This window comes from Lolium perenne, chromosome 6, assembly GCF_019359855.2.
Source record: "Lolium perenne isolate Kyuss_39 chromosome 6, Kyuss_2.0, whole genome shotgun sequence".
NCBI lineage: Eukaryota > Viridiplantae > Streptophyta > Magnoliopsida > Poales > Poaceae > Lolium > Lolium perenne.
In genome coordinates, this window is record NC_067249.2 from 212,255,253 (window position 1) to 212,327,341 (window position 72,089).

A 72,089-nucleotide genomic window follows, 5' to 3' on the forward strand; every position below is an offset into this window, starting at 1 on the left:
GTCAATTCAGCTGCACCTGGAAAAGCACTAATAACAGGGGTGATGTGAAAGCAGCAGTAGTATTAGAGCAATGGTAACAGTAACACAGCAGCAGTAGCAATAACACATGAGCAATGGCACCGGAAAATAGTTGATACTACTTCCAATGACATGTAGAACGAGTATATAATGATGAGAGATGGACCGGGGTTCCCAGCGATCTACACTAGTGATAACTCTCCAATAACAAGTGACAAGTGTTGGGTGAACAAATTACAGTTGGGCAATTGATAGGAATCAAAGCATTAAGTTAGAACATCCAGCTTATTAATCATGTAGGCATGTTTTCCATATATAGTCGTACGTGCTCGCAATGAGAAACTTGCACAACATCTTTTGTCCTACCAGCCGGTGGCAGCCGGGCCTCAAGGGAATCTACTGGATATTAAGGTACTCCTTTTAATAGAGCACCGGAGCAAAGCATTAACACTCCGTGAAAACATGTGATCCTCATATCTAAGCCTTCCCCGCCAGTTGTCCCAATTTCTGTCACTTTGGGGCCTTTGGTTCCGGACATAGACATGTGCATACAACTTGTAGATACAATCTAAGCAATAAGTATAGAGCTTAAATCTAAGATCATGCCACTCGGGCCCTAGTGACAAGCATTAAGCATAACAATGATTGCAGCAACAATAACTTCAAAAACTTTATAGATAGACTAATCATAATGTATCATCCATCGGATCCCAACAAACACAACACCAATTACATCAGATGGATCTCAATCATGTAAGGCAGCTCATGAGATCATTGTATTGAAGTACATGGGATAGAGAGTACCAACTAGCTACTGCTAGAACCCGTAGTCCATGAGGGAACTACTCACGGAGCATGATGGAGGCGATGGCGTCGATGGAGATGGCTTCCGGGGGCACTTCCCCGTCCCGGCAGGGTGCCGGAACAGAGACTTCTATCCCCCAAATTGGAGTTTCGCGATGGCGGCGGCGCCCCTGGAGTCTTTCTGGAGTTTCGTCAATTGGTCTCGCGTTTTTAGGTCGGGACGGCTTAAATAGGCAAAGAGGCGGAGTCGGAGGGGCCACGGGGCCTCCTCCCCATAGGCCAGCGCGGCCAGGGTGGAGCCCGCGCGGCCCTTTCGTGTGGGGCCCCCCTGGCTCGCCTCCGACTCTCCTTCGGTGTTCTGGGGCCTTCCGGGAAAAATAAGATGTTTGGCGTTGATTTCGTCCAATTCCGAGAATATTGCCCGAACAGCCTTTCTGGAACCAAAAACAGCAGAAAACAGGAACTGGCACTGTGGCATCTTGTTAATAGGTTAGTTCCGGAAAACGCATGAAATCATCATAAAGTGCAAGCAAAACATGTAAGTATTGTCATAAAACAAGCATGGAACGTCAGAAATTATGGATACGTTGGAGACGTATCAGGCGGCGGCGGCGTCTCAGTAAGGTTTTCCGTATCGTGGCTCTCGGTACTGGGGGTTTCGCGACGAAGGCTTTAAGTAGGCGGAGGAGATAGGTCAGGGGGCCACACGAGGGCCCCACACGACAGGCCGGCGCGGCCAAGGCCCAGGCCGCGCTGCCCTGGTGTCTGGGCACCTCGTGGCCCCACTTCGTCTATCCCTCGGTCTTCTGGAAGCTTCGTGCAAAAATAGGACCCTGGGCGTTGATTTCGTCCAATTCCGAGAATATTTCCTTACTAGGATTTCTGAAACCAAAAACAGCAGAAAACAAAGAATCGGCTCTTCGGCATCTCGTTAATAGGTTAGTGCCGGAAAATGCATAAATACGACATATAATGTGTATAAAACATGTAGATATCATCAATAATATGGCATGGAACATAAGAAATTATCGATACGTCGGAGACGTATCATGCAACATCTTCACCCAGTGGGACTACATCTTCCCGACCGCCAGGCACATGCACAGCCTCCCCTACATCCATCCCGACGAGGAGTGAAGGGCCCGGAGTGAAGGGCAGCGCGACGACGAGGAGCGAGGGCGATGAGGAGTCCACGAGGAAGATTCGTACAAGTTGTTTCATGGAGTCAGATCGAGTCTGTCGTTTTACTGTTTTACTACCTATATTATTTTCAGTAGTGTCATCGTGTCAGTAGTGTCATCGTGTCATCGAGTCAGTAGTGTCATCGTGTCGTCGATCGAGTCAGTCGTGTCATCATCGAGTCATGTATCCTATTATGAAATATTTGCTATATTTTCCTATATTTTATTTTCTATATGGTCTACTCTTCCATACACAAACTTGTCTTATTTTGTGTGCACCAAACTTGAATGATCTCCCAAATACCAACAAGAAATATTTTCCATACACAAACTTGAAAGAAATGTGCTAAAATATATAAGAAATGTGCTAATGTGAAACTTCAATAAAATTTGTTCATTTTTAGAAGAAAATTATTCAAAATGTGCTAATATATTTAAGAAATGCCCCCATTCACACCATTTGCCCCCTCTCAAAATTTTGTCTGGCTCCGCCATTGTTGAAAGATGCCTTTTGTTTAACTTGACACGTACACACATATGTCTACATGATCCATCACAACACCACAATAATATTACAGCCAAAACGGACGCAATATGATTGAAACGAAAACAAAAAGAAAACAATTATTCACTAAGCCAAAATGACAAACAAAAAATATATCGGGTAGTACTCACGGCTTGGCCCAATAACGGGCCCAACATAGAGCCCATGAACTACTCATGAAATTGTCACTTTTTCTATTTCGGAATGTGCTAACTGAATTTGGATTGGGCAGACTTGAAACATTCATAGCTAATTTTATTCGAATTCATTTTACAAACAACATCCTACAAACAGCAGCAACGCAATCCACAACTCCTAAATTCAAATTGCTAATCCGAACAGAATAGAAACAACAAATAAATGGCAATGATACACATATAGAATGCTCCTGCCATCATGTTTGACTGCTTCTTCAAGTGCACAATTTCGCTCAATTATTTGTTCAATTTCTGCAACTCTCCGTTCAGCGCTCCATTCACCGCAAAATCCTCCCGAACCGCTCTGTTTGAGATCACCTCCTCCACACCAGATGCGGGAGCCTGGATTGGGGGGGGGGGGGGGGGGGCAGCACTTCAACTTTAAGTCCTCGAGTTCGAATGTACTTATCCATCCACTCGAAATGGCCGCATTCATCCAATTCCTGAAAAGAAGATCGGAAACCCTAATTCCCAAATTCCCAAATCTAAATTCCCAAATCGAGTCAAATCAGGACGAAACCCTACCTTTCCATCCTGGCCCAGGTATGGCTTGCTTTCGCATTTGACGAACTCGCGACCGACGTTGCCCCTCTCCGAGCGCACACAGGTCAACCGCTTCAGTAGGTCGACACGAGGGCAGTCGGGGCATCTACTCATCGCGATTTCTCCGTAACGGGGCCATGACCTCTGTGAGCCAGATGCGGAGCTCGACATCCCTCGCCGCCGCAACGGACCGTTGCTGGGAGGAGCGGGAGGAAGAACAGGGGAACGGAGGAGCTGGGAGCTGGAGGAAGAACGGCGAAGAAACAGGGGAACGGAGGAACAGGGGATATGTGCTGGGTCCTTGTCTGAGCTGGCGAGCTATGGGCCCTGCATAGCAACGGTCAACTGGTGGGTCCCGCGTGGATATGTGCTGGGTCCTTGTCTGAGCTGGCGAGCTATGGGCCCTGCATAGCAACGGTCGACTGGTGGGTCCCGCGTTCAAACAGATCAGCACAAGTAATCCAGATTCGTTTATTCCTTCGCTGTTAATGGGCGTGTCGGGCCGTGGCTATTTGGGCCGTTGCGTCTGTCGTGCGCTAGCTATTTCGTCGAACGACGTCGTTTTCCAGCGAATACCGGGGAGAAACGTCGTGTGTGAGCTATTGGCCCTAAATCTTACTGTTGTTGCTTTTTTTTTGCGGGAAAAAAAATGTATTAATCAAGTAATAGGAGTGTCATCCTGATTACAAACTAAACGAATCTCATCTGGTCCAGAGCCGATCCAGACATTGGTGCAAGTTTGGACACGCCCAAACTGAGCTAGACTATGGCTTACACCATTTAGTTCTCTACTGATGTGCACAACATTGCACTCTCTCGCACTACCGCAAAGGTATTTCACCTCATTGATCAACCCAGCATACGGAGATCTATTCACTGTGTCCTCATTGATCATTTGGACCGCTTCAAGACAGTCGCTTTCCACAACAATAGGACAGTCTGACAACCGCATGGCCAAGAATAAACCCTCGGCACATGCCCTCAGCTCAGCTTCGAGCGGACTGTCACAAGAAACCAGGTGCCGGCAAGCAGTGAAAATGACAGCACCCTGGTCATCTCGGAGGATCATGCCAGCTCCTCCCGTGGCGCCATTAGGCACCCAAGAGCCATCAACATTCAGTTTGGACCAACCTGGGGATGGCTTGGACCATTTAATTTGGATAGCTTGCTTTGGATCCGTAGCTTTTTTCTTCTCTGGCTTTACTCCATTGAACTCGTACGCAACCACACTCTTCCCTTTTGCTAGGTCCGCAGTTGGATTTTGATTTATGCATAGCAGAGAGTTGACATAGCTGCATAAGAAGCGGCGTGATGCTTCTATCGGCGGGGCCGGTTTGTGGTGGACAATCTCGTTGCGGACATGCCAGATCCACCACCACACCATCATCATCATCACACGCACATGCTTAGATGCCATAGATAGGGCTTGCAGTATCCATTCCGAACCGGTGTTCTTGATCTCATCGCATGCCGGTATAGGCCAGACCTCATTAATTCATTGCGTCCCAAAGATCCCTCGCCATAGGACATCTGCAAAAGACGTGGAAGGTATCCTCCCGTTCCATGCCACAAAGAACACAATTGTCAGAGGTGACAATTTTACGTTTCAGTTTGTTCTCCCACGTAGCAAGACCATTAGTGGCAACCCTCCAAGCGAAGACACGTACCTTAGGGGGAGCAGGGCACCCCCATACCATGTCCCAGACGGTACTGTTGTTGCTTTGTTTCAGATAGTGGAGCAAACTTGGCGCCTGCCCATCTTTGGTGCCTGATTGCATCTGAAGGACCTAAGCGTGCGCAAGAAAAGCATACGGGCTAGGAGTGAGTTCACATGGGATTCAGCAGAGGTCTTCATCACGAAATCACGATTGGATTCATCAAATCGCCTGCACTACTACCTCCTAGTCCCCTCTGTTGGTCCCCGTAGCACAAGAGGGACCAGATCTCAGGGAAGACACGTGGGTTTACTGCGTCCGGCGGCGGAGAGCTCTGAACGTGCGGACGCTAGGTGGATGCAGCCGGCGGCCGAGAGCTCCGGGCACGCGGGTGACCGTCGGTGGCGGCCCTCTTTCGGAAGAGATGATGGGAGGATGTGTCCACGCAGCAGACGGCTGCGACCTCGACGCATCGGACATCCACGACTTAGACGCAACCAGCATTAATGGCCATGTCGGGGCGGGGTTCCTTTTCCTCCTGCTGGCGGCGGAGAACGGATGCAGGGAGGGAGGATCTAGGGCTCTAGGTTACGTCCTCGCTTCGGGACGAAGCGGTATTTCACTTCGGCGGTGGCATTTCCTGTAATTGTGATCGAATTAAAAACGGACGAAAAATAGGGGAGAAACCTTACTTCCTTTATTAGTAGGTATAGAAAAAAGAAATACTCCCGAGAGAATTTAGATCCGGTCGGGGATTTGCTGAGTAATGCTACACCTACGAACAGTTTTATTTACAAAACAGTTTACGGACTGATGTGGCAAGCCATGGATCAACAATGCTACACGTACGGAAGAATTTTACGGAATAGCTTACGGACACCGTCGTTGCATCCATCGGTTGGCCCAAATAGAAGCAGTTGGTTCCCAAGTTCAGCCCACGACGAAGCAAAACCAGCCACGTATGTCCGTAAGAAAATTTCCGTAGATACTTGCCCGTAGACATAGCATTATTGGCCATGGATCCATACGCGTGAGTATTTTTCGGAGCAACCACCGGATCTCACCAACTGTATAAGGCCACGTTCATCCGTAAGTTTAGTCCGTAAGTAGTTTTCCGTAGGTGTAGGATTCGTACCTCGATGGCCTAGACCCAGCGGCAAGCCGATCGAGCTCGCAGCCCACGGCACAGGGCACCCAGCGCTGACCGATGGGCCGGGTCGATCGATTTGTGACTACGAAGACACGAGTTATTTCTTGGTGTACTCGTTGGAGCTTCGAGAGCTATACCTATATCGCGTACGCGCGTACGTACGTGTATGTATCGGCGGCTAGTCTTGTCAGTTCAGTGCCGCGCGTTGTCAAGTCACGCATGCATGGAATGAGCACGGAATTTTCGCAAATCCTCGATCATATATATACTCATGGAGATCAAGCTGAGCTAGCATCAGGTTGAAGAAGCTAGCTAGCTAAATAGAAGTCCATACACCAAGGCGGAAGAAACACGAAAACTAGCTAGTTCGTTGTTTCCGGGCCGGGGAGATCGCTGTTAGTGCATATGGCCGGTAGATGGAAGCTTGCCTTGCCACTGATGGTGGCGGTGCTCATGCTGTTGGCTGCGTCGGGTTCCGCGAGGCGGCTGGGAGCAGGCGGTAGCGGCTGCGCCGGCGAGGCCACCTCCGGCACCGCCGAGCATCCCATCATACAGTTTCTCCAGCGCATTTACCTGCAGCAGTTGGCAGGACAGCCGGGGTCCTCGTGTAAGACGTATGACCCAAACAACCCGGCGTGCCATCGGTAGCATGGTAGACCTGCACACCAAACTATATAGGTGCTGGTTGATTCGCTAGATCAATACATGTTCAATAAGTTGATACGTACCCTGTGAGTATCTAGATTTTCTTTCATGCATGTACGTAATACTTTCCTGAATAAAGCAGTCGTTTCACTAGTTCTCCTTATTTTGGTAGTCAGTGTGTCTTGGGTGTGCGGTGTACTTGTATTCATGTGATGATTTGATTCAGTGCCAACTCAGTAACACGTAAAAAAAACTTGTTTTAAAGAGTCATATATGGGCTGCCTGGCGATAGATGTAAAACCTAAAATGGTTAAACATGTTGTGGACGAAGACATAGTCCTTTTTTTTAGAAATGAGAGCATCACCCCAGCCTCTGCATCAATTGATGCACACAGCTGTTTTATTGCATAGTTTAAAATTCAGAAGTTATACAACTCATGAGTCACATAAGGTGTACATAAAACTTAACAACCGGAAAATAAAAACAAAAGACAATTATGCAAGTTGCAATCTCTTAATAGGCTGCCAGCCACCCTGGTTGTAGATATCCCGAGCAACCGTCTCCAGACGGCTGCATCCAGAATCCATATGTGCACGCTGGGCCTTCGGTAGTAGGTATGATCATTCGTGGATCCAGTGTGTAACCATACTGATAAACTGTAAAAATTTAGCATTTGAGCTTCTGTTGAAGACAATATCATTGCGACAATTCCATATAGCCCACATCAAAGCATAAATACCCGTTCGAATTTGTCCTTTAGATATTGTATCAACACCATTTAGCCAATTTCCAAACATATTTGTAACATTGGCCGGTGGAGGGATATTAAAAGTATACTTGATGGTTCTCCTGATTAGCTTTGCGAAGGGACAATCGAAAAATAAGTGGTTTATGGTTTCATTAGAGTCACAGAAAACACAATTCTTACACCATTTCAATTTCTTTTTGCGAGATTATATTTTGTGAGAATTACTTTTTTATAAAGGAACCACATGAAAATCTTAATCTTCAGCGGTACCTTTATTTTCCAAAGATATTTGCGCAAGAAAACCGTATGACCATTCATCACGTCTGTGTACATGGATTTGACTGAAAAAAACACCATTGGTAGTTAATTTCCAGACAAAAACATCCGGGTCTTCCATCAAGTTAACCCTGATTAGGCGTTGAAGTCATAGTAGCCAAACCTCCCATTTATCAGTAGATAAAGTTCTCCTAAATTCGATATTCAGAGGATTACTCGTTAGAACATCTGAAACCAGAACGTTTCTCCGGCTGACAATGTTATACAACGAAGGGTATTGCTTAGCTAGCGGTTGGTCACCTAAACATATGTCCTCCCAAAAGCGCGTATTTTGACCATTGCCAACTTTGAAAGAGCCGCGAGAGAAAAAAATATCCTTAACTCCCATGAGCCCCTTCCAAAAAGGAGAATCGGTGGGTTTTGTTGTCACTTGTGACAACGTTTTAGTCCGGAGATATTTATTATGCAGCAACTCCTGCCATACTCCATCCTCATTTAAGAGTTTAAACAACCACTTACTGAGTAAGCATTTGTTTTTTAGATCTAACACCTCCACCCCGAGACCCCCTTGATCTTTAGGTCGGCAAATAATGTTCCACCTAGTCAGCCGATATTTACGCCTATGCTCATCATTTTGCCAAAAAAAACCTTGACCTGTAGAAGTCTAATCTTTTCTTTACCCCTTTAGGTATTTCAAGAAAAGATAACATAAACATCGGTACGCTAGTTAGGACGGAATTAATAAGCACAAGTCTATCTCCGTATGAGAGTAGCTTGCCTTGCCAGCAACCCAACTTTCGTTCAAAGTGGTTCTCTACTGGATTCCATTCCCTATTGAGAAGTTTTCTATAATGGACCGGGATCCCCAGGTAACGAAAGGGGAGAGAACCAGCTTCACAACCAAGGATTTTCTTATATTGGTTCTCTAGATCCTTCGCCTTTCCAAAACAGAAAATCTCACTCTTATGAAAATTGATCTTAAGTCCAGACAGTTGCTCAAAGATGCAAAGGATTAACTTCATGTTAACAGCCTTCTGAAGGTCATGTTCCATGAAGAGAATAATATCGTCTGCATATTGTAGAATGGATACTCCCCCCTCAACTAAGTGTGGGATAAGACCACCTACCCGACCATCCTCTTTTGCTCTTGCAATTAGGATTGCCAGCATATCATCAACTATATTGAACATGATAGGTGATAGAGGATCTCCTTGCCTCAATCCCTTCCTAGTTTGGGAGTAATGGCCAATGTCGTCATTGACCTTTACCCCCACTGACCCTCCCTAAACAAAACTAGCCACTCACTTACACCAAATAGACGAAAATCCTTTCATACGCATAGTTTGTTGAAGGAAAGACCAATTAACTTTATCATAGGCCTTTTCAAAATTAATTTTGAAAAGAACCCCACCAATTTTCTTCCTATGAAGCTCATGAATGGTCTCGTGAAGGAAAACTACTCCTTCAAGTATATGTCGTCCTGGCATAAAAGCAGATTGTGTAAGCTTAATAACCTTATGGGCTATCCCGGTTATTCTATTTGTACCTACCTTGGTGAAAATCTTGAAACTCACATTTAGTAAGCATATAGGCTTGTACTGCTGGATCTGGACAATGTCTTCTTTCTTAGGTATTAAAGTAATAACCCCAAAGTTAAGCTTATATAACTCGAGATCACGGTCCTAGCTAGACATGTTATCTAACTGCTACTTCATCGATAAATTGTTGACAACAGATCTAGGAGAACCTCAAACGATATCACACCCTAAGCGCCAAATGCAAACATAGACCTAAAAGCATCTCCCACATGTTTCCATCAAACCTTCCAAATGGACTCGAGCATTCATGAATAATAACATGGTCACATGAATACGCATCGGTCGACCAAAATCGACACTATTGTTGATCCACGGTTTCTGCTTGTCGGAAGGATGAACACCTCATGGGTCGGTTCAATTTGAGGTCTCAATCTGTCCATGGATGTCCTACTCGGGATGATAGGCTTCAAACTGAATAGAATGTTCTATGAGTAACAAGATTTGGTGACCAAATAAAACTGTCCAGAAGGAAAAATTATTTGTAAGTCCACAACTGATGACCAATGCATCGGTTAAGGTCGTCAAAGTCAGCAGTTGTTGAACAAAAATTGTACTACTATGCAACATAATATTTTTATGAGTGGCCATTGAGGTTTCTAACACACACAAGAGCTAACAGAGCTATGGATTCCAAGATCGACTATGTGAAGCAAAATAAATTAAAAGAGTATATAGTTGTTGGCTTATGACTTGCATTTTATTTTGCCCTTTTACTTGGGAACATTAATTGTTTGCTCTTCCTGTTTGGTTGTGGCTATGGAAACCTGCTCAGAAGTATGTGGAGGATGCCTAGTCAGGCTAAGGGCATGTACAATGGTAGAGAGGGCACGCCTTCTCTTAGCACTCCATTTTATCTAGAGAAGATAAAAAAAATAAGTGATAGAATGCATTATCTTTTATAGTCATTTCTAGTAATAAATTATTGTTGATTTAATTTTAGTAAAAAAATGTTTTACTAATGGAAGGCATATGGTAAATAGAGAAAATAGTCTTCTCTTATTTCGTAAGAGATCCTCCTTAGCTAAGAGAAGGAAAAATTCTCATACTTTGTTCTCCCTCCTCCAACTAAGTAAAATATCCGATGTGGCATCCGTAAAAGAAGGCTGAGTTCGCCCATTTGTGCATGCCCTAACTACCCTCCTCTAATACTTATTGCATCTTAAGTTGTTGATCTCCAATTTTAATCAGAAAACATGCTTTTCTTTGTTTCTAGATGACACGCTTTAATATATTATTGCCATATGCTTACTTTTTAGTGAAACAAAGTTTCTATACGTTCATGTTGGAGTTATGTGCATTGCAAAAACGAATAATTAATGATTCATACATAGATGTACACCTTTCTTGCTCTTGTGACTCCATAATTTTTTTATGCTTTCACAGTATTCATTGTAAGATGTGTACAAATGTGTGTAAATGTCAAATGAAAAAAAATATTTCTTAAATAATGCTACTGGAACGTTCTGAGCACATGCAGTTAAAGTAAGAAACGTACTTAACTTACGTGCATGTACCTTCAGTCGAGCTACCTTCCTCTTCAGTTTACTGCATATTGCAATGCTGGTTCGAGCTTCTCACTGAATTTTCGTGGACATCTTGCCTGGCACAGCATCTTCTTCTTTTCAAAAATAATTGCTCCTTTATCATGAACGGATCCTGCGCATATAATCATATGAAACTACATTATTAATGCGTGATGTTTCTCAGAATTTTCTTCTTCTGAACGTAGGAAAACTGTTAAAAACGAAGCTACCGTATATGTACACCGGCCGACCGTGTGTTCCCGGGGCAATCAGCCATGAGCATATATCGGTAGATATGATTCTACCACTGGTAGAAAAAAGGCCATCGGTCGCGGTGCGCAACTGCCATTGGTCGCGATTGAGCAATCGCGACCAATTAAGCGCGACTAAAGGCCCCCCCCCCCCCCTTTAGTCGCGGTTCCTTACGAACCGCGACTAAAGGCACGTCCACATGGCCGCCAGCAGTCCGTCGGGGCGGAGGACCTTTAGTCGCGGTTCTCCTGGCCAACCGCGACTAAAGGCCGCCGCAGGTTTAGGGTTTTAGCCCCTCCCCCCCCCCCCCCCTAACCTGGTTTCTTTTTAATTTGTATTGTTTTATTTCTTTTGTGTTTTCTTTTAATTTTGAAGGAGTTTCACATATTCTACGGTACTACATACATGCATATGAATGTACAATTTCAAACAAATTTGAAATTAGAACCAAAAAGATACAATATATATTCAATATCGGATGACCATATACAATTTTGAACAAGTTTCCATACATATTTTAGTGCATATAAAGTTCTACGTCCTCTACATAGTGTTCTCCTCTAGGATCGATGACTTCCCTCGCGAACCATCCGGCTAGTTTCTCTTGAAGTGGTCGGAAGCGAGCTTCTGGACTAAGCGTCGTCCGGAGGTTAATCCTCTTGATGTTGTTCTCAGACGGCTGCCGCTCAGTGGTGTATCTCCGGATCCTCTCACAAACATAGTATCCACATAGATTGGTCCCCGGTGGCTGAATATCCCCAGTCGCAGTCTTTGCCCTTTTAAATTGTAGCTCTTTTTTGAATTCACCGACCTTTTGATCTACGAACCGTCTCCAAACCCTACGAGGCAAAGAAAATTAAATGAACAAGAGAGTTATTAATTAGTTACTTGATATTAGGAAATGATGAACGAAATAGGCCGATCGATATAGAGCGCAAACGAATGAAAATAATTACTTTTGCATCATTTTTCTCATGTCGGCCCAAAGCGCCTGATCCATATTCAGAGAGTCGTGGATGAGAACTTTGGAGTTCTGAATTTGAATTACTAGCAGAATCCAGTGGAACCTGCGGACACGATACATGCACAGTCATGCATAACTCATCGATTAGCCACACATCATGCATGGAGTAAACAAAAGAGAATGTGCTCAAGACAGAAACACTCACCCAAAATGGAAAGGAAATAGAATATCACTTTTGAGTTCCTGTTTTATAAGAAACCGCCACAGGTCTTCCTCCACGTCGGCGGGGTGGAGTTCTAACACATGTGAATTAACGATGTTTGGGTCAATGAACCCAACATCATGGATGCGCCTTATTCGCATTTCCCGCTTCTTCAATCTGCATAATAGCGTACACAACAAGATAGTTAGGACAATATATATATATAGATATTGATATGTATATCAATACTTCGGGCATGGAGGACTTGACCCCCCAAATAATATAAGGTATATTGATAACGTGTTATCAATAAATTGGGCGGGGAAGACCCCCATTTTTAAATAAAAATAAAAAAATAAAAATAAAATGATAAATGCTACTGTAGCAACAGTAAAAATTCCACTGTAGCAACAAAAAAAAAATTTGCCACGAATGCGTGCTCTCCTGTAGCACCAATAATATGGTCGGTACTGTACCGCACAGTATCACCAATTATATGGTCGGTACTGTATCACACAGTATCACCAATTATATGGTCGGTACTGTATCACACAGTATCACCAATTATATGGCCAATACTGTATCACACAGTATGATATCAACGCGGATTTGCTACCCGCATGGCTAGCTATGCACCCCTTCATGGCCATCCGATATAGTGAGCACAAAAATGAAGGGATCAAGATTCCCATGGCTGGCAAAGAAATGAACTTAACGGCTGCTACTTCCCTGTTTGGAGACGTTGGGCTGCTCAATTGCTGCTAGCTGTAATTGCAATATAGACGGTAATACATACGCGACTGTTCGTTCAAAAGCAAAAACAATATGCTACACTTTTTAGTACACATGTAATTGCGACATAAATGATAATACAGTCTGAACTGCGTTTGTTTTGGCATTTCTTACTGGCATTCATTTTGGCATTTCACACTGGCATTCGTGTTGGTATTTCTGGCTGGCGCTCGTTTTGACATTTCTGCATGTCATTCGTTTTTTTGCATTTCTAGCTGGCATTCGCTGAAACTGCTTCCTCCATTTCCTTGTACAGAGCATGTTTCCGAGGAACAGACATGCAAAGTGCATGGGTAAAGCTAGCTGTGGCCGTTTCCATTATCCACAGAAACTGCAAGTTCAATTGTTAGGCGTGCATGCACCGTGCGCCAGAACTGCATGTGATATGGACATGTTTTGTGTTGGTTCGATTGCTAGGTTGTTGTGTGCTGATCTTTCACTTGGACCATCGCAATTGCACTTTGGTTGACAGTCTGGAGGGAGCTGTCGTCAGGGAGGAAGTTGCAGCCGCGGCCGTTCGTTTTGGCATGTGTTTGAAACTGGTTGCTCTCTTTCGTTGTACTGACCAGATGTCCGTGGCTACCCTGTTCCGAAACAGTCTAGTAAATTAAAACATAAAATCACATAATATTTCTAACGGACAGTGTTGGTTGCAATCCTTTTTCATGTGCATACTTTCTCGACGTCCGTTCATTGATTTGTAATTCTGGTCCACGGCAGATGCAATTTTGATGCTCAAAGGCGTATGCAGTTTTGCTTGTCTAAGTCATGTGCAATTTTGATGGTCAGACATATGCAATTTTCTTGTCCAGTGGAGTAGCGAACTCCTCGTCCGCTGCTAGATTCTTTGTTTGGCCATTGAGATGGTAAAGGATGATATGGGACATGTGAGACGCAAGGATGGACAACTCGCGACTGGATTTCTTTCTCCCAAATACGAGGACATGCATCCACCATAAACGCATAGCATTAACACAGCAAGAACAAGAAAATAAGGGCATAGCGACGCTGGCCCACGCCAGGCATAGAAGGCCAAATTGAAATCGAGAAGCAGCTCGCGGACGAGGCACTGGAGACTGGATTATGTGACGCGAGCGTTGCTGAAGCTAGTCTGCTCCTCCAGCGCCTCCCCTTCGTCCTTGGCCCCTCACCATTCCCGCACACGCATGAGCGAGATGCAGCGCAGCAGCCAAGTATCACCAGATTCCCGCTCTTGCACCATCGCCCACTGCATCCCGTCGCCAGCGCGCACGCCCTTGCAGCCCGATGCTTTGCTCCCGCCTGCCACTGCACCTTGCGTGACGCTCCGACGCCTCGCCTCCACGCCCTTCCGCCTTCGCCGCACGGACTGCACCAACGCACGACCGTCTCGAGCAACGCGGCGCAGCTCGCAGCCCTGCTTCCTTTGGTTCCGCGTCAGGCAACCGCTGCCCCTTCTTCTCCTTGTGCCGCGTGCAAGCAATATCGCCAGCAGCAGCCGACGATAGCGCACCCACCAGCCATGGAAGAAGAATGGTGGCATAACTAATCCAGCTGCTTGCTAATCAACTAGCGGTGCCCAAAGGAGTGCCGAAAGGATTCACATCTAACCTCGCTTCGTCAATGAAATATGTCTAATCTATATTCATTGAACTTGCTGTGCTATTGCTACTTTGCTAGGATAATTTCTTCAACCGAGCATCTGCAATACGGCATGGATGCAGGATTGAGGCACCCCATAAGCATCAGCACCCCACCACACGTGCCCGACTAAATATGTGTGTGCCTTGACTAATATTTTAGTAGGAACGATGGTCATGCACTTAAGTTGGCGTGCGGTTTTACTTGTAAAATAACAATACAATTTCCCATCAGGTTGGCTACAGAAATGACATTTCCATAACGTGGTGTGACAGACTGGTAGATGGTGCTCTCCCTACAACGGCGTTAGGGCCTTCCGTTAAAATAAGGTGCTCCCGGTCAGGGATTTCGAGCATGCACAGCTAGCCATGCGGGTAGCTCACTATTTTGCATATATATATATATATATATATATATATATATATAGGATATATTCATGCTACACCCGGGTGTAGTTACTCCCACGTGTGTTTCACACAATCTAGGTAGTATCTATCATACCGAAGAGTATATACATGTAGTATGAAGTATATAAGAATATTTTGGTAGTATATATACTGCTTTGTAGGTAGTATGTACACTTTTTTACGTACACTATATCTTTACGTATAAATATGCATGTATTTTGTATATATAGTGCAAACTATGGGTGCATTTAATTTTTTTTCACCAAAGTTGGTATGGAGTATCTTAGATATAGTGTACGAACATACTCAAACCAATAAAGTATGTTACATACTTCCGTATGGTAGTATATAAGACGTGGGTGTAGTTACACCCGGGAGTAGGAAGTATTTATCCTATATATATATATATATATATATATATATATATATATATATATATATATATATATATATAGTGCAGGCAATGAACGAACGAGATGGGGTAGAAATTAATAAATCACTTACAGAACATAGCAACTGATGATAGATTTGTCGAGATCGCGCAGATTGAACAGCTGGAACAATTCACTCCGATGAATTGTTATATAGTAATGTTTGAAGTGATGCTCATGTCTAACTTCCGCATAAATATAGTCTTTGGCGTTTTTAAGTTTTATGTAACCCTTGTACCAATTTAGCAGACCTTTCATTTGTCGAGGTAGATCCTCTTCCTGCGCAGGCTCGACGAGAGGCCCATTCTCCACATATGTAAATACTACGTCCTTCATTGGCGCCTCATCAAGGCCTAACAGTGCACGAAGAGTGATACCTAAGTTGGCTGCTTGTTCTGTGGCACTCGCTACAGTCAATCCATGTGCTGCCGCAGCTGCTATGATTTCGGGGGCATCGTCCGGACCGGCGGCTTTCACTATGAGCGGGGCGATCGATTGTTTACTTTGTTCCCCGAGCTGGGCAACTTGTTTCCCCCCTTTTTTACTTTCTAATTCTTTCTCGGCCTCCTCCTGCTTCTCCGCCAACTCTTGGTTCCTCTTGAACGCGAGTGCTTGCCTATGAAGTTCACGTTCATAGTCGTCAGGCAGATTCTTCGCGGCTTGGGACGGTGTGTTCAAAAATGACTTAGCCCACTGCTTTTGCTTGTCAGAAAATACTGGCTTGGGCTCGCCCTCTCTTTTCTTCTTGCAGTCCTCCTTCCATTTCTCATGCTGAGCAGCCACGACCGCTGCATTTTCCTCGACACTAAGTTCCCAAGGCCTCGGGATGAGAGGCTTCAGTGATGGCTCTGGTATCTTTGTGGTTCTAGGTACATAAGGCTCCGGGTTAATAACCCAGGACTGCTTCTGCTTCTTCGCCGGAGGTGGATTGGGGGGCGGCGTCTGATCACCCGCCGGACGAGGACTGGGGGGCGGCGTCTGCTTACCCGCCGGAGGTGAATTGGGGGGCGGCGTCGGCTGACGTGCAGGAGGTGTAGGTGAACCACCACCACCACCACCGCCGCCACCACCACCGGAGGGGGGTGGACTTGTTTGCCTTGGCGCCTCGTCTGGAAACTTGATAAACTTCTTTTTCCATAGAATGAACTGGCGCTTGACACCTCCAAGTCTTCTCTCCCCTTCGGGTGTAGCAATGTCAATCTCCAGTTCCTCAAACCCTGGGACTATTTCCTCCACCGTGACACGAGCATAGCCATCTGGAATGGGGTTGTTGTGGTGGAGTGCTCCAGGCTCACATGGTAAAGCACTGCCGATGGCTACCTTCGTGGACATGTTCCCAATTGGATAATGCAGATGACATTCTTTCATCTCCTTTACATCGTCCACGGGGTAGCGAGGAGGCTCCGGTGCAGTAATTTCGACCGCCGTTGCATTATCAGTAGCCGGCGGGTTCTCCGTGGAAGCCACGCTGCTTCTCATCCGCGGCTGGCTTCCGAGATCCGCTGGATGATCTTCATTCGCCCCAGCTGCCGATCTTTCTTGTACTAGTATATTCAAGGTTTTCTTCATCGTATCGACTTCCGATACCAACTTCGCCATAACATTTGCATCCCGATCCATCTTTCTCTTACGGCTTCTGTAACCGTACGGGTCATCGTTCTGGGAGAACCCTACTTTCCACGGAATGTCCCCGGACATGCCTCGTACACGTCCTCCGTGTTCAGGATTCCCGAGGGCTCTTGTCAGCGCGTCGTTCTCTCTGTTGAACTTGATCTTCCCCTCTTGAGCATCCCTCATTGCGTCAATAAGGGCTTGGGTGGGTTTAAACATTTTGTTCCCGTGAACACACGCCCCTGTCTCCGGGTCTAGCGTTCCCCCATGCCCGTACCACCAGCTTTTGGCCCTTCGGTCCCATCCCTCCGTACCTGGACGGATTCCTCGCCTCCTCAGCTCGTTCTCCATCTTCTCCCACTTAGGCTCCCAAAAGCGATACCCTCCTGGCCCCATAATATGATTGTACTCCTTCTTAGCCGCATTTTCCTTATTTTTTTTCGATATTTCAATGAAATGCTCCGATTTCTTCTGCTTCACAAAATCTGGCCAATCATGTTGAAGTCTCTCATATTGTCCTTTGAAATCCGGAGTCTTGTTCTGGTTGACATAGTCACGGGCTAGATTTTGCTTGAATTTCCTGAATGCTTCGGCCATCTTACCAAGAGCGAACTGTTTGACTAGCTTCCTCCTCTTCTTGTTTTCCTCAATCTTGTTACCCTCCTCATCGAATTTGTGGTATTCCGGAGGTAGGATGAAATGTTCCATAAGCTTTTTAAAGCAATCCTTTTTAGTTCTCTTGTCGACAAAAGTGAAACCAAGACGTGCCTTCTTTGGCTCATGCCACTCCTGGAGGGTGATCGAGACGTTGTCTCTAACAACGGCTCCGCATTGGTTGATAAACTTGGTGGCGTGCTTCTGGGGCTCCAGCGGCCTGCCGGTTGCACTGTCGACAACCTCGATGGTATATGTTTCTCCTTGTTTGAGCGTCTTGGTTGCGCCACGCTTTGACGACGACGTACTCGATTTTTTCGACGATCCGGCCGAGGGCTAAAATAAGAAAGAGAGTTGCCTTCCCCATCATCTTGCTGACGGCCTTCGTCTTGACCGTCAAGATTCAGATAAGAAGAAATATCCTCTTCATCTTGTTCGGTCGGCACATAAACAATATCGCCTTTTATGATGCCAAATATATGTTCTTCAGCTTCTTGATCATAGTTGTCCATAATCGGGTCAGCTCTATCGTCCGCCATATGTCAGTCCTGAAAACATAGTAAAAACTAATTAATTAAGTGAAGAAGGGGGGCGGTGGAGGTGGCGAAAGGGCGGTAGCGGTGGGTAACATTCCAAAGTAATATAACATTCCAATATTATTATTTTTACTTAATAACATTCCAAAGTATTATATGTTAAGAAAATAACATTCCAATATATTATTATTTTTACTTATTTTGAGTTCTTTTAAAAGTGAAAAAAAACAAAAGTAAAAATTTAGTTCATTTTTTTGAGTTCTTTTAAAAGTGAAAAAATACGAAAGTAAAAATTTAGTTCATTTTTTTGACAAACTTTTGTTAAGTTATTTTGTTAAGTTATTTTTGTTAAATTTTGTTAAGTTATTTCTTGTTAATTTAAAATTTTGTTATACATGTTAAAGTCAATTTTTTATTAAGTGAAATGAGGGAGATTTATTATTAAGTCAATTTGTGTTTAGTAAAAAAACAAAAAACAAAAAACAAAAAAAGGCCGGTCTCTGTTTCTCTCTCTCTCTGTTTCTCTGTAAGCCACCGGCCGGCCGTCAGCCGCGCGACGGCGGCGGCGAGGCTAGGCGGCGACGGCGGCGGTGCGAGGCTAGGGCGGCGGCGGTCTTCGCTCGAGCGGGCCAGCCGGTACCTTGGGCGGCGGCCGGCTTCGATTCGTTCGGCGCGGCGGCGCGCGGCTTGTGTAGCAGAAAGGCGAGGGCGACGACGGCGTCGAGGCGCGGCGGAGGCGTCGAGGCACGGCGTCGGCGCGGCGGCGACGAGCGTCAGCGAGGCAGCAGCGCGGTCGGGCGAGGCGACGGGCGGCGCGCGGCGATGAGTTTTGCAGAGACGAAGTGGTGGATCGAGAAGATCCGCGGCGGTTCGCGCCGCGGGAATATATAGGGACCCCCTTTGGTCGCGGTTGGTGTGGCCAACCGCGACTAAAGGTCCCTTTAGTCGCGGTTGGCCACACCAACCGCGACCAAAGGATTTTTTCGCCCGAATTTCGTTTCCCGCGGAAAATACCTTTAGTCGCGGTTTGGGAGGCCAACCGCGACTAAAGGCATTTTTCAAAATGCTTTTCTTTTTCAAAATCTTAAAAATATAAATAATATATCAATAAATTCAGAAAAATAAAACTAATTCAATTCAAAATCTTAAAAATACAAATAATATATCAATAAATTCAGAAAAATAAAACTAATTCAATTCAAAATCTTAAAAATACAAATAATATATCAATAAATTCAGAAAAATAAAACTAATTCAATTCAAAATCTTAAAAATACAAATAATATATCAATAAATTCAGAAAAATAAAACTAATTCAATTCAAAATCTTAAAAATACAAATAATATATCAATAAATTTAGAAAAATAAAACTAATTCAATTCAAAATCTTAAAAATATAAATAATATATCAAAAAATAAATAAAAATAAAACTAATTCAATTCAAAATCTTAAAAATACAAATAATATATCAATATATTCAGGAAAATAAAACTAATTCAATTCAAAATCTTACTACATTTCTTCCCGCCATTTCTTCCCTGTCTTCCCGCCAATTTCTTCCCGCTCCCATTTTTCCCGCCACTTTCTTCCCGCCTCCTGTCTTCCCGCCTCTTTCTTCCCGCCACTTTCTTCCCGCCTCCTATCTTCCCGCTCCCATTTTTCCCGCCATTTCTCACTACATATATGTAGCCCGGCTTGGCCAGCATTATCACATCTCTACAATCTCTCATCACTCTCTCATGGCTTCCACCGCACCCACTCTAACCTACCAGCAGGTGGAGGAGCTTTGCGCCTCGAACTACCCTTGCCCACCGGGCTACCGCGTCCCCGCCGGCTGGAGCCTAAGCGCCGGCGGCGTGCCGGTCCCTCCCTCCCTCGAGTACCGCGCGCCGGGCGGCCATCACGAACCACTACTACCTCGACCTCACGCCGGAGCAGCGGATGAATCCCCGCTGGCATCCCGATAACCAGCATACTTGGGACGCCTTCTTCATCAATCGGCGTGAGAGGGCGCTCGCCAGGTATGAGGAGGACGGTCTGCCTCCTGGGAACTTCCACGAGGCCGGACGTCGGCTATGGTGGTACGGCCGGACTCTGCAGAGCGTCATGGACTACATCACGGCCGGCGATATCCCCCGCCTGCGCTGCCCTCAGTTCGAGCCATGAGCGCCGCCCGACGACAGCGACGACAGCAGCGACGACGACGGCGGCAACTTAGAAGGCAACGACTACCAGTACAACGGCGGCGGCTATGAAGACTACGAGTATGCATATTATACGCCTAGGCAGGAGTATGACTAAATCACTCCAAATTTCATGTATCATCAGTGCTATCTCGAATCAATCGAATCATTCGAAAATGGACATGAAAACACATCACGGATAATATAATTCACGTGATCCATTCAACAAAGTTTGGTACAATAAATTATTACACATCATTTCTTCCCTTGTGTCCCTGCTTGCTTACGATTGGGCCGTATCCATGGAGCATCCTCATCATTTAACTTAATGCTTGGGTCGGTGTTCACTTTGAAGGGAGGAATTTCACCAAACATATTATAATCTTCTGACATGTCTGTCTTGTCCTCCACTCCCACGATGTTTCTTTTCCCTGAAAGAACAATGTGGCGCTTTGGATCATCACATGATGTACTGATCATTTTCTTATCTTTCCGTTTCCTCGGTTTGCTACTCATGTCCTTGACATAGAAAACCTGAGCGACATCTTTCGCTAGGACAAATGGTTCGTCAAGGTAACCAAGATTGTTGAAATCCACCATTGTCATTCCGTATTGCTGGTCCACCTTTACCCCACCTCCTATTAGCTTGAACCATTTGCACCGAAACAAAGGGACCTTAAAGGAGGGCCCATAGTCAAGTTCCCATATCTCCTCTATGTAACCATAATATGTGACCTTTTGCCCATTCTCGGTTGTTGCATCAAAGCGGACACCACTGTTTTGGTTGGTGCTCTTTTTATCTTGGGCGATCGTGTAAAATGTATTCCCATTTATCTCGTACCCTTGGAAAGTCGTTATAGTCGAAGATGGTGTCTTGGCCAACATGTACAGCTGATCTACAACAGCATTGTCACTCATTAAATGTTTTCTCAACCAACTGCCGAAAGTCTCCATGTGGGCCTTCCTAATCCAGGATTCAGGCTTCCCCGGGTTGTCCGAGCGTAAAATATTCTTGTGTTTCTCAAAGTACGGAGCCACCAAGCTGGAATTGGTCGTAAGCGTGTGGTGAGCTTCTCGAGAGAATGGCCGTCCATACATATCGTTGATTTCCTTCCGATCGTGCCTTTTCCACTTAGTCTCCCCTCGTGCCGCGATCGAGGAAGACCAATCGGCTTAAGGTCAGGAACAAAGTCAACACAAAACTCAATTACCTCCTCATTTCCATAGCCCTTGGCGATGCTTCCTTCTGGCCTAGCACGGTTACGAACATATTTCTTTAATACTCCCATGAACCTATCGAAGGGGAACATATTGTGTAGAAATACAGGACCGAGAATGGAAATCTCTTCGACTAGGTGAACCAGGAGGTGCGTCATAATATTGAAGAAGGATGGCGAGAACACCAACTCGAACTGACAAGACATTGGACCACATCGTTCTGTAACCGTGGTAGAACTTCTGGATTGATTACCTTCTGAGAGATTGCATTGAGGAATGCACATAGCTTCACAATGGCTACTCGAACATTTTCCGGCAGGAGCCCCTGACAAGGGATTAACTTGTCAATGCCTATAGATTGTAGGCTAGGGTTTAGTTAGAAGTAGAGGGTAAGTAGATCTCGAAGGTTTCAGCCGAAAAGTACTCGACGACTATGAAAACTAGGGTTCGCAGACAATGATTCGATTGATTCTTTGTCCCTCGACTCCCCCTTATATATGAGGTGAAGCCGAGGGATTCGTGCTATACAAGTTTACAGAGTCCGGGACGGTTTCTAACTCATCCCGCCAGATTACAAACAACACTTCCTATTACAACTCTATCTTTCCTTAGTAAATCTTGGGCTCCCGAATCTTCTTATTCTTCGGGTATTGGGCCTCCAGTAAACCCCGGGTACCATCTTCGGCAGGCCCATTTGGGATGCCTATGTCAGTAGCCCCCGAGATTTTGCTTGAATCGTAGAGTCAGGGAAAATCTCCATTGTTTATTTTTACTCGAAAGCTTTAACCTTTTATATTTCTTCACATAAAATTCTATATTGTACAGGGATACTGGTAATTGGGGCTAGTTCATCTGACGGATCAGGTACTAGTTAACTGCTCTAGTGGCAATCCGCAAAAACCTACTTCAAAATCACGTCCCCGGACATGATCTCGGGATACTGGTGTAAACGTCGACAGGTGCCGCTTAAGGTCTTACCATTCTGTCGAGTCCCAGTCAAATTTATCGGGTACCTAACGCGTCCGTTAGGATTTTTCTTCGTATCTGTTGATACGGATAAAAGTAGCAGAGCGCAGTCTTTGGCGATGCCACGCCCAGCAGAACGGATCTGGGGTCTTACCTTCGCAAATTTGCGGCATTCAGAAATTGATCGCAACTTCGGCGTTCTGAGAATATATTGTCGAGTGCTTTTCCGGCTGTTGGAATGGCACATTTTATCGAGTCATATATGACTTATATTGTTCTCCCGATGGGAGTATATGTAGAGTTAATTATAACTCGAAATATACTCTCTTGTTTTTCTATTTTTGTTAATTTCATCGGGCACGCGAACAGCGTTCCCGATGGGAGTAGCCCCCGAGGCTACAACCAAGAACTTGTGCTTGGTTGTAGGCTCAACATTTTAGTCCACCTTGTCGCATTACTTCCCAATATGATCTCTTTCTTCTTCTCTCTCTTTTTTTTTTATCTCTCGGGTGCGCGAACAGCGTTCTCGATGGGAGTAGCCCCCGAGGCTACAGCCAAGGACTTGTGCTTGGTTGTAGGCTCCCGCAATTTCTATATTTATCATACTCGAAAATTTACTTTTTTTTTTTTCTGAAGTAGCCCCCGAGCATTTGGGCAAAAACTTGTATTTGACCAAAGGTTCCCGAGGTATTGAATAATTCTTTCTGTCGCCGTTTTTCTTGTCGACATACTTCCCTTAATCAAATTTACTTCATCCTCCTCGAATAGTCGTGATTTTTCTGCCCTGTGGGTCCATTGCTTCGACTACGTTGACACGTCGTGCAAGTAGTGGGCACACGTCCTCCGCTTTTCCTGGCGCACGTACGGTAACGCCTATTTCAGTAAAAATACTCTTTTGCCCTTGTGTCTAGAAGATCCATCCTCACCACACGATTTCTTCATCCAACGGCACACTGCTTCACCCGAATCTTATATAAACCCTTCTTCAACCTTCGTTCATCCCCTCGCTTGCGCCGCTCACCTGTTCCTCTTCGCAAAACTTCTCCTGCGCCCGAATCTCTCCAAGCTTCCGCACTCACAGACCTTACTCTGCCCATTGCCGTTGATGCCACCGCGCACGCGACTCACTCGCCACAGCACTCCGGAATCCAAGATGGCTGCCGAGGATCTTGAGTGGGAGAGATCCAAAATCTCCAACCAGGACACCAACATGCTGAAGAGGCTTGGCCTCATGAAGAAGGAGGACGCCATCCGCTTCCCCAGCGAAGAAAGCTACCCCAAGCCTCCAATGGAGTATCGGGTTAGTTTTGTTGATCACCTGATCCGCGGCCTTTCAACCCCAATCCACGATTTCCTCCGCGGCCTTCTTTTTGTTTATGGGATTCAACTGCACCAGTTGACTCCCAATTCCATCCTTCACATTTCTATTTTTATCACACTTTGCGAATGCTTCCTCGGAATCACTCCCAATTGGGCTCTGTGGAAGCGCATTTTCTGCCTCCGCCGTAATGGCTCCCACAACGTCACTTATAACATAGGTGGCGTTGTTATCTGTGTTCGGACTGATGTCGATTATTTCGACGTCAAGTTTCCTGATTCTGTCCAAGGATGGCGCAAAAAGTGGCTCTACATCCACGAAGAAAGCGCCAATTCTGTGGAGCACAACATAGTTCCTTTTGACGGAAGTGCCAGGATTCAGCGTCGCCGTTCCTGGGATGCCGAAGTTTCTGAAGAAGAGAAAAAGGCGACAGAGGCACTCATGTCTCGTATCCATCAGCTGCAAAACACTCGAGGCAAAGAACTGTCTGGTGTTCAAATCACTGCCTACTTCCTTAGGATTAGGGTGCAGCCTCTTCAGGCTCGCAAAAATCCCCTCTGGACGTATTCTGGTGAAAACGACGCCAATAGAATCTCCGACGATCTTTCTGCAAAGGACTTGGAGAAGTTGATCCGAAGAGTTTCCCGCTTGGCAAAAAAGGATCCTATTCCTTCCGCTTGTCGCGTGGAACCATACAGCTCCGCCAATCCTCTTCCCGAGGTATTTTGCCTTCTCGAGTTTCTATCTTGTTCCGAATTTGCCCTGCATCTCATTGTATTTGTGTCACTCTAATTTTTCTTTTGTCGCTGTTTTCTTGCAGAACCATCCTACTATGACTTCCCTTCCTCCTCTTCCTGAGGATGGAGAAGTCGAAGAACGGGGCATCGTTGCCGAAGATACCCCAGGTTCTTCTATTCCTGAAAGTGAAGTCGCGGGTTCCCACAAATCTGCGGCTTCCCATGAAAAGGAAGTTGAATCTGAGGCCAGTGAATCGACGCAATCCCTTCCTCCTGCAGTTTCCCCAAAGAACAAAAGGAAAAAGCATGATGCCGAGGATTCTGGCACTTCTAAGGCTGAAGAAGCTGGTCCTTCTAATCCGAGGGCAGCTTACGATCCTTATGTTGAATCCCTCATCAGCTCGTAAGTCACCTATCTCGCTATATTTTTGTACTCGAAATATTTATCTTGTCGTGCTTTTTATACTGCTGATTTTTTGATCAATCAGTGATGAGGAGGAAGAAGTACCAGTTACTGACGTGGCTCCTCGAACAAGCACATCACGTACTGTACTTGCCTCAGACACGCTAGTTGAAGGAGAAGAAACGTCGCCTCCTCAACAAGACGTCGTCACCACTACTCCGCCATCAAGCCCCCGTGTCCCTTCACCAAAAAGGGCAAGGGTTGAAAAGATTGTTGATTCTGCCCCTCAGTTGGGCAGTTCGTCGACTCTGCTTTTAGATGATGTAAGTCTGTCGACATCTATATTTTCCTTATTTTATTTTTCCACACCTTTTCTCTTTTTCATGCCGATGTTTCTCTTACTGTGTTCACGCTGAACAGCCTATGATCAAGGATCTTCTCCGCATCGGGTCCCAATTTATTGGGTACCGTGAATATGCCGCCAGAGCCGAAGGTAACGACTTTTATACTTGCTATTTTTCTTTGACTTTCTATTCCTGTTGCTTGTCGCTATTTTTTGATCTTTCTTTTCTTTCTTTTTCATATCTCGACAGAAAAACTTTCAGAGGCCAACGAACGTGTCGACGCACTTGCTCAAAAACTCGAGCAAAGTGAGGCGGCTCGCAAGAAAGCTGAACTTGCTGCTAGCAAAGCCAAGGCCGAGGTTGATGAAGCCACGGTGAAAGCTGCTAGTGTCGAGGAACTGCAGAGAAGGCTCAAAGATGCCGAATCTGCCTTAGATGAGCAGAAAACTGCACAAACTGTGCGTGAACAAGAGATCATCAAGCGTCTGAAGTCGCAAAGTCGACGCACGCTGAGTAATATCATCAACCCCTTCTATTGTACTTCCTGTTTCTTGGTTTTTGACTAATGGTTCTTTGTTTTGTGTGGCAGCCCAAACAAACCAAGATTTTGATCTGGAGAATCCCGTCAATGACCCTCTCCTTGATGCACTTTCTCTTCTGGAATTCCATGGGCGCGAAATTCGTGAAGGCGTGGCCAATGCCAGTGCAAGTTTGTCGGCGTTGTTCCCCTACTTCTTCCCGAAGAAAGAGGAACCTTCGACTTTCCTTGCCCTTGCCAAGCTTTTCAATTCGTCGGAAGACCTGGGATTGAAGATGCGTCAGGAGAATATGAAGGTTGCTGTCGAGAGTACTGTTGCCCTGGTTGCTGACAGCCAACAGACGCTTGATTGGATGAAGGTTGGCGACACCAGTCAGATAGAGCAGTCGAGATGGAGGTCGCTGATCAAGGCGGCCAAGCCCAACACGAAGAAGATCTTGGCGTATCTGGGGATCAAGCCAGCTTCGACTCCTAGCTCCTCGAGGCCGGAGGTCTAGTTGCATGCCTCTGTTTTTCTTTCTGTTTCTTTTGCTTCTGTCGCCAAAGTAGTCATTTTGGCGACACGTACTTCCTTAGCTCCACTGAAATGCCCTTGTAATTATTCCAAGAGATTAATGAAAACTTCTATCTTTGCTTGTTGTTTGATGTTGTCTTGTTTATTTTTCAGTTGATATTTGATAACTATACTCCATCTTCTGCTCCTTCCAATGTTTCGCCTTCTTCTTCCCGCGCGAGGAGAGCTTTTGGTGATACCGCTCCTGTCGACGATACCTTGTCGCAAGAACTGGATGAACTTCGGCAACAAATTCAGTATGCGAAGAAGCAAACACTTGTGATGATGGAGCAATCTCGTAAGTCATCTGAAGCCGAAAAAATTGCTCTTCAACAAGCTCGCGAGGCCGTGGCTGCTAGGGAAATTGCTGCTTCCGAGGCTGAAAAGGCGACTATTCGAGAAAATTTCATGCTCGAATTAATGAATGAAGCCAGTGCAGATATGTCGGGTATGCCTGTTTCATCCGCTGATATCCTTTATCTGCATACTGTTGTTTCTTGAAGGTTTCCGCTTCTTTGTTTTGATAGGTGCCTTTACTGATGCTGCTGCCGAGGAAGAGAGGGTGAATGCTAGGACAACCCTTCTTGTTAATCTCTCCCTGGACCATGGTTCTTTGTTTTGGGCTACCCCGGAAAGGACCCGCCAAATTGTCAGATTTCAAGATCGCGCCTCTCAAACTCGCGATTTTCTCGACTTCTGTACCAAGACCTTGTCCATGGTTTACAACTCCATGTTTCCTCGGAACGTCCAACCAAAAACTCTTCCTGAATTGATGGAAAGGTTCAAGGATGCTCGCAGTATCCATGATTTTGTCAAGGCTCAACTAGTAGCTGGCGCCAGATTTGCTCTTATCATGCTCCAAATCTGCCACTCGAAGCTTGACCTTACCCAGGTTGTCGAGAAGGTTCACCAAAAAGTAAAACGGCGGAGAGTTGGTGTTGACAGGATTAACACGAAGGTTACGCCTATAGCCGAAGAAATGATTGAGGACCTACTTCGGATGGATGCCGACTTTTTTGCCGATGGCCATTATGCCGATTTTCTTGGTGCTGCTCCTGAGGAAAACAGGGTTACTCTTGATGACATATTGAATCAAGACTAGTTATTTTCTTCTTGTAGATATTTTTTCTTTGCAATCCATGACTATATTGTAAAGCAATCATTATATTTCTCTGTTTGTTTAGCCCCCGAGTGTTTCGGTGACTCTTTACTATATTTGTATACTTGCGAGGTTTTGAACCAAGGCATTTATATATTTAAGGCGAATATGAGCCCCCGAGCTTTTTATTGAGTACTATTTTGTATTTTTGTTGACTCACGAGGTATTTGAATACCAAGGCAAGTTTTTCCTTTTGTCGATGAACTATATTGAAATTCGTCGGAGCGAAGACTTTGGTCATGTCGATAAAGAAGAAAAGTTATATTGTCACTATCTTTATTATATTGCAGCACCGCGAGCCCGCCTCATTAAAAACCTTCTCCGGCCCCACTCGGTGCCCCGAAAAAGGAAAAGAGTGCGTCTGAAAACTCGCGGGCGTTTCAGGACAGTGTAGCTTTACAAAGACTATATTTTGACTCTAGGCGTAGAAACGCCTAAGTTGCGCCACGTTCCAGGGGTTTGGCTCCTCCACCCCTGTCTTCTTGTCCTTTATTCTGTATGCTCCTCCTCCAATTACTTCCGTGACAATGTAAGGGCCAAGCCATGGTGACTCGAGTTTTTCATGACTTTTTTGCGTGAGCCGAAGAACTAGGTCTCCCACCTGAAAAGATCTTGGCCGCAAACGTCGACTGTGGTAATTCTTCAAGTCCTGTTGATATTTGGTTACCCGAGATAATACTTCATCTCGAGCTTCATCAAGTGCGTCGACGTCGTCTTCTAGCACTCTTCTCGACGTTTCTTCATCATATTCAGCGACACGTGGAGAGTTGTGCTCTATCTCGATTGGTAGTACTGCCTCTGCTCCATGAACCAGGAAAAACGGAGTTTCCTGCGTTGCTGTGTTTGGTGTTGTTCGGATGCTCCACAACACGCTTGGTAGTTCTTCTGGCCAGGTATGTCGAGCTTTTTCCAGTGGTCCTAACAAGCGCTTCTTGATACCATTGCAGATGATGCCATTGGCTTTCTCGACTTGCCCATTGGTTTGAGGATGTGCAACTGACGCAAAGTTCAGCTTAATACCCACCTCTTCGCAATAATCTTTGAATTCATGGGATGTGAAGTTGCTGCCGTTGTCTGTGACGATGCTATGGGGCACTCCAAATCTGAAGACGAGGCCTTTTATAAATTTTACTGCGGATGCTCCATCTGGTGAATTTATCGGCTTCGCTTCTATCCACTTTGTAAACTTATCGACAGCTACTAGCATGTACTCCTTTCCTCCTGGCCAAGATTTGTGTAACTTACCCACCATATCAAGTCCCCATTGAGCAAAGGGCCATGACAATGGTATTGGTGCTAGCTCTGCTGCTGGAGAGTGGGGTTTTGCGGCAAACCTTTGACACGCGTCGCAAGTTCTTACTATGTCCTTGGCGTCCTCGATTGCTGTCAACCAGTAGAATCCTGCCCGAAAAACCTTGGCTGCAATAGCTCGACTACTTGCGTGGTGGCCACATATTCCTTCGTGTACATCCTTCAGAATTATTCTTCCTTCTTCGGGTGTGACGCACCTTTGCAAGACGCCCGAAATACTTCGCTTATACAATTCTCCCTTGACCACCGTGAAAGCTTTGGAGCGTCGAATTACTCGCCTTGCTTCAACTGGATCGTCAGGTATTTCTTTCCGAAGGATATATGATATGTACGGCTGCATCCACGGTATCTGTATCATCATGACCAAGTCCTGATCTTCTTCGTCCTCTTGCTTTTCTTTGGCAGCCCCCGAGGGTTTCTTCTCCTTCTTTTTTGACTTTGTTGGCTTAGTGGATCTCTCTGTTATCTCTTCCCAGAATACACCAGCGGGACTGGAAGGCACTGTGACCCGATGTTTGCAAGAACGTCGGCTTCGTCGTTGCTCAACCTGCTAATATGATTTACTTCGCATCCATCGAATAACTTCTCAAGCTCGTTGTACACCTCCTTGTATGCCATCATGCTATCATTGACTGCATCACATTGGTTCATAACTTGCTGAGCCACCAACTGTGAGTCGCCAAAGATTTTTAATCGAGTTGCTCCGCAGGCTTTTGCCATCTTCATCCCGTGTATGAGAGCCTCATATTCTGCTTCATTGTTAGATGCGTTAAGGAACGTCATCCGGAGGATGTACTTCAATTTGTCGCCTTCAGGTGATATGAGTACTACTCCTGCGCCAGCTCCTTCTAGTCTCTTGGACCCATCAAAGTTCATGGTCCAAGTTCTCGATAAATCTGGAGGTCCTGTATTTTGCAACTCCATCCATTCTGCGATGAAGTCCGGCAAGATTTGCGACTTTATTGCTTTTCTTTTTTCATACGTGATGTCCCGAGGGGAAAGTTCTATTCCCCAAAGGGAGACACGACCCGTAGCTTCTGGGTTATTCAGTATATTTGATAAGGGAGCTTCATTGACCACTATGATCGGTTGTGCCGAAAAATAGTGGCGCAATTTTCGTGCTGTCGTGAACACTCCATATGCTAGTTTTTGGTACTGAGGGTACCTTTGTTTTGAAGGTGACAAGACTTCGCTCACGAAGTATACCGCCGCCGCACTCCATGGATTTTCCCTTCTTCTTCTCTTTCGACAACTAATACCGTGCTAACCACTTGGGGCGTGGCTGCAATATATAGCAGGAGAGGTTCCTTTTCCTTTGGAGCCACCAGGATTGGTGGTGTCGAGATTTTTCGCTTCAGATCCTCGAAAGCTCTGTCGGCCTCTTCGTTCCACTGGAATTTATCTCCTTGTTTTATCAGCGCATAAAATGGTAACGCTTTTCTCCCAACCCGGCGACGAACCTGCTCAAAGCTGCGACTCGCCCGATTAGCTCGCTGTATTTCTTTCAACTTTTGTTGGCTTTCTCATTGTTACTATGGCTTGTATTTTGTCGGGATTTGCTTCAATCCCTCTTGCCGAAACTAGAAACCCCAGAAGTTCTCCTGCTGGGACGCCAAAAGAACACTTCGTCGGGTTCAGTTTGAGGCAGAATTTGTCGAGGTTGTCAAAAGTTTCTTTGAGATCCTCGATCAACGTTGTCCCCTTTTTTGATGTTATGACGACATCATCGATGTATACTTGCACGTTTTTCCCGATCTGTGTTGCTAAGCACTTCTGCATCATCCTCTGATATGTTGCTCCCGCATTTTTTAGACCAAAGGGCATTGTCTTGTAGCAAAACACGCCGTAAGGTGTAATAAACGCTGTCTTGGCTTCATCATCTTCTTTTAATCTGATCTGGTTATAACCAGAGTATGCATCCAAGAAGGAAAGACGTTCGCAACCTGCCGTGGAGTCGATAATTTGATCGATCCTTGGGAGGGGAAAGTGATCCTTAGGACAATGTTTATTGAGACACGTAAAGTCGACGCACATGCGAAGGACTGTCGTGTTTTTCTTCGGCACCATCACTGGGTTAGCTACCCATGTGGCTTCTGTAGATATTTCTCTGATAAAACCAGCTTCTTCGAGTCGATTTATTTCTGAAAGCATGGCTTTGCGGTTTGGTTCCGAAAAACGCCGCAAAGGTTGTCTGATTGGTTTCGCTGTTGGATCCAAATTTAGGTGGTGCTCGGCAAGTTCCCTGGGTACTCCTGGCATGTCAGCTGGACACCATGCAAAGATTTTCCAGTTCTCACGGAGGAACTTGACGAGCGCGCTTTCCTATGCGATATCCATATCGTTTGCGATAGATGTCGTCTTTTTTGGATCTGTCGGGTGAATCTGCACCTCCTTAGAATTTTTCTCTGTGTTGAAAGTTGATTCTTTATTTGGCCTTCCAGCGTCTGGCAGTACGTCGTAATCAGTCATGCTTTTTGACGCCAAGTACTCGGCTTGCATCCCGAAAGTTTCTGCCAACCTGTGAAAATCCTTGTCGCACTTATCGGCTAAGGCAAAGCTTCCCTTGACTGTGATTGGTCCTTTTGGTCCGGGCAACCTCCACAACAGGTATGTATAGTGTGGTACTGCCATAAATCGAGCATATGCTGGTCGTCCCAACAGAGCATGATATTGTGATGGAAAATCGACAACTTCGAACTCGAGCCTTTCGATTCTATAATTTTCTCGGGTCCCAAACTGAACGTCAAGATTGATCTTTCCCAATGGATAACTTGGTTTCTCCGGTGTGATGCCGTGGAACCTTGTGTCTGTTGGTTTTAAGTTTGCTAAGGATATGTTCATCTTCCTCAATGTATCTGCATACATGAGGTTCAAGCTGCTGCCGCCGTCTATGAACACTCGAGAGACATCAAATCCTGCGATAACCTTTGGCGAGAATAAGTGCTGACTGCCCTGGTCGAGGAACTTGCTGCGGATGATCTGCTATTGTGAAGCCGATATCTTGTCCAGACCAATTAAGGTACTCAACTGTTGGTGGAGGCATTTTCTCTGCCATAAACACCTGTCGTGAGATTACTTTTTGAGCTCTATTGGACGGCCTTCCCTTCTGAATCATCAACACTGCTCCGTTGGAGTTAGGATCAACATAGGGTGGTGGTGCAGGTGCTGCCGCTATTCTTAGCTGGTGTCGATTGTCCCTCTGTAATCGCGGGAGGTGGCGGTAGATGAACCTCGCTCCTAGGCTCCCGAGGGTTTCTTTGTGCTGCTCGAGCGTGAGCATTTTCTCGCGTATCCGAACATTGCTCGAAAATTTCGACAGCCTTTCTGCAGTGCCCCGACTGTCTTTTCCCGTTGCTTTCGAGGAAGACCTGCATCCGGCACGGTCCGGTCAGCATTTCCTCCGGGTACACGAAAGGTCTTGGAAACCTCGGCCCACTATTTTGCCTGTTGCGTGAATCATCCCTATTATCACCTCGCTGTTCACTGCTTCTCTGGTAATCATCTCTGTTGCCTCCTGTATTTGTCCGAAAACCTGCCGAAATTTGTCCTGGAGCGTCGTAGTTTTGGTACGTCCGAGGAAATCTTCGCCTCGGTTGATAGTTTCGACCACGGTCCTCCTCTGGCGACCTGTGTCGTTTGTTGTGGACAGCGTCTTCTCCATCTGCCCATTTATTTGCTATCTCCATCAACGCGGATACTGTCCTTGGATTGGTCCTTCCCAAATCCTCGACAAAGTCTCCACGCTCGACTCCTGCGACAAACGCATCTATTGCTCTCTCGTCAGATATGTTTTCTGCCGAGTTTTTGATGATATTCCACCTCTGGATGTACTTTCTCATTGGCTCATCTGGCTTTTGTCGACACGCTCTCAACTCCTCTAACGATGCGGGTTTTTTGCACGTGGATCTGAAGTTCTTGACGAACACGTCCTCGAAACTTTCCCACTGTCGATGGATCCCGGAGCGAATTTCTTTATCCATGATCGTGCGGCACCACTCAGGTGCACCTGGATGCTTTGCATGGCTGTTGCCCTAGTTCCTCTGTCGCCTTCACCGTCTCCGGATAGTCGACTAGCCAATCCTCCGGATCTTGAAGGCCGTCGAATTTCTTGAAATTATCGGGTAACTTGAATCCCGAGGGGACTCGCGTTTTTCGGACTCTCCTCGTGAAGCATGGTAAGCCGCACATATCTTCGTCGTTAAGTTCTCGGGGATTGCCGATGATCCCTTCTCGCTTTGCCGCGCTCTCGTCGACTCTTGCTTGTGCTGCCGTGTCTCTTGCTCCACTTGGCCCTTCGGGTCTGCCGCCGTTGTCGCTGCGGGTCGCGGACTATTTTGCCTTGCCACTCCTTCGGGAGGCGTTGATATAAACGCTGTCCCCATAGCTCCAACTCCTGCTACCGCCATATTGTACGTTGTTTCCCTTGGGTCACCCGGAGGTGGTTTAGATGCAAGGATAAAAGCATGTGTCGCCATATACCCAGCCTCTCCGGTGTCTTAGGGATGATGTTTCCTCTTGTATCTATCGACATAAAGGACATGTCGAGGTTTTGAACCAAGTGTTCTCTTTCTGCCTCGGGTATGTGTTGCAGCCTTGATCTTGCTCTGTTCCGCGCCTCCCGATGGCTATCACCCGTAGTTCTAGATTGTCGACTTAGATCTGCCCTTCTCCTGCTGGATGCAGAAGCTGCCTCCTTTCTCCTGTTCAACTCAGCTGTCTGTTTTTCCAATTCCCTGGCAGCTCGTGCGAGCCTATATTGATATGCTTGCAATTCTTCTGGTGTGGCTGTGGTAGCCATTGGTTCTGTGCCGTTCATAGCTCTCGCAGCTCTGTCCCACGCTGCTTGTGAAAGTTGAACTCTATCTCGCGGCTCTGGCCCGACGTATTTGTTGCCCAAGCCTTGTCGCAGATTGGAGGGATCGACGTATGGATTTCCCAAACCGTCGAAAGCCTCGTATGTCTCCTCTTGACCTTCAATGGCGTAAATCTGATGATACCTTGTACTCAGATCTATGTTGGGTTTGGTGACATCATCGTTGAGATTGATGAAGACCTTGCCCACTGTGAGAGATTTGTCGATGAAGTCATGACTGTCGACATCGCTTGAGCCATCGCTTATATACGAGTCCGCAGATGACTCAAACGATATGTCGTTGAAGATCTTGGCGAGTTTCTCTCTTGCTCTGATACTGACGTAGCGTGTCGCCGAGGTTTCTTTTTCTCCTGACTCGTTTGACGATGCATAGCTTGAAAAATCGGAATCGGCCACTGATGATCCCGACGAAATCGGAATTTCGACACGATACGATCCTTCCTTCTCGACGCGAAAGTGGAACCTTCCGAACGTCATCTCCATGGGCTCCGCCAGATACGCATATGCATCCAAACGGGAGGGTGGGTGAGGAACAAAATCGACAAGACCAGTAGCGATCTGTTTACCTCGATCCATTGTGTTGCTTGCGGTTGACGATGTCGAAGATCTTGAGCGTGCCATCGAGATCAGCTCCTTACGCCTCTAATTCCCACAGACGGCGCCAATTGACAAGGGATTAACTTGTCAATGCCTATAGATTGTAGGCTAGGGTTTAGTTAGAAGTAGAGGGTAAGTAGATCTCGAAGGTTTCAGCCGAAAAGTACTCGACGACTATGAAAACTAGGGTTCGCAGACAATGATTCGATTGATTCTTTGTCCCTCGACTCCCCCTTATATATGAGGTGAAGCCGAGGGATTCGTGCTATACAAGTTTACAGAGTCCGGGACGGTTTCTAACTCATCCCGCCAGATTACAAACAACACTTCCTATTACAACTCTATCTTTCCTTAGTAAATCTTGGGCTCCCGAATCTTCTTATTCTTCGGGTATTGGGCCTCCAGTAAACCCCGGGTACCATCTTCGGCAGGCCCATTTGGGATGCCTATGTCAGCCCCCTCAAAGCAATCGGAAGCAATTGCGTCATAATCACGTGGCAGTCGTGAGACTTCAGGTTTTGGAACTTTTTCTCCGCCATGTTTATTATTCCCTTTATATTGGACGAGAATCCAGACGGGACCTTCATACTGCTCAGGCATTCAAAAAAGATGACCTTCTCTTCTTTGGTCAGAGCGTAGCTGGCACGACCTTGAAACCATTCCGGATGCCGGTTATCAGGGTCTTTCAAGCGTTGCTGGTCCTGCCGTGCTTCCTTTGTATCATTTGTCTTCCCATACACGCCCAAGAAGCTTAGGAGGTTCACGCAAATATTCTTCGTAACATGCATCACGTCGATTGCAGAGCGGACATCTAGGACTTTCCAATATTCTAGCTCCCAGAATATAGATTTCTTCTTCCACATGGGTGCGTGCCCGTCAGCTCCCTTCGGAATTGATTGTCCGCCAGGACCCTTTCCAAAGATGACTTTCAAATCCTTGACCATATCAAATACCTCAGCACCAGTGCGTTCCGCAGGCTTCGGCCGGTGATCTGCCTTGCCGTTGTAATGCTTGCCTCTCTTTCTTACTGGATGAATTTTCGGAAGAAATCGACGATGCCCAAGGTACACGTTCTTCTTACAATTTGGCAAATGTACACTGTCAGTCTCATGTAAGTAGTGCGTGCATGCATTGTATCCCTTATTTGACTGTCCCGAAAGGTTACTAAGAGCAGGCCAATCGTTGATGGTTACGAAAAGCAACGCTCGTAGGTCAAATTCCTCTTCTTTGTGCTCATCCCACACACGGACACCAGGTCTGCCCCACAACTGTAAAAGTTCATCAACTAATGGCCTTAGGTACACATCGATGTCGTTGCCGGGTTGCTTCGGACCTTGGATGAGCACTGACATCATAATGAACTTCCGCTTCATGCACAACCAAGGAGGAAGGTTGTAGATGCATAGAGTCACGGGCCAGGTGCTATGGCTGGAGCTCTGCTCGCCAAAAGGATTCATGCCATCTGTACTTAGACCAAATCTTATGTTCCTTGCGTCAGCTGCAAAATCTTTAAACTCTCTGTCGATCTTTCTCCATTACGTTCCATCTGCGGGGTGTCTCAACTCCCCGTCCGACTTACGGTCCTCTTTGTGCCATCGCAACAACTTGGCATGCTCTTTGTTCCTGAACAGATGTTTCAACCGTGCTATTATAGGAGCATACCACATCACCTTGGCGGGAACCTTCTTCCTGGGTTTCTGGCCCTCGACATCGTCACCAGGGTCATCGCCTCTGATCTTATAACGCAATGCAGTGCATACCGGGCATTCATTCAAATTCTCGTATTCACCGCGGTAGAGGATGCAGTCGTTGATGCATGCATGTATCTTCAGAACCTCTAAACCTAGAGGGCAGACAACCTTCTTTGCTTCGTACGTACTGGAGGGCAACTCGTTATTCTTTGGAAACATATTCTTCAACATTTTCAGCAAGTTTTCAAATCCCGAGTCAGCTACACCTTCCTGTGCCTTCCATCTCAGCAAATCCAGTGTGCAGCCCAGCTTTTTCAGACCATTATCGCATCCTGGGTACAGCGACTTTTTGTGATCCTCTAACATGCGATCCAAATTCTCCCTCTCCTTTTCAGTTTCGCAGCGATGATGTCTACGCCCCCCTCCTTTTCCTGTAGACAGTGTTGGGCCTCCAAGAGCAGAGGTTTGTAGAACAGCAGCAAGTTTTCCCTTAAGTGGATCACCCAAGGTTTATCGAACTCAGGGAGGAAGAGGTCAAAGATATCCCTCTCATGCAACCCTGCAACCACAAAGCAAGAAGTCTCTTGTGTCCCCAACACACCTAATAGGTGCACTAGTTCGGCGAAGAGATAGTGAAATACAGGTGGTATGAATAAGCAGTAGCAACGGCACCAGAAAAGTGCTTTGCCCAGGACAGTAAACAAGCAGTAGTAACGCAGCAGTAGTAACGCAGTAAAATAGTAAACAAGCAGCGATAGCAGTATTTAGGAACAAGGCCTAGGGATCAGACTTTCACTAGTGGACACTCTCAACATTGATCACATAGCAGAATAGATAAATGCATACTCTACACTCTTGTTGGATGATGAACACATTGCGTAGGATTACACGAACCCTCAATGCCGGAGTTAACAAGCTCCACAATTCAATGTTCATATTTAAATAACCTTAGAGTGCATGAAAGATCAATTCGACTAAACCAAGTACTAACATAGTATGCACACTGTCACCTTCACACTATGTAGGAGGAATAGATCACATCAATACCATCATAGCAATAGTTAACTTTGTAATCTACAAGAGATCACAATCATAGCATGAACCAAGTACTAACACGGATGCACACACTGTCACCATTACACCGTGCAGGAGGAATAAAACTACTTTAATAACATCACTAGAGTAGCACATAGATAAATTGTGATACAAAGCACATTGCTATCATAAAGAGATATAAATAAGCACTTCACTATGCCATTCATAACAGTGAATAAGTATTCTGTGAAATATAGCCTAAGAGACCCACACGGTGCACACACTATCACCTTTACACACGTGGGACAAGGAGTCCCCGGAGATCACATAAGTAAAACTCACTTGACTAGCATAACGACATCTAGATTACAAGCATCATCATATGAATCTCAATCATGTAAGGCAGCTCATGAGATTATTGTATTGAAGTACATAGGAGAGAGATGAAACACATAGCTACCGGTACAGCCCCGAGCCTCGATGGAGAACTACTCCCTCCTCATGGGAGACAGCAGCGTTGATGAAGATGGCGGTGGTGTTGATGGAGGAGCCTTCCGGGGGCACTTCCCCGTCCCGGCGGCGTGCCGGAACAGAGACTCCTGTCCCCCAGATCTTGGCTTCGCGATGGCGGCGGCTCTGGAAGGTTTTCTCTGGTTTCGTCGAACGTCTCAGGGTTTTCGCGACAGAGGCTTTAAATAGGCGGAAGGGCAAGGTCGGTGGACTTCTGGGGGGCCCACACTATAGGGGGGCGCGGCCCCCCCCCTTGGCCGCGCCGGCCTAGGGTCTGGTGGCCCTGTGCCCGCTCTCTGGCGGTTCTCGTGTGTTCTGGATGCTTCCGGGCAAAATAGGAACCTGGGCGTTGATTTCGTCCGATTCCGAGAATATTTCTTTACTAGGATTTCTGAAACCAAAAACAGCAGAAAAGAATCGGCACTTCGGCATCTTGTTAATAGGTTAGTTCCAGAAAATGCACGAATATGACATAAAGTGTGCATATAACATGTAGATATCATCAATAATGTGGCATGGAACACAAGAAATTATCGATACGTCGGAGACGTATCAGCATCCCCAAGCTTAGTTCTGCTCGTCCGAGCAGGTAAACGATAACAAAGATAATTTCTGGAGTGACATGCCATCATAAACTTGATCATACTGTTGTAAAGCATATGTAACGAATGCAGCGATCAAAACAATGTAAATGACATGAGTAAACAAGTGAATCATATAGCAAAGACTTTTCATGAATAGTACTTCAAGACAAGCATCAATAAGTCTTGCATAAGAGTTAACTCATAAAGCAATAATTCATAGTAGAGGTATTGAAGCAACACAAAGGAAGATGAAGTTTCAGCGGTTGCTTTCAACTTATAACATGTATATCTCATGGATATTGTCAACATAGAGTAATATAACAAGTGCAATATGCAAGTATGTAGGAATCAATGCACAGTTCACACAAGTGTTTGCTTCTTGAGGTGGAGAGAAATAGGTGAACTGACTCAACATAAAAGTAAAAAGAATGGTCCTTCAAAGAGGAAAGCATCGATTGCTATATTTGTGCTAGAGCTTTTATTTTGAAAACATGAAACAATTTTGTCAACGGTAGTAATAAAGCATATGTATCATGTAAATTATATCTTACAAGTTGCAAGCCTCGTGCATAGTATACTAATAGTTCCCGCACCTTGTCCTAATTAGCTTGGACTACCGGGATCATCGCAATGCACATGTTTTAACCAAGTGTCACAAAGGGGTACCTCTATGCCGCCTGTACAAAGGTCTAAGGAGAAAGCTCGCATTGGATTTCTCGCTTTTGATTATTCTCAACTTAGACATCCATACCGGGACAACATGGACAACAGATAATGGACTCCTCTTTAATGCGTAAGCATGTGTCAACAATTATTATTCTCATATGAGATTGAGGATATATGTCCAAAACTGAAACTTCCACCATGAATCATGGCTTTAGTTAGCGGCCCAATGTTATTCTCTAACAATATGCATGCTTAACCATAAGGTGGTAGATCTCCCTTACTTCAGACAAGACGAACATGCATCGCAACTCACATGATATTCAACAAAGAATAGTTGATGGCGTCCCCAGAAACATGGTTATCGCACAACAAGCAACTTAATAAGAGATAAAGTGCATAAGTACATATTCAATACCACAATAGTTTTTAAGCTATTTGTCCCTTGAGCTATATATTGCAAAGGTGAATGATGGAATTTTAAAGGTAGCACTCAAGCAATTTACTTTGGAATGGCGGAGAAATACCATGTAGTAGGTAGGTATGGTGGACACAAATGGCATAGTGGTTGGCTCAAGTATTTTGGATGCATGAGAAGTAATCCCTCTCGATACAAGGTTTAGGCTAGCAAGGCTATTTGAAACAAACACAAGGATGAACCGGTGCAGCAAAACTCACATAAAAGACATATTGTAAACATTATAAGAATCTACACCGTCTTCCTTGTTGTTCAAAACTCAATACTAGATATTATCTAGACTTTAGAGAGACCAAATATGCAAACCAAATTTTAGCATGCTCTATGTATTTCTTCATTAATGGGTGCAAAGTATATGATGCAAGAGCTTAAACATGAGCACAACAATTGCCAAGTATCACATTATCCGAGACATTTTAGCAATTACTACATGTATCATTTTCCAATTCCAACCATATAACAATTTAACGAAGAAGAAACTTCGCCATGAATACTATGAGTAGAGCCTAAGGACATACTTGTCCATATGCTACAGCGGAGCGTGTCTCTCTCCCATACAGTGAATGCTAGGATCCATTTTATTCAAACAAAACAAAAACAAAAACAAACCGACGCTCCAAGAAAAGCACATAAGATGTGATGGAATAAAAATATAGTTTCAGGGGAGGAACCTGATAATGTTGTCGATGAAGAAGGGAATGCCTTGGGCATCCCCAAGCTTAGACGCTTGAGTCTTCTTGATATACGCAGGGGTGAACCACCGGGGCATCCCCAAGCTTAGACTTTTCACTCTTCTTGATCATAGTATATCATCCTCCTCTCTTGACCCTTGAAAACTACCTTCACACCAAACTCGAATCAAACTCATTAGAGGGTTAGTGCATATTCAAAAATTCACATGTTCAGAGGTGACACAATCATTCTTAACACTTCTGGACATTGCCCAAAACTACTGGAAGTTAATGGAACAAAGAAATCCATCCCACATAGCAAAAGAGGCAATGCGAAATAAAAGGCAGAATCTGTCAAAACAGAACAGTCCGTAAAGACGAATTTTAAAATGGCACCAGACTTGCTCAGATGAAAATGCCCAAATTTAATGAAAGTTGCGTACATATCTGAGGATCACTCACGTAAATTGGCATAATTTTATGAGTTACCTACCGAGAATTTTGCCCAGATTCGTGACAGCAAAGAAATCTGTTTCTGCGCAGTAATCCAAATCTAGTATGAACTTTTCTATCAACGACTTTACTTGGCACAACAAAACACAAAACTAAGATAAGGAGAGGTTGCTACAGTAGTAAACAACTTCCAAGACACAAAATAAAAACCAAGTACTGTAGCAAAATAACACATGGGTTATCTCCCAAGAAGTTCTTTCTTTATAGCCATTAAGATGGGCTCAGCAGTTTTAATGATGCACTCGCAAGAAATAGTATTTGAAGCAAAAGAGAGCATCAGGAGGCAAATAAAAAACACATTTAAGTCTAACATGCTTCCTATGAAAAGGAATCTTGTAAATAAACAAGTTCATGAAGAGCAAAGTAACAAGCATAAGAAGATAAAACAAGTGTAGCTTCAAAAATTTCAGCACATAGAGAGGTGTTTTAGTAACATGAAAATTTCTACAACCATATTTTCCTCTCTCATAATAAATTTCAGTAGCATCATGAGCAAACTCAACAATATAACTATCACATAAAGCATTCTTATCATGAGTCTCATGCATAAAATTATTACTACTCCCAACATAAGCATAGTCAATTTTATTAGTTGTAGTGGGAGCAAATTCAACAAAGTAGCTATCATTATTATTCTCATCATCAAATATAGGAGGCATATTGTAATCATAATCAAATTTATCCTCCATAACAGGTGGCAACAAAAGACTTCTATCATTATAATCATCATAAATAGGAGGCAAAGTATCATCAAAGTAAATTTCCTCCTCAATTCTTGGGGGACTAAAAAGATCATGCTCATCAAAACCAGCTTCCCCAAGCTTAGAATTTTCCATAGCATTAGCAACAATAGTGTTCAAAGCATTCATATTAATAACATTCCCATTAGCATGCATATAAAGTTCCATGGGTTTTTTAATTTTCTCTTCAAACACATCATGTCCTAATTCAAGATAAAGTTCATAAAGATCTCTCATATTTTTGTTGTTTTCCATTATGCCTAACTAGTGTAAACAAGAAACAAAAAGATGCAATTGCAGGATCTAAAGGAAATAGCTTCGAGTACTTACAACGGCGAAAATAGCTTACTAGCCGAGATCCGGAGTGTGAGTACCTTTTACCTTTCCTCCCCGGCAACGGCGCCAGAAAATAGCTTGATGTCTACGCCCCCTCCTTTTCCTGTAGACAGTGTTGGGCCTCCAAGAGCAGAGGTTTGTAGAACAGCAGCAAGTTTTCCCTTAAGTGGATCACCCAAGGTTTATCGAACTCAGGGAGGAAGAGGTCAAAGATATCCCTCTCATGCAACCCTGCAACCACAAAGCAAGAAGTCTCTTGTGTCCCCAACACACCTAATAGGTGCACTAGTTCGGCGAAGAGATAGTGAAATACAGGTGGTATGAATAAGCAGTAGCAACGGCACCAGAAAAGTGCTTTGCCCAGGATAGTAAACAAGCAGTAGTAACGCAGCAGTAGTAACGCAGTAAAACAGTAAACAAGCAGCGATAGCAGTATTTAGGAACAAGGCCTAGGGATCAGACTTTCACTAGTGGACACTCTCAACATTGATCACATAGCAGAATAGATAAATGCATACTCTACACTCTTGTTGGATGATGAACACATTGCGTAGGATTACACGAACCCTCAATGCCGGAGTTAACAAGCTCCACAATTCAATGTTCATATTTAAATAACCTTAGAGTGCATGAAAGATCAATTCGACTAAACCAAGTACTAACATAGTATGCACACTGTCACCTTCACACTATGTAGGAGGAATAGATCACATCAATACCATCATAGCAATAGTTAACTTTGTAATCTACAAGAGATCACAATCATAGCATGAACCAAGTACTAACACGGATGCACACACTGTCACCATTACACCGTGCAGGAGGAATAAAACTACTTTAATAACATCACTAGAGTAGCATATAGATAAATTGTGATACAAAGCACATTGCAATCATAAAGAGATATAAATAAGCACTTCACTATGCCATTCATAACAGTGAATAAGTATTCTGTGAAATATAGCCTAAGAGACCCACACGGTGCACACACTGTCACCTTTACACACGTGGGACAAGGAGTCTCCGGAGATCACATAAGTAAAACTCACTTGACTAGCATAACGACATCTAGATTACAAGCATCATCATATGAATCTCAATCATGTAAGGCAGCTCATGAGATTATTGTATTGAAGTACATAGGAGAGAGATGAACCACATAGCTACCGGTACAGCCCCGAGCCTCGATGGAGAACTACTCCCTCCTCATGGGAGACAGCAGCGTTGATGAAGATGGCGGTGGTGTCGATGGAGGAGCCTTCCGGGGGCACTTCCCCGTCCCGGCGGCATGCCGGAACAGAGACTCCTGTCCCCCAGATCTTGGCTTCGCGATGGCGGCGGCTCTGGAAGGTTTTCTCTGGTTTCGTCGAACGTCTCAGGGTTTTCGCGACGGAGGCTTTAAATAGGCGGAAGGGCAAGGTCGGTGGACTTCTGGGGGGCCCACACTATAGGGGGGCGCGCCCCCCCCCCCCTTGGCCGCGCCGGCCTAGGGTCTGGTGGCCCTGTGCCCCCTCTCTGGCGGTTCTCGTGTGTTCTGGATGCTTCCGGGCAAAATAGGAACCTGGGCGTTGATTTCGTCCGATTCCGAGAATATTTCTTTACTAGGATTTCTGAAACCAAAAACAGCAGAAAACAACAACTGGCACTTCGGCATCTTGTTAATAGGTTAGTTCCAGAAAATGCACGAATATGACATAAAGTGTGCATATAACATGTAGATATCATCAATAATGTGGCATGGAACACAAGAAATTATCGATACGTCGGAGACGTATCAAGCGACTCCGTGCATCAGCAATGGTCCGACCAAGATCATCAGCGGGCTCATCACGTGCCTCTTCTTGATCACCTTCCCCTTCACCTTCCCCACCTTCAGCATCCTCCATGAAAGTATCACCGAAATGATCAAGATAGTTGTCATCGATGATATCATCCTCTTCTTCATCCTCTTCCATTATAACCCCTCTTTCTCCATGCTTGGTCCAACAATTATAGCTTGGCATGAAACCATGCCGAATCAGGTGCAGGTGAACTTCCCTTGAGGAAGAGTAACCCTTCTGATTCTTACAGCCAACACATGGACAGATAACAAACCCCCCCTGCTTGTTCGCATTAGCCACTACGAGGAAATCTTTCAAACCCGTAGTGAATTCGCCGGAGAGTCGGTTAGCGTACATCCATTGCCGATTCATCTGCATTATTATAATATAAAATATATAATTAACCATCATGCATTTGTTAAACTAAATAGAAATTAAACAATTAATGAACTACACACATGCATATTTTATCAATGACACATATGAAAGGTTCAAGTTGCTAACCGCGTTCGTGGAGGAAAAAATAAATGAGGAAGCTCGATCAAGTGTGGCTCCGACACTTCATATCATGTTGGTTTCATGCTCTTGGGGCATTTCATCAAACACCTTGTGTGCATAAGAGGAGCCAAAAGCAAACCAACACCCCCCTTGTGAAGTTTGTGAAGAGAAGTGGCACCAAATGGCTAAGTGCTGTGGGCTGGTCGGTATATATAGGGGAGGGGCTTTAGTCGCGGTTGGCCTGGCGAACCGCGACTAAAGGCCTTTGGGCCAGGCCTGAGGACATTTAGTCGCGGTTGGCCCTCCCGTCCACCAGCTGGCCACCGAGCGCGCTGGGCCCAGGCCTTTGGTCGCGGTTCGCCACCCGAGCCGCGACTAAAGACCCCATTGGTCGCGGTTCTTACATTTTCGCGACTAATGGGGCTGGACGGAAGGCCTTTTTTTCTACCAGTGTACTCTGCCATTTTCTCCTGGTCGTTTGTCTTGTTAGCTTCAGCACACGCGCCCGCGTTCCACACACTTTCAGTATGTCCTCCATGCATGACGGTGTTGCAAACTTTCCATGCATCGCAGAGAACAAGCGACCGAAAGCAACATCTGTCACAGAAGAATGTAACTCTCCTAGACTAGAACCAGTCAGCTGCTTCAAGCTCGTGGGAATATATGCATCGATCGATCCACTTCTGTGTACACACACAGTACATGCCCGCGTGCCGCGCGCGTAGATGCATTGTCTCAAGTTTGAGCTCGTGTTTGTCAAAATAACCGGCCGTTGTCCCATGTAAACACCATGGAAACTTCCGTTGATACGAGATGCTGCAATGCAGGAGAGCCAACAGAGCATGACACACTGAGCTGGCTAGGTTGCCCCTTATAAATAGCCGACAAGATCATCGAACGGAGACTCGCAGCTCACACACGCAGCACCCAATAGCATAGCCAAAGATTTGATCGATCGGTAGCTCAAAAGAGAACACTGTGAGTACAACCTCTCTCCCATGCCCACGATGACGAGGACGCTTGTAGTCGTAGCTGCAATTCTCTTCCTTTTCATGGCTATGTCTAGCCAACGGGCCTGGGAGACTGCGAGGACGTTGCAGGTTGATCAACTGCGCGCCGAGGAATCCTCCTCCGGCAGCTCCGGCCCCATTGTGCCGCCGTCGCCGACATATTGGCGTGAGCGCACGCAATCTCAGCTGAAGGCGAAGGGGCCCAAAGGGTGCCCGAGGACTCACGATCCTAACACGCCTTGTTCCTCGCCATAGAGACGGACAGAGGGACGCCAGAGACACGCCGGACGGGGACTCGCCGAGGTCTTGCATGGGAGCAGATATATATGATATTGTAACCTGAAGTTATCTTCGATTTGCAGTGATGATCAGTGTAACCTAGGGATCGCTAGGGTTCAGATGTCTCCTGCATTGCATGTATCGCCTCGATTCGGACTTTTAAGTTTAGAATAAAAAAAGCTTCCTTTGTCGAAAAAAATGCCTCTAGTGTATTGCTGTTTTTGTTTGTTCCTGAGTTCTTCCTTGTACTTTGTTGGACATCTTGATGTAAAGCCCGGCTGCTCTGCGAGCGTGTAATCTCAACAATCAATAAGAACTTGCCGTTGAGAAAATTGGATTTGCACAAAAGAAAACCAAAAATTCCATATGTCATACAGAAATGTAGGATAGAGAAGGCATATATATCCTACTCATTAGTACTAGTCTTGGATACTTTTAAGTTTTTTTTTGTTTGAAGTCGAATGTATTTTCTTAAACCGCCCATAAGAACCATATTCTGTGATCTGAACGAGGCGTAACATACACCCTAGCTAGCACATGTTCCTTGGCGCCGAGGGCATCCTCTAAGGGCGGCTATTTTTCTACAATTTCAACATGTTTTATGTGCATAAAAATGAGTCGGTATAGATCCATCTTAACCTGATGACCTGATCCGCCCCATTGCCGGTCCACCACCGTCCCCGACTCCCCTCTGAAGTCCTCCGACCTCCAACTTCGGCGAACCTTCCCTCACCCTAAACCCTAAGACCTCATCGTTGATGAGCTCCCCGCAACCCCACTCTCAAGACCTTATCATCGGCAAGCTCCCCACATCCTGACCATAAATTCCATTACTCACCATCGTTGGCAACACCGCGGCCAGCCGTGTCGTCCCCGTCTCTTATGAGGTATTGGCCTCACCTCCGCCAGGGCGTCGCGGCCATCCACATCGTCCCCATCGTCGGTGAGGTTGGTCGCTGTCACGTCCCCATCTTCTCCAACGGCCGCTGTCACTAACGGGCTCAGCCCACGCTCCGCGCACATGCGTTGGAGGGTGTGCGGCTCGCGGCTTCGACGCCGCGTTGAGCAGCATATACGATTTCCGGGGAGGGCGCCCTTCCTGCATATGCTCACATGAAAGAAAGAACAATGTCTACTGCACTGCCATAAAGGCCCATACGTTGTTAGGCTTTTTTACTTGTACGACCGGCCCAAATTTCGAGCTTCAAGTTGTAACAGCAAAAGAGGGCCCTAAAAAAAGAATCTGCTCCTGCCTCACCGTTGTTGGGATGCTACTAACTCCGGCGAGAGATTTGCCGCGCCGCTGCTGACATCGCGCAGCCAGCCTGAGGCCTCGGCGTCCACCTCCTGAGCTTCCGGGTTGGAACACGGCGCCGTCGTTCTCCCGGACGAGTTCTTCTTTGCTCAATGCAGGTGACATTTCTCGAAACCCGACCGCCTCCTCGTCTCCTCCCACTGCCACCCGACCCACCGCCGCATGATGCGCTGCGCCCCAACTGCCTTAGCACCGCCGCCGGAGAGGGCGCAGTTCCTAGCTCCGCCGCGTGCCTTCCCGTAACCCCGAAACCCTCCTCGCCCACGCGCCTCCTTTTCCTGCCTCTCCCTCACCCCAAACGTTGCTGACGGGTCCGCCACCGAAGTAACTGCCGCTGTCGACCGGCGCTTCGATCAGGAGTCGAAACCTGTAGCATGAACAGGTGGTAGTGGTACTGTTTGATGGTGATACTCTTTGTTGTGATCTGTTTGACGGCTCCTCTGCGCATAATCTATTTGTCAAATAAAATCCTGTTGATGGTGGGATATTCCCTGCATTCTTAATCTTCGTAGTTTTTGTAACAGTACCAGGACATCTGCTTTTGTTGCTGTAGATAAACCTCCCCAGGTGTGCCTGACAGCCTTCAGTTGTAGGTTCTCTAGCGATCCAAAATTTCCTGTCATGGATAATTCAACTAACTCTTCTACTGACAGCAGTAGGTAAGCTGATGCTCCCACAAAAAATACTAAAATTGGCCTATGTATTCTATTAATGGGGTGAGTTGGCCTATTTTTTAGGGGCATGGAGGTGATGACTGCAGCTGATGGACTTTCTGTTCTGAGGAGCATGGGGGAGGAGTTCATTGATGAGGATAAACTCCTATTGCTGTTGAACAACAAGGATGCCCCTGTTTGCTACCTCTGGGTCGTGCCATCCCCCTTGATGCACATTTCCCAGGTGAGTGTTAGATATTGCAAGTACAAAGTAGTCGACATTTTGATATGTACCATTCGTCTGTGTACTACTCAGGAGTCAGGGCATCGTTTGCTGATGTTTGAAAGCATGTTGTCTATTGTTCACACTTGTAATACGATGTCCATGTATAAATTTGTTGCATGAATCTGTTCACTCCTTTCAGGGGATCATGAAAACAGCCTACGTGAACAAGATGGTCAAAGCTGGTTTCAAGGTTAAAATCTTGATAGCAGATTGGTTTGCACAGATGAGCTATAAGATTGGCATCGATCTGAATAAAATACGCACTACTGTCTGCTACAATATTGAGGTGTGGAAGGCAGCTGGCATGGACCTTGACAGAGTAGAGCTTATTTTGCTGTCAGATGTAATGAATACCCAAGCAGCCAATTTCTGGTAACTTTTCATGGATGTTTGCCAGAAAAATACTGTTGATACAATAAAGAGGTATATTGTTTAGAGCATCTAAGTGTTCAGCTTCTCTTCCAGTCACAACGCTTTGAACTTTCTTTTGTTTGTGTCGCAGATGTTGCAGGAAGACTATCCCTTATGGACCGGGAATTTTGGGAGTTACAGAGCTGCTTTTTCCTTGCCTTCAGTGTGCTGCCATGTTATTCCAGAAGGTTTGTTTATTTAACAACAAATTTGCCATTGCACCTATATACACAATTTTGGGCATATGTAATGTAGAATATTCCTTGTTAAATTGTGTGGATAAATCTTTCTGAGATCAGAATAGGTAAGCTCAACTTTGATGAAGTCCTTTATGTAGCACCTGAGCTTTTGTTCTTTGGAGCAAGGGCGTGAGGCTGAGCACGGAGTTGGTAGTGAACTATATAGAAGTATGGACATAAGTGCTATAAAGTATATCCCATGTGTGACTCTCTTGAATGGTAAGAGGATATATCAGTGCATTATAATCCTTCCATACTATTCCACCTCGAAACACCATGGTGGTGATGGAATTTCGTAACAAATTGTTGGATAGGTCACGAGATGATCAAGCATCCAGCAATATTACTGCTTGAAAGCATGTAATCTCGATCTAGATTTGAAAGCATGTAATCTTAACCTGAATTTGAAGTCTGCTTGTGAGTATGTAACGTTAAATTTGTATTTAAACCCTCTCTTTTCTGTCTTAGCAGGCGGACATATGGTTGTTGGACACGGATCAGAGAGAGGTTACCGCCCTATCCAGAAAGTACTGCAAGGACATAAAAATGGGAAATGAACCGATCATTATGTTGAACTGTATCTTTATTATGAACCTTTTTCCTTGTTGTTTTGTCAGTTTAAGAATGTTCTTATACTCTAACAATCAAAATTTCAAGCTGCTTGTACTATTCAAAATCTCAAAAGTTCGTTGCACAAGTACATGAAAATGGATGAATACAGTTTATAAAAAAGACAAAATGAGGGTGTTGTTATATTGAAACAGAAGAATACTTCTTTTGTCTTCTTATCCAACACATCGTGCAAATCAAATTTTTTTTTGGCATGTACCTTACATTTATATGTACTATTACAATCATATCCTGAGATTTTTCTAATTCTACGAATAAACGCATCATCATAGGTGTAGATACAACTGATTGCTATCACTTCTGCTTCGGCTTGGATTATCTTAAGGCACATCTATCTTTAACTTGGAGTTACAGATATGATTCCTGATTTACTACAATACCCTAAAGCTGCAGAAAAGCTTGATCCTGGACGTGCTATCTCTATGGAAGATACTGAGGTATATTTGGTCATTGTTGTGCTAATGCTGGTTGTCTTCTTATGGCTCGTTATTAACTCAAACTGATGCAATAGTTGTGAAGGGCATAGTCAAAAAATTTGTTACAGCTTATTGTTGTTATTATCCAGTTATGGCGTGATCTTTGATAAATTCATGTAAGCTAAAAAATACTCCCACATCTCAAAATATAAGACACCCTTAAGTTTCGCTGGTCAATGATTTACAACTTTGACTATAATTTGTACTTATAATATGTCCACAAAGTTTATATAATATATATGAAATAAAATATTTGCAAGGCGAATGCAACTATGCCATTTATACATTTTGAGTCCATATAATTTGGTAGATATTAGTGGTCAAAGTTGTGCATCAAAGACTGCGAAAAATGCTTGCCTTATTTTTTGGGACGGAGGGAGTATAAATTAAAAGAAAGGATTTTTTGGAAAGACAAAGAAGGGATGAAGGTGAAAGAGAATAGTGCAAAACTGACACTACAAACATATCACTGCATTTGGAGTAACTCATGCAAGTTAAGAGAAGCTAGTGTTTCCGCCTCAGGATTTTAGTTCTTATATATGCAAGTAGGGTATCATTTTCGACAGTGATTTTGGCTCTTTTTTGCTTATTAGTTAGTGTAACCTCACAGAGATGTACATTTTAGAACATGTAATCTGTACTTTATTCTTTCTACCTTTATCCATCCCAAGGTAAGTACACTAATTAATAGGCACTTTTGTGTTGCAGGATGATGTAAGTTTCAAGATAATGTTCAGAGCTTTCTGTCCTCCACAAGCAGTTAAACACAACCCGTGTTTGGAGTATATCAAATGCATTATCCTCCCCTGCTTCGGAAAATTTGAGGTGATCCAGGAGAGAAATGGTCATCAAAAGTAAATCCCATTAAACCCGACTTGCAAAGTCACACTTTTTATCTGTTCGTTATGACAAATTAGTATATTCTCGAGTAAAGTTGGTATTAAATTATATAAAAGTTAGATATATTAATTTGTGTTGTCATAAAGGTATACGAAAGAAAAAAAAAATACCATCAATTCAAGTCTAAGACTGGCAAGTGGGTCATGAGGCCACATGTCAGTGATACATGGTTAATATTTTCCAGTTGGGTTATCTTTGTGATGGTACAGAGCAAGTCACCCCTAAATTATACCCAACCAATTTAGTATGTTATGCATTTTGTGGTCTGATAAACTTCTCTATGAAGGATATTCACAAACATGGAAATGCTTATCACTGAATATAAATGTGGTACTCTACATGCTGCTGACACAAAGTTGGCCCTTGCGAAGGCAATAAACAAAATACTACAGGTACATTCTCTTTCTACATCTATCTGCTAAACGCCCTTAGGATTATTCAGTAACCTGTGTCACAGCACCAGCTCCTAGTCTGGTTGAGAAACCACACTTTTTGCCATGTGTCTAATTCTTACTGGAAGCAATGTTAATCAAGTGTAGCATTTTCTTTTAGCCAAAGAAAGTTACACAACCAAATGACATACTCCCTCCGATCCATAATAAGTGCCGTGGTTTTAGTTCAAATTTGACCAAAAATGAAATAAACCACGACACTTATTATGGGTCAGAGGGAGTATAACTTTAAGTTATTATGGGTCGGAGGGAGAATAACATTAAGTTATATCATTTTTTGGTGCCTTGAATTACAAAAGGTTGTAGTTAAACATGGAACCAAGATAATGTTGCAGTTAAACTGAAAGGGTACTCTTTTGAGTCCCAGTGTAGATCTGTGTAACTGGATCCTAGTAATTTTGATGACTGGAACCTCTAACTTGTGTCCAATTTTTTTTTTAGTATTTGCAGCATCTTGTTCTTGCATTTTTGAGAGCTTAACATGTTTTCCTTGTTTCAAGCCTGTCCACGAGCACTTCAGAAACAATGCGGATGCCAAAAAACTGCGGGAAGCCAATAAGGTGAATATCTGTTTATAATTTGATATTATATATGGTTGAGCAGTCTGAACACTTCCGATGTCTTTGAGTTGTCATGTGTCGATTTGAATTTCACTGTGATAAATAATTTGAACAGCTGCACTCGAGTCGCTGAATCTTCATTAGGTTTTCGTTTCTCCATCCCTTCTTAAGTAGGTATGTGTAACATGAGAGTATGAGACCATGTGCAACGGTTCTGAACAGCTTTGGCTGAAGGGTTGCATTTTGTAGCATTGCTAGCTCTGATGGTTCAGTTCACATTCTTATTAATAAAGTTAGATACATAATATGCTAGTTCTGGAACTGGGTGGTGATAGTCCTATAGTGTCAGTACTATACATGGGCTTGTGGGTAGGTTTGAAGTACCCAATTTGCAAGTTAAGTGTCCCTTAATCCATGCTAGTGGGCAGATTTATATGATTGGGTCCTAGTTATATTGGGCTGGGGATTAACCATTTATGTCCAACATTTTGGTTTTACTTATTAGAGTATAGAGCAGGTTCAACTGACTGAAACAATTTGGTTTCTGTTGTGAGGGTTAGGTTGTATATGTGTGTGTGTTATGAGGGTCAAAATGTAAAATACACATCACCTGTATATCTCTGTGAGAGTGAATGGAGAAACGAGTGAGTTCCAGAAAATTCCCAAATCCTCTTCGTGTTGCAACATGGTATCAGAGCAGGTGATGTCGGGCGCCCCTTGCCGGCGGTGAATCAGCCCCGGTGGTGGTTTGGACGGAGAGTGGGGAGCTCGGCTCGGGATTGATTGAAGGCGGCGGCAGCCGACTTCAAGCCCGCGAAGGTGGTGAACCAGGTGCTGCGGACAGGCGCGTCGGTGGTGGCAGAGGCGCTGGTGCCAGAGGTGTTTTCGGCGGTGGAATAGGCGCAGGAGGAGGTTCCACTGGCGGCCTTGGTGGCGGCGCTGGTGGGGGTGCTGCTTTCAGTGGTGGATTTCGTGGTGGTGCAGAGTTGGTGACGGCAAGGTGCCTGTGTACGAGAGGAAGGCCAGCGCTTGGGTGCTTGCTGTACTGGCCTGTAGCAGAGGAGAGAAGGGAGTGGTGCTGACTTGCTGTGCTGATTGAAGAGAGGAGGAGCAGGTGCTGATTGTGAAGCAGAGGAGGAGCTACAGGTGTGCGTGCAGCAAGGAGTGGTACTTCTGTAGCTAGCTGTGTAAAGGAGAAGTGAGAAGCTTGGTTTGTTGTGTTACTTTAGTTCATGCAGCAGCTGTTTGGGTTCAGCTTTGCTTGGCTACTTAATTGAACAAACAAAGTGAGGGTAGTACTGCACATCACCAGTGAGTTCAAGGTGCTGCTGTAGCTATGGATGGAAAATGTCAAGTTATGTTTGGTGGGTTTGGTAAACAAGGAATGGTATTGGATGATGGATTGGGCATAAGTAAAGGACTTGGTGATGGTGCTGTAAAATCTTGGCAACGAGATGGTGATTGGCTGTGTCCAAAAATGAGCTGTAGAAATATAAATTTTTCCTTCCGAAGTATCTGTAATTTGTGTGGAGTTGCACGCCCTGCTGGTGTTACTGGAAAAGGTGTTGGCAGTTGTGGTTGGGGCTGTGGTGTGCGACCTGGTGGCAGGGCGAATACTACCGCAACTGGAAAAAAGGAGTTTCAAACTGTGAGAGTGGAGATGTCACTGGATGATTGGAAAAAATGGCAGCAGTTCAAGAGGATGTACATGAATGAGAAATCGTCAATGGAGGCACCTCTCACATCAGCTTCAACCAACCCTATTGATTCACGTGGTAATGTTTCTAAATTCATGAATAATAACCAGAGTTTTGTGCCATGGTTAATTGACTCTGGTGCGTCAAGACATATGGTGGGATCCTACCAGGAATTCTCAAAATATGCTCCTAGTGTGAAAGAACAAGGTGTACAATTGGCAGATGGCTCTACTCAAGCTATCATGGGGACAGGGACAGTTGTGTGTGGACATGATATGTCTTTATCCTCTGTTTTGCATGTTCCATCATTTCCAATAAATCTATTGTCCATTAGTTGTATCACAAAGGAGCTCAATTGTGATGCTATCTTTTACCCAACATGGTGTGTATTCCTGGAACTTGGGACATGGAAAGTCCTTGGGACAGGAATAATGCGAGATGTTCTCTACTACTTGGATGATGATACGACACCTGTGGCTGCTACTGTTCTCTCTCAGTCACCATTGCAAGAATTCCTTCTTCATCATCGCCGGCTGGGACACATGGCCTTTAACACCCTGGGTCAGTTGTATCCTCACCTCTATAGTAAAATTTGCAAAGAAAGTCTAGCATGTGATGCATGTCAGTATGGGAAGCTGACCCGTAGTATATATACTTCATCTGATCACAGAAGTACGGTGCCATTTCAAACTATCCACTCAGATGTGTGGGGTCCTAGTGGGGTGTGGCCACTTCATGGATACAAATCTTTTGTTACATTTATTGACTGTTGCACTAGGACTACTTGGGTGTATGTACTAAAAAATAAAAGTGACGTGTTTGAGTGCTTTAAGGATTTCCACAACTTAATAAAAAATCAATATGATGCAAGGGTGAAAATATTCCGAACTGACAATGGTACAGAATATGTAAATAACCAATTTGATGAGTACTTGTCAAGTTTTGGAATTATCCATCAAACGAGTTGCCCATGTACTTCTCAGCAGAATGGGTTGGCTGAAAGGAAGAACAGACACCTCTTAGAAATCACCCGGTGTATCATGTTAGCTATGAATGTTCCTAAATATTTGTGGGCTGAAGCTATGATGACATCGGCTTATTTGATGAATAGAATGCCATCTCGGGTGCTCAATAATAAGACACCAATTGAGTGTCTAACTGGTGAAACTACATATGTGGTTCCTCCAAGAGTATTTGGGTGTGTATGCTTTGTAAGAGATCACAGGCCATCTGTTGGGAAACTAGATCCAAGAGCAGTGAAATGTGTGTTTGTTGGGTATTCTGGTAAGCAGAAGGGATACAAATGCTGGTGTCCTTCGGAGAGGAGAATGTTTGTGAGTATGGATGTGACCTTTAGGGAAAATGTACCTTTTTATGGAGAACCTACTGACTTAACTGATGTGTTCCCTGAATTGTTCAATGATGATAGCTCGGGGAAGACTTGGGTAGGATCAGGTCTTAGATAGGATCTATGAGATCAATTTTTTTGCAAAAACAAAACATGTTGAAAAAATCTGAAAAAAAATCACAACAGACATCTATGTTATATATGCAACGCCAAAAATTTGCAACTTCAAATTCGACATACATTTGGAGAGACAAAAAAGATAAATCTAAGTGTGAATAGTGTGAAATACTACTCAACCAGATCTGACACTATTCACAATAGAATTTGTCTTTTTTGTTTCTCCAAGTGTAGATCAAATTTTAGGCTAAAATTTCTTGGAGTTGTAGATACAACCTATATGCATGCTGTTTATTATTTTTAGATTTTTTCGCCTGTTCAAAGTATGTTTTTTCTAGGTTGATCCTATGATCCTATCTAATGGAGAGATCCTATACAAGTCTCTCCCATGATAGCTCAGATGGAGTCTTGAGGACAGGGGGAGATGAGAGAAGAGAAGACAATGATGCAACTTCACAGAAGATGATTGTTGGAGTAATTCCAACTGGAGATGAGCCTGATGGTAGAGATGAAGTTGAGCCTGATGGTAGAGATGAAGATACATCAAATGCTGAACAAGATCACACTCAGGGGGAGCAGCAAGAGTATCAAACTAAACGATCAAGGTGGCCACAAAACCTTAAGGTTTACACAAGGAGACAGAGAGCTGAGAATGATCAAGTGCAAAGGGAGGAAGAAATCACATTGAGTCAAAACCCTGAAGCCCAAGTACAGCTAGATTTGCATGACTCAAGTTCAAGTCCTTCTGCAAGTGATGGTACAATCTCTCCTCCACATGGTGATTTAGATCTCCCTATAGCTCTAAGAAAACAATCTCGCACTACTGCTGGTAAATTACCATCAAACCTATCCCAATATGATGTCTCTAATTATGTTTCATATTCATCTATGGGCCCCCAATACAAAGCATTCATAGCTGCACTGGACTCTACTTTACCTATACCACGTAACTGGCAGGAAGCAAAACAATATCCGGAATGGAGAAGAGCTATGATGGAAGAGATGGAGGCGCTTGACAAAAACAATACTTGGGTACTTACTACTCTTCCTCCCAATAAAAAGATTGTTGGTTGTAAATGGTTATTTACCGTAAAACAAAATCCAGATGGTAAAGTGGAAAGATATAAAGCTAGATTGGTGGCAAAGGGATATAGTCAAACCTACGGTGTGGACTATGATGAGACATTTGCCCCAGTGGCAAAAATGAATACAATAAGAACTCTAATTTGCTGCAAATAAAAGATGGAAACTCTTTCAGATGGATGTTAAAAATGCTTTCTTACATGGTGATTTAAAGGAAGAAGTGTACATGGAGATTCCCCCTGGGTTTGGTACACAAGAGACGGATGGTAAAGTGTGTAGGCTAAAAAAAATCTCTATATGGTTTGAAACAATCACCTAGAGCATGGTTTGGACGGTTAATGAAGGAGATATGCTCTATGGGTTGTCGGCAAAGCAATGCTGATCACACCCTTTTCTTTAAACACCGGAGTGGCAAGATTGTTATCCTTAGTGTGTTTGTTGATGACATTGTGATCACAGGTAATGATGATGATGGGATAGCATGCCTAAAGAAAATGTTGGCCAAGTCATTTGAAGTCAAGGATCTGGGCTTTCTTCATTATTTCTTGGGAATTGAGGTTGTATATGGACCACAAGGTATTTACCTATCACAAAGGAAATATATACTTGATTTACTTACTGAAACTGGCATGCTAAATTGTAGACCAGCGACGACTACAATTGAGCAAAACCACCGCATTTTAGCAGAATCAGGTGATCCGGTGGACAAGCATCAGTACCAGAGGTTAGTTGGTCACTTGATTTACTTGTCGCATACAAGGCCAGACATTGCTTATGCTGTTAGCATAGTGAGTAGATATATGCATGATCCCAAATCTGGTCATCTAGATGCAGTTCATAGGATCTTGAGGTATCTTAAGAGTTGCCCAGGGAAAGGTATCTTGTTTTCAAACCATGAACATCTGAGAATAGAGGGATATGCTGATGCGGACTGGGCAGGGTGCTTAGATGATAGAAGATCAACATCCGGATATTGTGCTTTTGTGGGTGGTAACCTTGTTAGCTGGAGAAGTAAAAAACAGAGTGTGGTTTCTAGATCCACCGCTGAAGCTGAATTTAGAGCTATGGCCTCAGGCTTATGTGAACTTATGTGGTTGAGGATTTTATTAGCTGAACTTCGGTTATTTGGTGGTGGACCTCTGAAGCTCTATTGTGATAATCGGGCAGCCATTAATCTAGTGCATAACCCAGTCCAACATGATAGGACTAAGCACATCGAAATCGATAGACATTTTATAAGAGAAAAACTGGATGAGGAAGACTTTATGTGTCTTATGTAAAGTCTATAGATCAGTTAGCTGATATCTTTACTAAAGGTATTAGTGTTGTGTCTTTTGGTAACATTTGTAGCAAGATGGGGCTCATGGATATCTTCGCCCCATCTTGAGGGGGAGTGTTGTGAGGGTTAGGTTGTATATGTGTGTGGGTTATGAGGGTCAAAATGTAAAATACACATCACCTGTATATCTCTGTGAGAGTGAATGGAGAAACGAGTGAGTTCCAGAAAATTCCCAAATCCTCTTCGTGTTGCAACAGTTTCTTTGAGTCGTGAGAGATTGAATGGACATGACATGAATGTGTTGTCAGGCACGGCTGGGTTTTGCTTAATTTAATTTGGCCTGATAATGTTTGGACTTCATTTTCCATGGATTTGGGTTTTGTTGCTTCAACCAGTTGCATAGTTCCAGGTCCTGTATATCTGAAGCTCGGTGTTTTCCCAAAAACTTCATGAAATCTCTGAACTTCTCATTCTGTCTTATTGTTTATGGGGCAAGGAAAGCTACTTTTCCTTCATACTCCCTCCGTATTAGAATTTAAGAAGTTTTACAATACTAAACCAGTGTGGTGTAATGTCTTATAATTATGTACAGAGGGAGTATAACTGTATAAGTTATTTATCAAGAAATATTACCATATCTGCTGGTTGCAGGAACACTATTTGAAGCACTGAACGAAGATTTGGGAGCAGATTGTTGGTAATGGGAACTAATTAGCTACGTGACTACCCCGTTTCAGATAACAGTTTGTTTGCTTGATACTGATAGTAGTACTAGCTAGATACCTGACTGCTCGTTTCGGAAAACAGTACTGAAGTACTGAATGTTATTGCACGACACTGATTGTATCCTTTTTCTCCCTAAACTAGCAGGATAATCCGACTTAGTAGTGCAGATAGTAAGGAAAATTGATCAGATTCAGATTGGATTTAGTCTAGTGATCATCGTTACCTAATCACGAAGTGTAGGATCAATGTTGCTTCTCCAGGTTATATACCTCGGTCAACAAGGAAAGATTTATATTCTGCATTGTGTTCATCACCATTTCGGTGGATCGTTCCCGTCATGCACCCGTAAAGTGTACAGGGCGGTTTGCCTTTGTGAGGTGGTGGGCGCGGCAGTACAAGCATATGTATGTTGTTAGATTTTGCCAGGCGACTCTTTGAAAAGATCTAGGAGTGCTCCCTCTGATGCAATTAGTTGTCGTAGATTCATTAAACCTAGACAGATTTAGATAACATTTTTCAAAATATGTGACTTTAATTTGGATTGGAGGGAGTATAATTTTTCCAGGTGACAAGACTTCACCTGTTGCAAGAAGGTAGTTAAATTGGCCGCTTGACTAGGCATCAAAATTCTCGTCCGGAGCATCAGTGTCATGGGTCATTTCCAATGGATGCAGTATTTATCTTCTCCGTGAGAATGTGTGACTGAATACTGAACTTTGACTTGGACAGAAAATTCTGATAGGCGCCTAACTGTGCACGAAAGTTATCAGAAATGACATCAGGTTTTTGGAGCTAATGGAGGCAGCTGTCCAACTAGGCTTGGATAAAACTTTTGACATATGCATGCCATGTTATGGTCCCATTAATATGTCTTTCTCTCAAAAGCTGATTTGGTTTTTCTCTTTCTCTCTCACATTTTCCACTTTATGGCTGAAGAGGTTGCCTCCTGATGAAGAGGCTGCCTCCTCATCCGAACCTACTTTGGACCACCCGAACCTAGTTAAAGGTGTGAGGCAACACCCCTAGGGCTATGCATTGGGCATGCCCTAAGGATACATCTCTGGGGGCTACTAGTACCCATCGAAAGTACTACCTCTGATCGCTTTAAATTGTCGTATCCAGATGCAGCTGCAGGTCTCCCTCCGCGTCGATTAAATTCGACTGAAGGGAGTAGTAACTTTTTTCTTAATCAAATGGCCTTACCAATTTAATGGAAATATATATAACTCGTGAATTTTGATCTATATAAGAGACCCGGTCACTCAAATACATATACTGCTTGAGCTTCGTGTGTTGTCCTTGTGTAAAACTTTGTGTGTATCTCAGAATGTGGTGACCAGGAGTAAAACTATTTTGTGGGTAGTACATGCCGATGAGACTCGATGAGACTAACGAAAGCTTGTATTTCGAAAAGAAATACATCTACCTCACCTCCAACTTTCTCTTTGATCTATGTCATGCATGTGGCGGTGCTGGTTCATGCATAATTCCCGTTCTCAGATCCCAGAATGCGTAGCATCTCCTCTTCTTCCAGAAATTCAATTTGACTGACGGTGCGTATGCTCCTTCTACCAAAAAATTATATTTTAAAATCTTAAAAATAATTGAATTTTTTTTTACACGTACATCTCCACAATATAAGTGTGTTCGTCAAGTTTACTAAGAACCAACATTTTTTAGGATCTTTGTAAAAAAGAGAAAATTTATCTTCTGAAAAGCTTTATTTTTAGCATTAATTTTTTTCACACGCCACACGACAAGTTGATTTTTCATGAAACGAATTTGTGAGCACGTAGCCGTGAATATGTACATGCAATTTTTTTGTTTTAATTTTTTTAAATTTCAAAATATATGTAACATGCATTTAAAAGAAAGAAGCATATGCTTCCATGTGCCAAAACACCACTCCCCTTCCAACCTTAGAAAACAACTGCATAGAGATACAGTGTTCCACGGGCCGTGTTCCCTGGGCAATCAACCATTTTCTCCCGGTCTGTTCGTCTCGTATTTGCTTGGAACGACTCATGCGCCCGCGTTCCGCAGACTTTCAGTTCGACGTCCATGCATGCCGGTAGAATAGGGGCACAATGCTCACGGCAGAGAAACGACTGAAAGTTATGTCGACTGACGTGAAGAATTTGTACTTACTGTCTTTAACTGAACTAGCTATAGCTGTTTCAGGCTCGATCGTGACAATTTGGAAACCGCGTGCGCTGCAACTTTGAATTGGTAGTTCTTGTGAAATTGACCGGCAGGTCACACACGTAAAAACCATGAAAACTTTCATGCATGAGCATGACATGAGCTTCTGCTCCCTCTATAAATAAACTACCGACCAAATCTACGAACATAAAATCACAGCACATACACAGAGCAGAATAGCATAGTAAAAAAGTTAGTGTCACCAAATGTCGAAGATGCTGACCAGGAGGGTTTTGGTGGCCGCGCTTTTGGTTGTCATGGCTATGTCCGGCTCACTGACCCGGGTGGCGGCGAGACCGTTGCGAGCTGAGGAGTTCTACACCGACGAACCCTCCTCCGGCGGTTCCGCCAGCGTTGCGCCGCCACCACATGCGTCGCAATGGCGGGGCTACATGCTTCCTCCGTTGGAGGTGAAGACGGGAGCAGGCCCATCGTGCGAAGGCCATGGAAGTACGTTTAGTCCTAATAACAAACATTGTCCCCCAACATAGATATGAATCCACACCTCCGTATCTACCTGATGATGCCCCCGCGGCAAATTCTCATGTCTAGCTATATCATGGAGCCAAACCTGAATTTATATATCCACGATTTGTACTTAGTAGTGATGTAATGTAAGGATGGACCGTTAGGGTTTACAAGTCCCCGTTTGTAATTTTCTTATAAATCATGAGCATGTTTCCTTTTATTTTGGTTGAATTTGATTTTAAGTCGATATAAATATAATTAGGTACCTCCACAGCGAGGCTGGCCAAGTCCAGGCCCTCTATGCCATGCCCCTCGGCCTCCTCTACCGCCTCGACAAGCTGACCCTCTATGCTGCTCCCCGACCTCTCTCTCCCCTCTATCCCCGACACTTCCACCGCCTCCCTCCTCAACCCCGTCTCCTCCCCATTGCTGCTAGGGCATATGGTTCTCAATGAGGAGAAAGTCGTCGCCTGCGACTTCCGGGATGTCGTCGTAGCATCATTGCACTCGCCGGTGCTCGTTGCAGGAGGGAGTCGATGGTCCTCGTGTTGGACATGTGGTAGAGGCTCAGTTTGGCCTGGCAACGAACGGGAGACGGAAGCTATCGGCACAGAAGATCCCATACAAACCTACCCTATCTGATATGGACGTGAGGCGCGATGGACGTGGTGGCCATCCTATATTTCTTAATAAAACAAACATACCCATGGGGCACCAACGTGGTGTGCACCAACGGTATGTGCACTACCCGTGGTGCACCATGTGATGCACCACGGGAAACTGGTCCACCACAGCTAGGACAAAGTGGTACGCCACGGGTAGTCTTTTCCCTAGAAGTGTTTGTAATTTTCTTATAAATCACGCATGTTTCCCTTTATATCGAAAAAGGTACCCTCTTTCTTTAGATTAGGACCAGGAGTGACTAATTTTCTTAGTCGATTGAGAATTAATCAGGTGATGTCATCAATTCTCGTTGCAGCCACTCATGACTAGCACAACTTACTAACAAAGCAGTCCAACAGATCTTAGTATTTGACGCCATTAAATCTCAATTGTAGCCTATTGCAGCTCATCCCTAGCATAAATAACAAAGCAATCCAATAGGACGGAGCATTTCTCTCCGTTGCAACATGAGGCAATATAAGTAGGACGCGACTACGTTCAGGTCAGCCTAGTTTTAAGTTACAACCAGGTCACCCAAACTTTCCTTTTTTGAACAGTAATGACTTCCTGAAAAAGCAAAAACGTGGACCACCACGTGCTGTCCCGTGTGAACACAGGTTGGCACCAGCCAATCGTCAAAAAAGGGGGACCAACTCGTCCCGAAGATCATCCACAACACAAAAAACGTGAAACTTTCCCCTCTCTACCGTACGTTCTTCTTCGTTTGCTTCCTCCCTGCTCCCTGAAACCAGATCCAGTTACATCTACCACCAGATCCAAATCTGAAGACTCGAATCAACATCCTCCAGGATTAGAACAAACATCCCGTCAGGGATCTCGATCTGGCGACTGTTTCAGGGATTTGAACCAGAAACTGCACAGCAATCTCACCAGAAACTGTCCAGCAAACTTGATCTGGCTACTCTTTCAGGGATTTGAACAACATCCCATCAGCCAGCAAGAAAATCAGGTACCAGCTAACCTCTACATGAGAAAGGAATAACCTCTTTTCCTTTACATCTACCCAAAAGTCCTGCTAACATCTACGCCCAGAAATTTTGCTTACCTGATTTGTTGCTCATCCATGTTGCTTACATGTACTGAACTTGCTTACATCTAATGGAATTGTTTACATCCTGCTTACATTCACTGAACCTGGTTACATATATTTGAACTGTTTACATCTATAAAAAAGTTCAGGCAGTATAATCCAGTTATGCACATGATTTTGTACATATGTCAAAAGAAAGTATCAGGGAAAAATGAGTATAAAAAAGACATCTTCACTACATATAGAAAACATCTCGGATGTTATGTTTTCTTGACAATGATGAAATAACACACATCTCAGAAAAAGTATCCAGTAGTTTGCTCAAAAGATAGTTTCTATCCTGAGCAGCATGATGAAAAAAATAGCAATGTAATTGACACTGAAGTTTCTGCATTAGTTGGTGTTCATAAAAATTGGTAATTTTCAGTAGATACATCAAAAACAGTAGAAGTAACATCATTTTTCTCTTTAAAGCATCATGCCAATCTTAAACATGACAACATCCAGTTATATTTCAGTTATGATGTTGCATATGGATATGCATATGGAGAAATTCTAGAAGCAACAAAAGAAATTCAGTTATGCATATGGAGAAAATTCATCAGCTGATTCAGTTCATGCATTAGATTCCATCCAAAAGTAATTTGCTGAAGATGTATCAAACATGAAAATCATCTAGATAGTAACAGCTGATGGATGTATTTTGATCCAAAAGTAACGGCATTTGCAACTGTTTTCGGATGATACCGGACGATACTACTTAAGATACTAGGTAGTAGCATGCATGCCTTACTACTTACATCACCATGTTCCACACATAATGTACAAAACTGCGGCTACAACAGTAATAACATCTGAGATGCATTGTTCAGGTCCTACTTGATCCTTGTTTTTGGTGTTAACTATTTTCAGTACCTGCACCTGGATGTTTTCATGATCTTCAGCCATAAAAAATTGTCTTTTCATGATCTTCAACCAATCACTTCAGTACCATAGGGCAAAAAAATGTAGTTAGTTAGTACATGAAATGAAATTATGTTGAACAATATCCATAAAAACAGCAATTAAATTGCGATGTGAAACAAGAAATTCTTGTTCATTTAGTTATTCAACTGTATAATTTTCTTCTTATAACTCTGTGCAACTGTTGCAGATGCCGAGAGGTTTTAATTTCTGGTTCGGAATTGATTTGAACGAGCCAGCTGACCAAGATTTTGCTCCTGGAAGCAATGACAATGAAGCTGGATCATCTCATGCTCCTCCGGTTTGGGAAGGCACTGCTGACCAAGGTTTTGTTCCTGGGAGTAATAGCAATTGTGCAGGAACATCTCATGGTGGTCCTAATTGGGAAAATGTTGATGCAACTGGGCCATTTGGTCCATATTTGGCTGGTCAGAGTAGTGATGCACAAGTCGACCCGAAGGACACTTCGGACAGAGGCACTAACGCCGGATCAGGTTTCTAGACAGGTGTGACTTTACCAAGTGAGGACAGTGGTGAGGAAGGTGAAGTTCAGTCAACACCAGAAGGGTTTTCCCCCAAGACACCATTTCTTGGCATGAAATTTGACACCTGGGAAGCTGCTCTGTCACATTACAATAGGTATGCTCATCATGTTGGCTTCTCCGTTAGGATTGAATCATCTAGGAAGTCTACAAAAGATGGAGAGAAAGACAAATGCTTGTTTGTTTGCAACAAAATGGGGAACAATTCATTACCACCTACTCCTGTCAAGATTAGAAACCGAGCTATCACAAAATTGGCAGATTGCAAGGCAAAAATGAGGATTAAAAGATCTGGTGCCAGATGGGAAGTTACTCAGTTTGTCGAGGAGCATACGCATGAATTTGTTGAGAAATTTGCTCTGAAAAAATTCTTGAGGTCGCACAACAAAATTCCAAAAGAAGAGAAGAAGTTCATTGATTTGCTAAGTAATGTAAATCTCAGTTCGGGAAGGATTATGCAAATCATGGCGGAATTATATGGAAGCAAGCAGAATATACCTTACAGTACTAAAACCATTAGCAATTACAGAGCCCAACATAGTGAAGAGCGGAAAATCAAAGACATCCCTGAGTTGTTGAAATACTTTGAGAAGCTAAAAGAGGATGATCCTAGGTTTTATTATGACTACAAGCTAGACGATGACAATAGGGTTGGGAACATCTTTTGGGTTGATGGTGCAGCCAGAGATGTGTACAAGCTGTACAATGATTGCATATCGTTTGACACAACCTTCATGACTAATCAGTATAACATGCCTTGCGCACCATTCATTGGAATCAATAGATATGGTCAGTCCATACAGCTTGGTTGTGGTTTCCTGAGGAATGAGAAGGTTGCGAATTTTGAGTGGCTATTCCGGACATTCTTAGTAGCAATGGATGGTTTGCACCCTCTGAACATCATTACTAACCAGGATGTAGCTATGAGGACTGCAATTGAAATGGTGTTCCCTGACACCATTCACCGGAACTGCAGATGGCATATCATGCAGAAGGTTCAGGAAAAAACTGGTCCTATGGCAGCCAAAAGAGAAGACTTGAGAAGAGATTTCAATGATGTTATTGACTATAGTGTTACTGAAGAAGAATTTGAAACTAGATGGGCTGAGATGATCCAAAAACATGATGTTGTTGATAATGATCATTTCAAGGACATCTATGATCTAAGGAAATGTTTTGTTCCTGCTTATTTCATGAAGCGCTTTTTCCCATTCTTTCAAACAACAGCTCGCAGTGAAGGGTTTAATGCTGTTTTGAAGCAGTACATATGCCCACGCGAAAGCCTACTTAATTTCTTCAAGCAGTATATGAAATTACAAGAGAAGATTGATTCTGCTGAGGATGGGCATGATTTCATGGGAATGGACAAAGTTGTCAGGTTATGGGGAGATTTTCCAATGGAGGATCAAATTTTGCAGACCTACACTCTACCCATCTACAACATTTTCCAGCTGGAGTTGCGGAAGATAACATCCTACAATGCTAGGGACTGTGGTGGTGGTGTGTTTGAGGTTTTCCCAGTGCAAGGTACTGTATATGGTTATGGCAGAAGAACCTATGTGGTTGACGTTGATCTTGAAAATCTCATGTACAACTGCCAGTGCTGCAAGTTTTACAAGGATGGAATTCTTTGTTGCCACATTATGAAAGTAATGTCTTACATTGGTGAAGTGCGAGAGATACCTGAGCACTACATTCTACCTAGGTGGTCCCTACCCCCTCCTGATATTGTTCCATCCATTGTCGAGCCAGTACAGAGAAAAACAGGGAAAATGTCTAGAAAAGACATGAGGTTACTACGGTATGGAAATCTTTGCAATGATTTTTCAAAACTCGCGGTTGGATTGGCAGTTTCTGAGAAAACAAAAGAAATAGCAGACAAGCACATGATTGCAATGAGCAAAGAACTAGCTGCTTTGAAGAAAGCTAATGCAGATGCACTGAAGAGGAGGAAAAACAAGTCAGTTGCAACTGAAGATATTTCAGATTCTTCTCCCTTTGAGGGAAGAATGGATGAAGATGTTTCTCAATCTAGAAACAAAAAAGCAAAAGACCCCCATGTTACTGCAGCTAAAGGAAGACCATGCAGTAAAAGGAAGAAAGGTGGACTCCAGCTAAAGAAGCCTAACCCAACTACTTGTAGTGTTTGTGGTGAAATAGATCATGATGCAAGGAATTGTCCAGTAAGATTGGCAAATCCAGAGAAATTCCCTTTTCATCAATTTTTCCAGTGATAGGAAATAGAAATGGCTTGGCGGTAATTAAGATTTAGACATGTAGACATGGATTCAGAGTTTGTTCTTATGTTAACATGGATACATGGTTTCAGAGTCCATTTGAATATATTATTTATCAATGTTGCAATTTACCGTTCTGAGTTTATGTAAGATTTTATCTTCTTTGAATTGAAGTGTTAAGTTGCATGTGATTTTTTGTAAAAAATGAGAACAAAAATTCCAGAGAAACTCCAGATGTAATTGCTTGACTCAATTGTCCTTTATCAGTAAAATTTTCTGTTAGAAAAATGATGAGAAGCAGCTTCATTACCTTAACATCAAGAAGAATAGCTAGATATATAAGCCCCAAGGTGCTTTGTTCTCCGTGCGTAGCCATTTGTCAGTGTATAGTTTCCTGATGTTTGGCAAGTCCTTCTGTGTGATTGATGAAACCATCCTTCCATGTTTTTCCTCAAGGTTCTTCAACATAAAGAAACCGCAATCGTACCTAGGAGATCATATGGATCAGCAACATAGTTAACATATATTGAGATATCCAAAAAACCTGATGTAGCAGTGTACTTTTTTGTCTTTGTCAAGTACCAAAAACAAGAAAATCTTACGTGTTTGTGTGACGAGGACTGTCAATAACTTCTATTGGCCAATTCACGATTTGCACTTTTGATTTTGCGTACTCTCTTTTCCAAATAACCTTGATTCCCGCTATGAGCATGTGACATGCTTCCATCATAAGAGCTTCCCCCTTTTTCCTTGATGATAACGAGTCAATTATCTCGAATCTTTCTGCACTTACATTAAGAACAACCAACCAATAGTGTCCAGAACCATTTGTAGGTGTTCGTGCCCACTTCTCGAGTGTCGGGAAACAAACATGTTAGATGAAGGATGTTATTGTCTGTATGTTTGTTTAAAAAAATCAGTTTAATGTGGAGGCACATCTGGTGTATAAAAAATTCAGTTAAAAAATCAGTTTAGAAGTTAGCAAACTTACAATTTCTTTGTGATCAAGTCTGTTCGCTGGGCTGTTCTCGAAACACCTTGTAACATCTTTTAAATCATATCGGGAATCAATGAGATATTTCTGAAGAAGAGATGCAGGAATTACATGCTGCATAATTAATGTGGACAAAAAGAAGTGCATGAAAAAATGTAAAAGTACAAAAAGAACCGATGATTGTTTACTTACAGCAACACGTAGTGGCATTATGTATTTCTTAGGATTTTTGTTCTCCAATGTCATTATGTGAATTCCAATCTCAGCTACTGTATTTATCAACACACTACTAGGAAAAGGCCTATAGGTGGAGGCAAGTGGTGCCGGCGCACCACCTTGGACGTGCGCCGGTGGAACATGTTGCCGGCGCACCAAGTAAGCGCCGCGTCGGCGATGGACGCCCACTGCCGGCGCACCTTCTGATCCGACGCGCCGGCGCTATTTCCTGGCAACACCTCGCAGCAACTCGGGCCAGGCCCACGAAGCATTGCCGGCGCACCAGCCCATGAGAGCGCCGGCGGTAATTTACTATTGCCGGCGCGCTCATGGGCTGGTGCGCCGGCAATGCTTCGTGGGCCTGGTCTGGAGCAGATATAGCTGGATGGGCTATATACTGCCGGCGCACCCAGGTCCTGGTGCGCCGGCAGTAACCTGGGACTTATTACAGCCACCAACCAGCACTCACACAAGCCACTTCACTCACTCCTCATCCACACAACCCGACCCTTCTCCCAACCCAGCTCATTTTTGCCTATTCCTATCCTCAATTTAGCTAATTTGACCAAACAAAATCATATTTTTTGAGCAAATCTTCCCTTCCTACATGCATCTCCCACATCTCCCTCTATGTAGATCTAGATCTACTATCCCGCATTGACCGCTCAATCTAGATCTAGATCTAGAAAGTCGGCTTCCATACGCCGTGGTCGCGGCGCGTCGTCTCGATCTTAGGTAATTAATGAACAAATTGAGGAATGAAATCGATGTATATTTGACATTTGAAGCAAAAGCTCGTGTGAGGCATATATATATGTTGTGTTTGTGTTTGTGCTTGTGTGTGTTGGCGTTGAAAATGAGTTGCCAACGTTGCGCCGAAATGTTGATTCTTTAAGTTTCCGTTTCGGCACATTTCTGGCGCTCCTATGTCCTACCGTGTAGGAAGGTCATGCCGAAATTTTCCGTGAAAACTACCGACGGATGGATGGTTCTAATCAATTATATAATCTTACCGTGCAGGCAATAATGGTTATCGAGATGAGTGAAAGCGTCGTGATGAGATATCTGAAACACGCGATCATCGACATGTATGAAAATAACCGCACGGAGGTATTGTGTCCGTGCCGGAGATGCAAACGAGGGAAATGGTTTGACCCGTATTCAGGCAAATTGCAAGGGCACCTGCTCACTAATGGTTTCATGCATGGACACACTCAATGGATGAGTGATGATGGCGCGGAGGTCAATGGGGCGACGGCAGCAGGTGGTAATAATGGCCGGCAAGAAGGAGGGCATCATGATATTGATGACGATGAAGAGTTTGTCGCACAGGACGATAACCTTGACGACGACAATAACCTTGACGACGACGAAGAGGTGCCGCTAGCTTCAGTCGTGCGGGACCCTCATCTTCAAGATCTGCTTCTCGAAAAGACGAAAGGCGCCAAGCGGAAATCAAAGCTTGAGCAACTGGAGATAGACTCGAATACTCCGTTGTACGACTCAGGTCGCGGGTTGGGGGAGTCTCGCTTGAGAGTAGCTCTCGATGTGCTGCAGATGAAGGCGAAACACGGATGGACGGACACAAGCGTCGACGACATCCTGGAATACGTGAAAGATCTCCTTCCTGCCGGGAACACGTGTCCTGGTAGTCTAGCCGAGGCCAAGAGAATCACGTGCCCTCTCGACTTACCCCACGAAAAGTATCACGCCTGCATCAACGACTGTATCATGTATCGCAAGGAGCACATGGACAAGACCAAATGTCCTGTGTGTGAAGCTGAACGGTACAAGAAAGGGAATAATAAAGCTCCTCGGAAAGTTGTGTGGTACTTCCCGCTCGCCCCCCCCCCCCCCCCGGCTTCAACGGTTCTACGCGGACCGCAGGGAAGCAAAGCTCATGCGCTGGCACGCAGAAAGAAAGGAGGCAGTGTTGAATGATGAAGAGCGGATTGAGCACCCAGTGCTGACGCACCCTTCGGATGCAAGCCAGTGGAAAGCATTAGACAATGAATTTGGAAGTTTTGGAGCAAATCCCAGAAACATCAGGTTGGGTGCGAGCACGGACGGATTCAATCCGTTCGGAAACCAGAGCAGCACACATAGCACATGGCCCGTGTTTGTATGGATCTACAACCTCCCGCCCTGGCTATGCATGAAGAGGAAGTACATACAGATGAGTATGCTAATTCAAGGGCCGACACAGCCAGGAAACGATATCAACATGTATCTCGAACTATTAAAGGAGGAGCTTGAAACGTTGTGGGCGGAGGAAGGGGTAGATACATGGGACGCCGTCGCGGAAGAATATTTCCCTTTGAGAGCCGCGTTGATCACGACGGTGCAGGACTACCTCGGATACGGTTACATTTCGTGCCAGGTGTGCCATGGACACAAGGCATGTGTCAGGTGCATGGAAGAGACGATGTTTTTGCAGCTTGGTAAGGATCCCGGCTCTTCGAAAACAGTTTACATGGGGCATCGAAGGTGGCTACAGAAGACTGACCTGTGGAGAAAGCGTGGAGATCTGTTCGATGGTACAAATGAACCCCGAGGACCTCCACGTAAGAAGAGCGGCGAAGAGATCGATACATTACTGAAAGGTTGGAAGGAGTGCCCTGCGCCGGGAAAGATTCGTCAAAAGCCTGGAGAGAAGAAGAAGAAAAAGGAAACGACGCCGCTCATTGGTGTATGGAAAAGGAGGTCCGTGTTTTGGGACTTGCCGTACTGGAAAATTCTCGATACACCTCACTGCCTTGATGTCATGCATATTACAAAGAACGTGTGCGAGAGCTTGCTTGGCACTCTTCTCAACATGCCGGACCGGACCAAAGATGGACCGAAAGCAAGACACGACCTGAAAGTTTTGGGCATCAGGGAAGAGCTTCAGATCCCGCCGGCCCAAGAGGGACAGTCGGAGGAGGAGGCGGACGGCGGTCAGAAGCGCAAAAGGATTAACCAGCCAGACTATTACTGTCCCCCCTCCTGCTTCACTTTTAGTCCGGCCGAGGTCGATCAATTTTTCAATTGCCTGTCAGAGTGCCCTTCGGTTACTCCGGGCTAATAAGCAGATACATGGACCCCAAGAAACGAAACTTCAGCGGCATGAAGTCTCATGACTGTCACGTGATGATGACGCAGATTCTTCCGGTTGCAATCCGAGGTATAATGGATGACCATGTCCGTGCAACGCTGACTGGGCTCTGTAACTTCTTCGATGTCATAACTCGGAAGTCGATAAGCGTGAAGAAACTCGCAAGGCTCCAGGAAGAGATCGTGGTGATCCTATGTGAGATGGAGATGTACTTCCCGCCTGCATTCTTTGACGTGATGGTCCATCTGTTGATCCATATCATGGATGATATCGTCAGTCTAGGGCCGGCATTCTTACACAACATGATACCGTTTGAAAGAATGAATGGGGTCATTAAAGGATACGTTCGTAACAGGTCACATCCGGATGGAAGCATCGTCCAGGGCTGGCTCACCGAAGAGTGCATCTCTTTCTGCACGAATTATCTAGACATCGAGGACCCTGTTGGTTTGCCTCAAAACAAGCACCTCCGCAGGTTCGAGGGAGTAGGCCACAAAAATGGAAGGAAGGAACTGCACGTGCACATGTCTGGTCGGACTTCCGACTTTGACAGGGCCAACTTAGTAGCGCTACAACACATTGACTTGATCGATCCTTGGTTGAAAGAGCACAAAACCATGATAGAGAACAGTGGCAAGCCGATGATGACGGAAGCAGAAATATACAGAGAGCACAACTCCTCTTTCGCGCGCTGGTTCAAAGACCACATTGATGCTAATCCCCACCAATGGATTCTGATAAGGATAAACTAGTATTGGCCTTGTCACATGGCCCCGCGCCCAACATCATGACTTATCAAGCGTACGATATCAACGGGTACACATTCTACACGGAAGAAAAAGACAAGAACAATGTTTACCAGAACTCAGGGGTAACGATGGATTCCTGGACGGGTGGCGTAAAGACTAGATACTACGGAAGAATCGAGGAAATCTGGGAGCTTAGCTACGCTGGGGAGCAAGTGCCGATGTTCCGTATCAGATGGGCTAAGAGCGTCACAAAAGAAGACCGGTATTTCACCACCATGTTTCTACCCGAAGCCAACAAATCAAAGTCCACGAACGGCACCGCGCAGAATGAGCCATGGGTACTGGCAGAACACGTGCACCAATGCTTATTCATAACTGACCCATCCAGGCCTAGCCGTGTTATCGTGAGGAGAGGCAAGAGGACCATCGTCGGAATGGATGGAGTCGCCAACGAGGAAGACTTCGAAGGACAAGTCGGAGACCCCATGATAGAAGAATCCGAGGACGAAGACACAACATACACCACAAGAAGAAGCAGGACCACGCTACCGAGGTCAGGTCGACCCTTCAAAAGAAGAAGTCACGACACGGGACTAAATTATTCAACGACGAGCAAGAAAAGCAAGAAGAAAGCGAAACACTCTTCTCAATCGATGATGTAAAACTTTATTTGCAATCTATAACTCATATTTTGTGTAATTCATAACTACTCATATGGTCATGGCCAATATTTTATGTATGACTAATTAATATTGTGTTGGTCAATATTTTGTGTATGTATATATAACTCATATTTTTTTGTAATGCCTAATTAACTCATATTGCTTTGTTATTATCTTGAAAAGAGAAGGAAAAAAGTATTATAGGATTTGTGGGAAAAGAAAAGAAACATAAAAGAAAGTGAAAAGAAATAAAGAAAAGAATAAAAATAAAATAAAATGCAGGAGAAACACGAGTACCCTTTTAACAGAAATTGAGAACCAATTATCAGATTTTTTAATGCAGCAATCAGGTTAATTTAATACACCTACCTGAATTTTCGGGAGCAATTTCCAGATTTTATTTATTTGAACTATCATTTTAAATTTGAACGCCTACCAGGTTTCTTGAGAACAATTACCATTATCTCTGACATGCTGTCACGCACAGCCGCACAAGGTTGTCTTCCCCTACTAAATAAGCTACTCCATACAAGCACTGCTTAAAGCATGAGCTATAGTCCATGTCTTCTCTGATCTTTTTTTTAGGATATCCGTTGCTGCATGTCCATTGGATGGCTCCAAAAAAATGCAACTCGATGTGAAGTACACTTTCTCTCTCTTTTCATATAGTTTCCCGATTAATTAGGCATAGTTA

At 44.4% G+C, this 72,089-nt stretch overlaps 3 protein-coding genes and 1 long non-coding RNA gene across 5 annotated transcripts; all 4 read left to right on the plus strand.

Moving 5' to 3' along the window:
- Positions 1-6,530: 6,530 nt before the first annotated feature.
- Positions 6,531-26,619, plus strand: LOC127309332 (uncharacterized). The gene is made up of 5 exons (XM_051340221.2): positions 6,531-6,699; positions 25,056-25,179; positions 25,265-25,502; positions 25,600-25,672; positions 25,773-26,619. The coding sequence occupies exons 1-5, from the start codon at positions 6,531-6,533 to the stop codon at positions 26,087-26,089; spliced, it is 921 nt and encodes a 306-aa protein (XP_051196181.2). The 3' UTR covers positions 26,090-26,619.
- A 22,147-nt stretch (positions 26,620-48,766) lies between these two features.
- LOC127306190 (tyrosine--tRNA ligase 1, cytoplasmic-like) lies at positions 48,767-52,420 on the plus strand. The gene is made up of 4 exons (XM_051336805.2): positions 48,767-49,353; positions 50,101-50,246; positions 50,579-50,684; positions 51,245-52,420. The coding sequence occupies exons 1-4, from the start codon at positions 49,273-49,275 to the stop codon at positions 51,320-51,322; spliced, it is 411 nt and encodes a 136-aa protein (XP_051192765.1). The 5' UTR covers positions 48,767-49,272; the 3' UTR covers positions 51,323-52,420.
- Positions 52,421-54,860: 2,440 nt separating this feature from the next.
- On the plus strand, positions 54,861-57,078 carry LOC127309330 (uncharacterized). Of its 2 annotated transcripts, XR_011746779.1 has the most exons (4): positions 54,861-55,295; positions 55,424-55,498; positions 56,009-56,106; positions 56,193-57,078. It is a non-coding gene; the product is annotated as an uncharacterized lncRNA (long non-coding RNA). The 2 variants fall into 2 exon arrangements; XR_011746778.1 differs by lacking the exon at positions 56,193-57,078 and having other exon boundaries at positions 56,009-56,159.
- A 6,559-nt stretch (positions 57,079-63,637) lies between these two features.
- On the plus strand, positions 63,638-65,677 carry LOC127310061 (protein FAR1-RELATED SEQUENCE 5-like). The gene has a single exon (XM_071822418.1). The coding sequence runs from the start codon at positions 63,638-63,640 to the stop codon at positions 65,675-65,677; it is 2,040 nt and encodes a 679-aa protein (XP_071678519.1).
- The last annotated feature ends 6,412 nt before the right edge of the window (positions 65,678-72,089 follow it).

What these genes read in the sequence shown, in the direction of transcription:
- LOC127306190 (XM_051336805.2), top strand. Translation starts at nt 49,273, where the DNA reads ATGATTCCTGATTTACTACAATACCCTAAAGCTGCAGAAAAGCTTGAT. An exon ending in TCTCTATGGAAGATACTGAG is followed by an intron (nt 49,354 to 50,100) that starts GTATATTTGGTC and finishes TTTGTGTTGCAG; the next exon opens with GATGATGTAAGTTTCAAGAT. An exon ending in CAATAAACAAAATACTACAG is followed by an intron (nt 50,685 to 51,244) that starts GTACATTCTCTT and finishes CCTTGTTTCAAG; the next exon opens with CCTGTCCACGAGCACTTCAG.
- LOC127309332 (XM_051340221.2), top strand. Translation starts at nt 6,531, where the DNA reads ATGGTGGCGGTGCTCATGCTGTTGGCTGCGTCGGGTTCCGCGAGGCGG. An exon ending in CGACTCTGCTTTTAGATGAT is followed by an intron (nt 25,503 to 25,599) that starts GTAAGTCTGTCG and finishes CACGCTGAACAG; the next exon opens with CCTATGATCAAGGATCTTCT. An exon ending in ATATGCCGCCAGAGCCGAAG is followed by an intron (nt 25,673 to 25,772) that starts GTAACGACTTTT and finishes ATATCTCGACAG; the next exon opens with AAAAACTTTCAGAGGCCAAC.
- LOC127310061 (XM_071822418.1), top strand. Translation starts at nt 63,638, where the DNA reads ATGGGGAACAATTCATTACCACCTACTCCTGTCAAGATTAGAAACCGA.